Source organism: Dermacentor albipictus, chromosome 2, assembly GCF_038994185.2.
Source record: "Dermacentor albipictus isolate Rhodes 1998 colony chromosome 2, USDA_Dalb.pri_finalv2, whole genome shotgun sequence".
Lineage (NCBI taxonomy): Eukaryota > Metazoa > Arthropoda > Arachnida > Ixodida > Ixodidae > Dermacentor > Dermacentor albipictus.
The window spans coordinates 48,547,105-48,618,719 of record NC_091822.1 but is presented as its reverse complement, the minus strand read 5'-3'; the positions used below and the strand labels follow the sequence as shown (position 1 = coordinate 48,618,719).

Here is a 71,615-nt window from a genome sequence, read left to right as displayed (position 1 = left end):
TCCTGCAGTGGGCGTAACCAGGCTGGTGATAATGATGATGATGATGATGATGATGACGTGCATATGGGGGGCACCATGGTAAATGTTATGGCGCAGTAACATGTTCGCTGATGAAAAACTCGCTTTTTCAAATTTCTCCACTCCGCTTTAAGCATTACATGCGGACAAGGTTTCAAAGAGAAGTCTTACGCGGCCCACTTTGTAAAGTGCGCAATGTGATAACAGGAAACTTAAACGTTTATTGCAACTCGTCAAAACAGACAGCTTCGCTTGAAGTTGGGTTGTAATTCTCCAATGTCGCACACATTTGATGTCTCTTTCCCTTGTGAATATTGCAAGTGGTCTATGTCAATTGTATTTAGTTGTGCATAACCGCGACAATACTATTACCTAAATCAGAGATACATATACGTTGTAGGCTTAAACACCAAATACAACTGTTTCTTTAATTATTAATATTGTTTGTACCAAATGTGCATTTCTTATGCGCGCCATACTGCTGCTACTGGGCAAGATCAGATACCTGTGTGAGCTACTCATTGTTTTTTGTCCTTGCATCAGCTGGACATTTTATATTGTTGCAATGAATAAATAAAAGTGAAATAATATTTCGCGCCCCTATGTTTCACCATGCGCGGTTACTAAATTTGTGAACTGATAGACGCATTTCCAGGCTCTTTCAATAATTGCAATAGTAAGTCGCAATATATATATATATATATATAGGGTGAGCGAGAGAGAGAGCAACGTCAGATCGTTGATCGCTTGCGGTTTGCCTCCCCTCTCGAACAATTGTTTGTACGCCACTGGTCAGCGCAGCAGCAACAACCTCCTTCGCGTGAAACGACAGATCACGCGCGAATTCGCACCGTGTGTCTCTCACTCCTTCGCGATGCGCCTTCAGGCCTTTATTGCAGAGGAAACAGTCGCCGGGCATGCAGTTCAAATTAGATGGAAGGGCAGGCAGTACGAGAACGCTGGCGTGATGAGCGGCAACGGAGCCAGTTGTGCAAGAAGACGAACGCGCGAGCAGTGGCACGAGCGCGTTCGCGCCGTTTCGCCGAGAGGCGCAAAACGAGCAAGCTGTGGTAGACGACGACGATAAACGCGCGAGCCGTGTGGCAAGAGCCATTGCTGATGATGACAGCTGTTGCTCACATATTTGTTGGCGTACTGGAAGAATGCACGGAACCCTAGACATAAACAGGTTCGCTGTAAAATAAAACGAAGATTTCTTCGGAGACACGCCGTCAGTGGCGGTGACCACAGATGTACTAAGGTTTCTTCCCCTAGCATGCCTCCCGATCCTTGGCGAACCCCTCGTAGTGGGTCGTGCCACTTCTCTTCCGGCCAGCTAACCAACCGCCGCTCGAGACTCCGCGAGAATGCAGCTCGCGTCTCGTAGCATTCCACTTCTAACGTTCCGTCGCGCACCCAAGACAAAATGCGGGCTTCTTCGGACAGCACCCTGTCGGACGAAGGTACTTCGTGTTCGACGCGTGCTGCAGCGCAGGTTCGTGGCCGGGGCCCAAGGGGACCCGCGCCCTTTGACGAGCCCGCCTCGCGGGGCTCGCGTAGCCCTTCGCCTCCGACAGCGCCGCCCAACAGACGCCGCTTTCTCGGTGCGCACACCGCGACGAAAGGTCGCCGAAGCAGATTGTCCCCGCAAGAAGTCGCGTCGCAGGAGGAAGAACCGACGCACAGCAGGCGGCTCCCTCTGGACCAGCCGGAGCCACGGAGCAGACGTACCTTCGTGGCCACCGTCGGTTTCTACGGCCAGAGATCGCTACTGCGCCGGAACGCCTGGCTCGAGAGCGTCAGGTGGCTGGACCTGCCATCATCCGACATCAGGGGACGATTCCAGGACGGACGCACCTCCCCGTGCCGTTCGGGACGGCACCGCCAGCGCGTGAGGCGTCGCTCGCCATCGCGCCGGGAACGCCGGCAGGACTGCGGGCACGTCCGGAACCGCGAACTCCGCCGCTTGGCGCCTAGACTCGCATCGCAGTCCAGCCGCAGACGCGTAAGTTACCACTGGACACGAAATAGATAACCACTTAATCGATTAAGGCTGACAAAATGTTCTTTTAAAACTCTAACTCTTAACTAAATTTCGCTATATGAGGTTGATTAAGTAGCGAAAGAATGAAGGCTAACCTTCATTTAAAAAAAAAATCTCGTGGCTGAAAGTTTGGCGCCGGTATACGTCAGTGTGACGTCGGGGACATCAGAGAATTTTCTCTTATTTCAGTATTCGTGGTGGCACTGTACCAGTTCCCAAAAAAGTCAGTTCAGTCTTATAATAGGGGTGTTCAGTATATAATCTAGACCACGTTTGCCGAAAAAAAAAAGAACATGAACTACGTCCGAGCAGTTAAAGCCCAGGAACGTAAGGGCGAGCTGATGCGGGAGTCGTCACCCGTTTTTAGTTTGCACGCTTTTTATGGCTTGCCACGCATGTTCTCGGTGTACAAAGCGACTTTCTTAGTAATATATTTTAGGCACGTCATCTACTACAGCTCAATTTTATTTTTAGTATCCCTCTAAACAATTTCCCTTGATAATTTGATACGCTTGGCCAGAAGCGGCCTATGCGGTCTACCCTCACTAGCTTGACGCAAGACTTGCTGTAATGGGCACCACATTCTGCAAACCTCGCTTTCTTTTTTGGCCACTGTTCTAAAAGTCTCTAAGTAATGCGGGAGAGACAAAAATGACACACAATTTCTTCTTTATTGTCATATTTGTCGTGTTTTTTTTTTCAGATGATTAGTACTTTCTTCCGAAGAGAAGTCGCAATGTTATTGCACTTTTTTTTAGCTGCATTTTAAGAGCGCTGTCAGCCTGGCCTCATCCGTCAGTTTACTGCTCCTGCGGCTGTTTCTACAAGTGTCAGCTAGATTAGCAACCCTCCTGAGGCCGCGTGCTGGGGATAGGTGAACTAGCACAAAGCTTTCATTTTCCGCCGGCATATACAGTGGCGTGGGCCATACCATATCTGTATGCCGAAGGTTAGACGTCACGGCGTTTCGTCTCAAAGCACTCGCCAACGACAAGACATCAAAATAACGCCGATGGCAATTGTACTCTGCCGTAACGTTATATCGTGGCCTCCTCCGCTGCTCACTTATAGTAAAGTTCCCTACACGCCGGCCTAGCGTCAGACAGGTGAGATGAGCCTGGAAGTCGACACCCGCCGTGGTTGCTCAGTGGCTATGGTGTTGGGCTGCTGAGCACGAGGTCGCGGGATCGAATCCCGGCCACGGCGGCCGCATTTCGATGGGGGCGAAATGCGAAAACACCCGTGTGCTTAGATTTAGGTGCACGTTAAAGAACCCCAGGCGGTCGAAATTTCCGGAGTCCTCCACTACGGCGTGCCTCATAATCAGAGAGTGGTTTTGGCACGTAAAACCCCAAATATTATTATTATTGGAAGTCGACACCCAGACACGCTCTAAAAGTTGAGGCCTTTAAAGTTTTACGCTATCAAATACCGGAGAGAAACGTCGCGCTGCAGCCGTTCAAACAACGTGAGAACAATGGGCAGCGCATGGATTTCTTTCTGTTATCTAACAACGCTTTATAAATAAAGGAAATAGTTGGACCGCGATATTGGAGTGATGTCTTTTCAGATGTCATTCTTTTTTTTTGCGCTTGAAGAGTGGTCAGAGTGACGCTTAAACCGCGTTGTAGACGGGATTAGCTGATTACGAACGGTGCGTGGTAAGATTTACCTTTAGTGGAGCGGAAGGCATCGCTACATCACACCGGCCCGGTGTGTTTTTTTTTATGGTTGTTTAATTCTGGTTAAATTTTCATTTCTCGAGCGCGAATAATTGCTTTACATTCACAATTGGTTCGTTTCGTTAGATAAAACAATTTACAATTTAAACACAAAACAATTTTGACCCATTTGATTATGCGCTTAGCTAAATTTAGATTATATTTGGGCAGTAACACTCCCGCTCAAACTATGTTTTGACATCGTAAGCAATTTAGCTTGTTTTTTCTTTCGATATAGTGATTTTGAGACAGTCAAAACGCAAAACACGGAAAAGGAACGAGGTTAATATGACCTTAAACTGAATTTTCGCAGTGACAGATGCTCGCTTGGGAATCCGGCTTTTGCATGAACGGATATTTTTTTAAAATTTAAATTATGGGGTTTTACGTACGTGCCAGAACCACGATCTGGTTATGGGTCATGCCGTAGTGGTGGACTCCGGAGTACATTGGACCACCTGGGATTCTTTAACGTGCAACTAAATCTAAGTACATGACTGTTATCGTGTTTTTGCATGAGCGGACTGCACTTGCGCGATACCCTAGCGGCGAGCGCAGGAAACTTTTTGTACGGCGGTTCGCGGAGGGAATGACACGCGCGTATGGAATTTCGCGGATAGCTGGCAAGCTCATAGTCGAGGTGGACAGGAACTAAAGCTGCTAAACTCAAATGCCGAAGACGTATAATGTACAGGTTTGCGCAAGTTCGGGGCAAGTGCTGTTGACCCACAACGGTATTCAATTAGGGTGCGGTCACATTTAGACGATAAGCGCCTGATTCTACCGGCGCCGAAACCAAGCCTGGAAGCGGTTCGCCAACAACCGTGTTTAGGGGCGTGAGTGGAGCTGTAGGAATACTGATACATAAAATCTTCGTCGCATTGCAAAGACTCGACAGCTTTTATCACCATGCGGACGAGGCTGATATGTTGCGGCTGAATGCTGCACGAGCTGCTCGCTCTCAATGTTTGACCTGTTCTCAAATCGACATTTCGCATGTTCTCCACAAGAAATGTCCCAACGAAACTGTCGATTTCATTACTGATTCGTGGAGTACATAACTTCCCTCGACAGCGCCTGATTCAGCAGCGGAGCTCTAGCGCCAGAGAGCCAGAAGCGACCTGCAGCGGTAGCCGCAGTGGCAATGACGTAGCGCTGCTCAGCTCGAGGTCGTGGGTTCGACTCCGATCGACCCGGGTGGCCGCATGCTGAATGGGAGCGGAATGCAAAAAACGCTCGTGTAAAGCATTGTGTGCGCGTTAAATAACGCAAGACTGTCAAATATAATCCGGAGCCCATTGTAGTACGGCATGCCTCATCATCAGGTGGTGGTTTTGGGCCGTAAAACCCCAGAATTTAGTACACTAGCTGTTGCGAGCCAGTTGGCTCATACTGAACAAGTAATGTACTCGGCAGAATACAAGAAGGTCGCAAGGAAAAATAAGATCAGAACGCGGTGTGTTCTGCGCTATATCCTATCTTTATCTGTTTTTGTCCTTAGGGGATGTTTTACGGGATCAGAGAGGCGGATTCGTTTACATATGCGCGTAGGGCCAGTGATCGGCATTCGCTTCATGTACAGTGGAAGCCGTGCAGCGCTGACATCAAATAATGACGGAAGGTTGCAGGACACACAAGGTTGCATAGATTAGCAACATCGCATCGTTCGCGCCGGCACGAGTGTTCTGTTTCTTCGCTTACAGTGTAAGTGTAGCGCATAAATGAGCTGATTCTCCGTCTTCGTATACACTCTGCGTTATGAATGCGGTTTACGTGTTCGATAGCATACTGTAGCGTTGTATGGACACCATGTGCTCATTGTCGTTCCTTTATGGAGCGTGTAGTTTTCTCGTGAAAGTACTGATGCCAGTAAACTGACACCACGTGCTCTGGAAGCTGAGTAATGTGGTTGTTTTCCCTGCCTCATCGAAAGGGCAACCCCTAATTATTGGCTCATCGGCATAAGAGGCAAACAGTTCATCAAAAATAAATAACGTACCAGCATATCAATACGTACAGATAAACGCAGGTATGTATCAACAGGAAATTCATTTAAATAAGTGCTAGTGAGGGCGAGTTGAAGCTAGCCTATACGGGAATGAGATGTTGGCACCACGCCGTGTCTTTTATTTCCGATTTTTTTTGTGTGCACCATACCAATTTGGGAAGAGTGCTTGTTTTCAAGTCGATATGGTCTATGCTAATTAACTATAAGAACAGCTTTGCACCATCCTATACTTGCTCAACCTTCAGTTCATGAACGGAATCGACACCTGCTCGATGATTCTGTGGGCGGCTGTCGAGTGCTGAAGTAGGTGCATTTCAACTTTGAAGGCGCGTTTCGATACTAATTGAACACGACAATGTATAAGTACAAGCCCAGGCATGGCACAAAACGCATTTGAATGTGACGTTCTCGGCGGTCGACCGCACGGCTACTCGTTTTCCCGCAGCAGGTGGCCCGAAATCCTGTGACGACTCGCAGTTGTCAGTCGCGCCAGAGTTGTCGACGGTGTATGCTGCCCAGGAAGCGTCGATTGACGCATAACGAAATTACCAAAACGGCCGACAAACTCGTAAACATTTCAGCTCACGCGTCATCCAACGTGTTGTCCGCGTTGCGAATTCTCAATGCCGTAGATTTCGTTTCTTGTGGCGTAGGCTAAGGTGTTGCCATAGTGCTGTGATAAAGACGGTAGGCGAAGTTCAGCCAAATGCATGGGTACAGTCCATCAATCCCATGTTTTCTTGACTGCCACACCTTTGGCATGTGGAGATATTAATTATGTGAAACTTTATGATGACGTCCCACATACCATGGACTTCATCTAACCGGCAAATCGAACTTGTCATAAAATCTCGCTTGAACCCTATTTCCGTTACGTGCCTCTTGATAGGGGACCGGTCAAGACCGCAAGATCACCCTCGCTGCAGCAGTTGTGCCGTACTCGCGTGTTAACAAGCATGCTGCAAGTTTAAATGTTCAACGGGAAAGCCATACATAGTGCATATCTACATGTGGTGTTCTAACGCGCAAGTCACGAATAATCGTTGCACGAAAACGATCACCGTGCTTACTCTGATGCTAGTTGACGACGGCCCTTTGTCCTCTAGAAGAGTTGCATCACCGCCTCGGCAATATATGTAGTCACCTAGAGCGTAGGCATGCCGATTCCGCCAGTACTTTCTGGAAAAAACGTGGTGACGTAGGTTGGGAACTCGCTCTGTGCAATGTCTCTTAATAGCAGGAGGACCTGAAATCTAGGAGTTGTGGCGTGAAGCTAATTAAACACAGTGACGAAAAGAAGTGTTTTTGAAGTATGCATGGCAACGCCCTTAAGCTCTATGAGGCGGCAGTCAACTGTAGCGTCAGCTTCTGCGCCTACGGGCTCCCACAATAGCCTCGTTGCGAACTATATGAGGCATTTTTCTGGGGCATTTGATGCCCTGGCTTTCCTTTTATTTGTTAGTGCGACAGTGCGGTCTAGATTTCAGTCATCTTCCATGGCGAGCAGGTGTCCTCCCCGAGCATCCTGTCGTGGGTGCCGACGGTGATTCGCGTCGAGGAGCGCTCCGTGCCCAAGGCGACGCTGTACTCGGCCGTGTTCCCGTGCCTGGTCGGGATCGCATTCGTCGAGCTGGCGCTGGCGCGCAAGATGCGAGCGCTCGCTGCTCGCAAGGAGCCCACTATGAGGAGCCCGTCTGCTCGACGGGAGGCTGCCCCGAGCACGCGCGCCGCCTGTTGAGCACGCTGAACCCATCTGTCGACCCGTGCACCGATTTCCACACGTAGTACGTGCGCGGCGGGGACGAGCGTGCTTCCAGCCCGGGCGATGCGCTGGACCGCTTCTACGGACCCAAGGTCACGGTTCTGGCGACGAGTCTCTGCAGCCTGGTTTCGGCGCCGCGGTACATACGCTGCACATAAAGGGCTCACGGAACCACGCTCCATACTTTTCTCTCAACGTGTTTTTCTTTGAATAAAATAGCCGGTTTGACAAATACCACTGAATTTCATAGTCTCGACATTCCTGGGATTACTTCTTTCTTTTCTTCCTTTTTCTTTTGCTTGTTCGTGCAGGCCTTCTTAAGGCTGAAAGGCATCGCACATTACCAGCTACTGGCAACACATACTTCAACTGCGACCCCGCAGTTTGCATCTTCCGCTGTATACTAGCAGCTGAAGTTTGCTTGCCTATAGCCGCACTGAAGGGGCCACCGCTACGTTTTCTCTTTTTTTCTTTTAATTAGCGTAAACTGAAATGCAAACAACGCTTCGCTAAAAGTAAATACCGAGTTAACTCAACGATACTACAAATCCAGTCGCCTGTTTAAACAGGCCGATCTCGACGACGGTGGCGGCTAACACCAGCTGACACAGCGAACGTGTGTGCGCTCCTCATAACGTAATATGTAGGGTCTCCCAACTATCATGCAACAAGATTTCAAAATGTGCAAATCCCACGTAGCTGGACAGAACCAAGGTAATGTCGCTTGCCATTGCTTGGGATAGACCATCGGTTTTTTTTGCATTCAGCCTAATTACATAAGTAGTCTAAATAATTAGTCAACTTCTCAAATATTATAATTAGATTGAAAGTGTCAAGGAGGAAATTGTAAAGCAACAAGGAAAACTCCCGCTACAGCTTTCTGTTGCTCAATACGTGCTACATAAAGCAGCTTTTCCGAGAAAGAAGGAAGCTCACGAACACAGGCAAAGTGCCTCGACCGGCCAGTCACGCGGCAATATTGCGTATATTCGCGGGCTTCTCTCACGCTCGGAAAAACGCTTTTATGTAGCACAGATTGAGCAACAGAAAGCTATGTCGGGAGTTTTTCATGACGCTCTAGAATTTCCTCATTGACACTTTTAATCAAATTAAAATATTTGAGAAGTTCAATATTAAATTAACGCTAATGTAATTAGGCGGAATGCAAAAAAAAGTAATCTGAGTTATCTCTGAGCCACGGCAAAGAACATTATTCGTTCTGTCCAGCTGCATGGCGTTTACATATTTTTAAATCTTGGTGTATGATAGTTAAGACACCCGGTATAGTTTCAGGTCATACCGACATGGCCTCTGCTCAAGTAAAAATGCCTCGAAATTTTAGAGCGCAGCTCCAAGGCGCCTCTTCCTGCGGCAAGCGTGGCCGTCGACGTCGGCGTAACCGAGCGAACGAGCACAGTGAAAGATAAAAGCGAACGCGAAGCACAGCGGGGGATAAAAAACACGAGGAGGAGAGCGGAGGAGAGTATGGCGAAAAGGCTGAGCAGGAAAGCGGAGTTCCGGCATGATCAGGTATGCGGCAGTGACAGTGACAAGAGCTTTATTAGATTGTCCTGAGGAACTTGATTGGGGGGAACCGAAGGCTCCCCGATCAAGTTGGTGGCTCCGCCCACGACGGGACAGGGAGATGGTGACTCTCCGTGACGTCGCAGGCCCTCTGGACGGCCTGTAGTTGGCTTGGGAAATCCGAGCTCCTCAGCAAGGCGTCCCACTTGGACTTGTTATGAAAGTCGGAGCCCGCGTTGTACGGGCACAGCCAGAGCATGTGGTCGAAGGAGCAGCACGCGTGACCGCATTTGGAGCACGATTGAGGAAAGTTTGGGTCTATCCAACTAAGCGCTCTCGGAGTGAGGTACGATCTCGTCTCTAAAAGCCTGAAAGTAACAGCCTTAGCCCTGTTCAGTTTCGGACTGGGGGGGAGGGAATTTTCTCCTGCTGTGTCTGTAATGTGACGTAATTTCGTGAAAGGTTGTAAGTTTATCTTTGAAGGGGCAATCCTGCGGGAGAACCAGACCGCTAGCTCTGGCGCGGTTCGTGAATTCACGCGCCAGGCAGTTGGCCCGCTCGTTAGGGTTGCAACCCGCTCGGTTAGTTGCATCGTCCATGTGGGCCGGGAACCATGCTATGGCGATATGACCTGCAGTTTCTTCTCGCGTATTAATACGAAACCATCTGTTAACGATGTCAGCTGCGTGTTTACAAACTAGAGCGGACGAGAAAGCCCTGACCGCCGTGCGCGAGTCGGAGAAAATGGACGCCGGGCCTTTTGCGGCTTGAAGAGCCAAGCCTATCGCGGTTTCCTCTGCCTCGTTCGCGTGTTTGGCGTAGATTGATGCGGCGCTGATAAGTGTTCCGCGCGCGTCAACGACCGTGATTGCAAACCTGTCTTCGCTGCCATATTTGGCGGCGTCGACGAAGAATGCATCTGCCCCGTAAGGATCTATTCGTTGAAGGATGGCTCTAGCCCGCGCTCTTCTGCGACCTTCGTTATATATTGGGTGGATGTTCCTCGGCACGGGCTCAACCTTTATACCTTCACGGGCTAATTTAGACAGGGGGTGTCGGTTGAGCGGTGCCTGTATAGGGAGTTGACCAGCCTCAGCAAGAATTTTGATTCCCGGCTTAGTTGACGAAAGCCTGGAGATCTGTGCAGTAAACTGTGCTTCAATTAATTCGTCTGTGGTATTGTGGATTCCGAGTTCAAGTAGTTTTAATGTGCTAGCGGATTGTGGAATACCGAGTAATCTTTTGACGCCGGACCTGATGAGTGTGTCGAGTTTGTTCGTTTCAATTTTGCTCCACTTGAGGTACGGTGCCGTGTAAGTAATGTGACTGATGAAGAAAGCTTGGAAGACCCTGAGTAGGTTGTCCTCCTTGAGTCCCCCCCTTTTGCTTGCGATTCTAGTTATGAGTCTTAGTATATTCTTCGCCTGCGCGCTCAGCTTGTTTAGAGCTTCTGCATTGCAGCCTTTGGCGTTGATTAGAAGTCCTAAAATTTTGATGGGGTTCACCATCGGAATGGGGTGCCCTTCTTGTGTTGTAATTTCGACTGGCAGCGTTTCCAGAGGCTCGAGGTTCCTAACGCCCTGCCTCGACTGTCTGTAGAGGAGGAGTTCGGATTTGGTCGGTGATAGCTTGAGACCCGTGCATGTAAGAAATTCTTCCGTCACATCTATGGCCGCCTGGAGAGATTGCTCTAGATCGGCCAAAGATCCCCCGGGGACTAGATTGCGATATCGTCTGCATAGATTGCGTGGCCTATTTTTGGGAGTGCGGCCAGCCTTTCAGAGAGTTTATGCATGGCGATATTAAATAGTAGCGGGGATAGCACCGAGCCCTGAGGGGTTCCGCTGTTGCCCAGTTCGTACGGACCGCCCGAGATCGTGCCCAGTCGAAGGAACGCTTTCCTTTCCCATAGGAACGAGAGAGTGAAATTAAAGAATTTCCGCCCTAGGTTGAGATGGGAAATTTCGTTCAAGATGTGTTCGTGAGCCACCTTGTCAAAGGCCTTAGCGAGGTTGAGTGAAATGATAGCTCGTACGTCCCGCGTCTCGTTATCGAATATAGATCTTTTCAGGAGGAGCATTGCGTCCTGTGTGGAGAGTCCCTTTCTAAAACCTATTAGATTATGCCTAAATAGTTCGTGGTTTTCGACGTGTTCGACGATTCGATTGTGTACTGCATGTTCTGCCACTTTGCAAATGCACGATGTTAGAGAGATGGGACGCAGGTTATTTATGTGTGGAGGTTTCCCCGGTTTGGGGATGAGCACCACTTTGGCGGTGCGCCATTCCGACGGGACCTGCCCCGAGCTCCACACCTCGTTTATCTCTGCCGTTAGGATTTCGATGGCCTTGTCGTTCAGGTTCCGGAGGAGCTTGTTGGTGACCCCGTCGGGACCCGGGGCCGATCTTCCATTTAGGTTGAAGAGTACGTCTCTGATTTCTGGAACCGTAAAAGGTTCGTCTAATTCTGGTCTGTCTAGCCCCGTGTAAGCCGCTCTCGCGCTTATGCCTTGCGAGTCTCCTTCCTTGACGGGTAGGTAAGTTCGCGCCAGGTCGTCGACAATTACATCGTTTGTGAGGCCCGAGCTGACCTGCTTATGTATGAGCCTATCGACGGCGAGATTTAGCGTATTCCGGGACTGTATGTTTATCGTTTAGGAGGCTTTTAAGCAGATTCCACTTACTACCTCTTCTCATGCGACCGCCCGTTTCGTTGCACGTTTCGTCCCACTGTTGCAGGGCCAGTTGCTTGGAGTAGCACTCTATTTCCTTGTTTAGTGACGTTAGTTTTGCTCGTAGTCGGCGATTTAATTTCTGTATTTTCCACCTCTCTCCAAGAGCGTGTTTAGCCTCCAGGAGATGCGCTAACCGAGAGTCCATTTTGGGGACTTCAAGTGTTGTGCTGATTTCTTTGGTCGCGTTTTTGACGGCCTGTTTAAGATTGGTAATTAGTTCTTTGAAGGATTCACTTGAGGGGTCGGTTTCGGCTCGAATTTTTCGGAAAAGATCCCAATCGACGTATTCGTATTTGACCGGAGGTTTGGGTTTGACCTGCACCGCGATTTCGAGAACGTAGTGGTCACTACCCAAGTCCTCTTGGATATTATCCCACGTGCCCTCGATATTTCGGAAGAATGTGAGGTCTGGCGTTGTGTCTCGACTGACCGAATTACCCCTTCTAGTGGGAAACCTAGGATCTGTAACAAGCGCGAGGTGAAAATCGGCTGCACATCCGGCTAAGTTTGTGCCCTTCTTGCTGTTAAAGCCGTATCCCCATTCCGTGTTCGGAGCGTTGAAGTCCCCCGCAATTAAGAGGGGCGCGTTTCTGGCTCCCCTGATTGCGGAATGGAATAGTGCATTAAAGTCTCTGTTCTTATCTGCAGGCGAACTGTAGACGTTAAGAATAAAGACATTCGCGTTGCTCGATCTACTGGGCACGAGCTCGATCAATTGTGCTTCTAGTCCGCTACGATATTTTGGAACGGTGTGCTCCACAAAAGAGACACTCTTTTTCACTAAGGTGGCGATGCCTCTCCCCGCTTCGCCTTTGTACGCTACTGCGCGATACCCCGACAGAGTAATCTCCTTCTCCGAGAGCGTCTCCTGCAGTAATATCACTTGTGGCTTGTCTGTCACCGATCTGACGAGCTGACCTAACGGAGCCTTGCGCCTCTGGAAGCTAGCGCAGTTCCACTGCCAAATTTTAACGGTATTGTTATTTGTGTTAGCCATCTTGTTTACTGTGAAATTTTAGAGACCTGTGGCGCCCCCGTCAGGATTTGATCCTGTCGGGAGCGGTTCAGTACGTGTTATTTGTCTACTTTTGGACTGAGCCTTAGGTCTTTCTAATAGCGTTACTCTCAACTCTATGGCGGAGAGCATTTCCATAATCCTACTCAGGGTCTTTTCCAGTTTACCCTCGTTTTTGACGGGGGAAACCGAGGCGGCGGACGGGGTCTCGTTGACCTCGGTTATGTCGCCCTCTTCTTCCTCCTCTGTGTCACTAAAAGGTTCCGGGTTGAGCGCCTTGCGTTTCGACTGCCCGGCTAACGGGCCTGGTTTACTGTTGCTAACCTCATGCCGGTTTATGAGTTTTCCTTTCATGTTGTTAAAGGATTCCTTAAGCTCTGCGAGCTCGCGTCTAAGTTTCCTATTTTCCGCTTCGAGCGCTTGCATACGGGGATCGATCCTATGCTCTGGCTGTGCCTCACCTGTCGTTTCTTTGCTTGATGCGTTCGTCTTCCCGGACGGCTGTGTCGCTCCCTTGACCTTGTCGGCCCACGTGGCCCGCTTGACGGACTGGGAGCGAGACCGGGATCTCGATCTGGAGGAGCGTTCTCCTTGCCTCGGTTTGGATTCTCTCCCTCTCGAGCGTGAGCGCCCTCCGGATACAGATCGGGTACCCAGGATGGAACCGCTCCGCGCAGTTGGTGCAGCCAACGAGATGTCGCCAATTGCGTCGGTGACGTCAGATTCTTCGTCCAGTTGTGCCTTCCTTGCTCTTTGTCGGCGTCTTCGACGTCGGCGTCGTACGATGTATGGAATTTGATAGCGCTTTTTGCACGTTCGGTCTCCGGTGACGTGGGGCCCGCCGCACGCTTCGCACTTTGGGGTGCATTGATGTTCTTCTTCGTCGTCCGCTTTTGCTTTTCCGCAACCGCGGCATTTGCTTCTCTCTTCCTCGCTGCTGATGAAAACGTCGGCACGGTGGCCTACGTGGCCGCAAGCATGGCAAACGTCGACTTGGCGTCGGTATAAAGAACATAGGTATGCGGCAAGCGCGTAAACAAAGCGCTGGCGTAGGATTCGGACCCGCTGCTCATGCGCTACTTCGCCGGCGGCGCCGCCACCACTGTAGAGAATGCACTCCCCACTTCCCACGCGTTCCCGTGTTAACGCTTTCTTTCTGAACAATGAGCAACGCAACCGGAGGAAATGCTTCCTCTGCAGCTGCTTCTAAACGCGCTGCCCGAACAGAGGCTCAATGCCCCCGCCGAGAGCACCTTGTCCTCCAGATCAGGTTCTTTCCCATAATATATCGCGAATTCAAAACAAGTGCAGCGCTAAAAATTCGCATTAGGCTGTATTCTAAACGTCGGTGATTTTTTTTTAAATTGCTTAATATTAACCCCGAAATGATAGCTCCTCGTACCGTGAGTGGGCGTGTGTACCTTCGCAGCCATCTTTAACGATATGCATGTTTGCGGCAGCCTGGCATGAGGTTTAGAACCTCGTTTTGTTTTTAAATACTCAAGCATTTTTTATGCCTACCCAACGAGTATTCCCATCTGTCCGTCCGTCACGTAAGGCGAACGTTTTCAAGATAGGGCCCGCAGCGGCGAACGAATTCTTGCTGCCTCCTGCTTCAACGTGAACTAAGCGGCCAGAACCCAGGGGTGAATCTCCGCATGGCTGCCACTGGCTGATTTTAAGCAAACCTCTTTCGACGTTCGCGCCAATTTACGGCTCTAGCAGGAAGGCGATACCTTGGAAAAATGGCGGCGCACACGATTGTTTACGTTGTCATTGCAGCAGAACAGCAGCAGCGCTGGACCGCCTCACTCTAGCTAAAGCCTTGACTCCAGCGATCTTTGTTTTTCCTTTTTGTTTTTATTATGACCACCCGCTCAGCTCCTTCTCCATCCTTCCGCTTGCCTCGCGCACCTTTACTTTTGCTTTCTTTTTGTCTGTCCGCGGCTCGTCCTTTTTTTTTTGCACGCGCGCGCTACCCCAGGCATTGTTTGTGAATGGCGGGTGGTGCGCCATGGATTCTTTATGCATTAGGACGCATGCAGTCTTGTCCATACTTTGAGTATTCCAGCATATGCCAGAGCATTTATAATTTCCACTGCCAACACAACATATCTTTGGCCTCGTTTTATGGACTTCCGTTCCGAAAACAAATATTTTCGCATAACTTGGTATAATACACGCTCAGAAAATGAACAAAAGTGAGAAATGCATCTTGACATTTACATAACTTACCAAGAGCGTGCTTCTAAAAACAAAAAGAAAAGTCGCAGTTTTGCCCTCAATGCGGAACAACCGTTTTGATAGCAAATTAGCAGACAGCCATACGAAGTAACGATAGCACTGTTATCGGCCGTATCAATCTTTAAATATTCGCTTGCTAACTAAATTAACAAACATGGTGTCAGCGCGCACATCAAACATGAGCACATCACACTCGATGACAGCGTACACTTCTGTCAAAACGCTCGCGTGAAGAAACGCGGCAACAGCAGGGAGCGAAGTGACCTTCGTCCCGTCTACCACTCCAACTCGAACTGAGCGACTAAAACACACAGCACGCACAAAGTTACGAACCATCGACGCACCGAGACTCGGCCCACAGCGCCACATACGCAGTTGCAGACGGAGAAGAACGTCGTCCCCCTCCCTCCATCCTTTATCTGGCAACGTTGGGTGTGAGCGCGCGGCGCAGACGGCGCGCTTCCTCCCGGCTTTCCTCCGTTTCGCGCGGGCGAGATTGAGCAGCGACCGTCGGCTCCTCTTGGAAGCTTTCACTCGCGCATACAGTTATGGCTCTCGGACTTTAAACACGGAAAATCACGGAGACGGCTACTGCAGAAATGTGCCTTGAGTGTCGACATGTTTGCTATAGCAAACATATGTTGCTATGGACAAACCAATACTAATTAATCGGGATACAGGAAACACGCAACCGGTGCACACTCAACGTTGGCGCACGCACACTAATCGCCAAGCGAAAGCCCCCCGGGATCCTTTCAATACGTTTCCAGCGTCGTGTGGCAATGGGCGGCATAGAAAAATGAAAAAGGCGAGGTACAGCGCTTTCAGCAGTAATGTCTTTATTCTTTTTCTTCTACTTCTCTTTTTTTTTCATTTGGCGTTATTGGATACGATATTAGTACTTATACTTTTCGTTGCAATGCAAAACTATCATGTGCCGATTAACCACGTCGTGGCACCTTTAACTAGTCACCAAAGCAGTTTCTCCTGCTGGCACGAATATCGGGCGGATTTGTATATTCGTCCGGATCACCTCTTATAAGATGAGTGAGCCAAGAAAATACGTCCGAGTCCTCGATACCGTTGACACCCGTGACTTGCTTAAGTACATGCCGCGGACCCGCAATAATGATTCGGGTCGCGTTTCCAGCCAGTTCCGGCATTTGACGCCAGAAATAAGTGTCCTTGGTTTTACCCCAAGGCCCTGCATCACGACAAAGAACCAAACTAAGTTTGATTTTTCCCTTTCACTTTTTATCAGTAAATAGTGGGTCCTTCTTGCTTTAGCTGCAAAAAAAATTTTAAAAGTGCCTGTGGCAAATAGCAATATCCTAACCGCTGAGCTAAATTGCTTGATAAGGCGGCCATTATTTCTACGAGAAGTCAAAATGTTCTATTGAAGAAATAACGCAATTGTACGAAATAACTCTCCGAGTAATTATATTACCGGCCCATATTTCACTTTACGAATTGTAGCTAGTGAGTTTGCACGGTATATCGAAACAGATTCTGAAGATGGCATCGGTTACGGGATATGGGCCGTCAAACTTGCGATATTAATACATTATCAGGGTGTCTACCAAGCTGACATTACCAAATTCCCTGAGTTTTCCAGGTTTTCCCTGAGTGCCCTTGCGAAATTCCCTGAGTGATGCAGAACTATGTTTTATGTCAAGACGGGCTGGAACCATATCGCCCGATGCTCTGACTCTTTCGTAAGCATAAGAAATTTTTTTTAAAAAAGAACCGACTTAATCCAATTTGAATACTAAGGAGTAGTGTTTGTGTTATTAAAAAAAAAAGAATAGAAGGGAGGGGTTAGTAAAATGCACAGCAAATAAAATGTCTTCGAAAGAAATTGCAAATCGAGTCTGACATTCTCAAATACAAATAAAAAGGAGATGCATACAGAAGCAAATATTCTCAAATATGAGCTGCTTATACCAACTGATAGCAAGCTCAGTGGTATGAGGCCCGAATTTTGTCACAATTGAGTTTCTCTCAACAGCTCGTAAGTCGACCTCAACTATCCTGACATACAGCCCGCGCACGACGCCTCAGTGTTGTGTTTCACTGCTTTAAAAAGTTTATTTTGGTTTGTATGAGGGACCCCTGCATCTAGGCGTCAGCCAAGAGTGTTTTTTTAGCTCAGGCTCCTTCAAAGAAGCACTCGCATACTTCGTTCCCCGTTCATTCCTCAATGCGTTGGTCCTTTCTGTTCTCATGTTCCTTCTGTCACGCGTTGACACTACAGACCATTCGAAGCATACTCTTGGTCAGTTTACAGTCAACGTCCAATTTTTCGGACCCCCTAGTGGCCGCGAAAACTTCCGAAAAGTCAGGCAGTCCGAAAAAATAAATGCATGTATTTTACTGCTCTTAAGGGCTCAAATCGACACAAGCACGTCTGGAAAAGCTCTGAATGCCTGTCAGTACACGTATTAGGCATAGCGGGGCTCATACTGTGACAGGAGAGGGCGGGTGCATACGTGTAAAATTAAGGAATACATACTGTGTCCCGTGACAATTGCCCCTCCCTACGCTTGTTAGGCTTCACTGCAATACTTTTGCTAATGCTTCACCGCGTCACACAACTCTACTGAGACAAAACTAACTTTCACGAAAAAGCATTATGGAATGCGTCGTGCTTTCCGAGCTTCGAAGCCAAAATTATTGTTGACAGCAGAGAAATGAAGAAACACGGCACCGAACGGCAAGCAGCTTAATAACGAACGTCGGAGCAGCTAGGCGAAGCGTTGCCGCAGTGGTGGCTTTGGCTGCCAGCGGGTCTGCGAGCGATAGCGCCGGTTCGAGGCGGCGAGGTAATCAAAATGGCAGCGGTGGCTTTGATTAATGCCGTTTCGGACCTGCGGTCATGCAGAACGCCCGGAAAATCGGACGCCAAAGAGTTCTTGCGTCCGAAATTTCAGACGTTCTGATACATTGACTCTATGGGGTACGTGGTGGTGCCGCGAAGCCGTCCAAATTATCGGGAATCCCGAAAGTCGGTCGTTGATTCTACACTGGCAACTCCTCCAGCCGACGACAGGGCGTCAATGACGATTCGTTATAATTCCTGTCTGTTACTCGAGCCAGCATTACCGCGACTTTCGACCCTTTCAATAAAATTACAGCTAATTTTCCTTGATGGAGGCACAAATTCCCTGAGTTTTCCCTGAGTTTTTCCAGACTACTAAAAATCCCTGAGAATTCCCGGTTTTCCCGGTTGGCAGACACCCTGTATTATGAAGGCTGTAAAATACTCCACAGCAGCATCAATTCCTAACGAGGACATGTCCTCCCATGAAATACTATTAAGAGTTCGGAATTTCTCCCAGTCGGCTGTATCTATCTTCCACCTAGGAGCCTCTGGGGGATATTCGTTTTCTTTATATGTTCTCAGCAGTATGGGGAAGTGGTCGCTTCCGTAAGAATTGTTCATAACTTCCCACATGAGTTCAGGCAGTATAGATGGGTAAACTATGCTGCGATCAATTGAAGAAAAGGTTCTGTTTGCAAGACAGTAATATGTGGGTTCCCTCTTATTCAAAAGGCACGCACCAGAAGAAAAAAGGAACTGTTCAACAAGACGACCTCACGCATCTATACGAGAGTCACCCCAGAGGCAGCTGTGCGCATTGAAATCACCAAGAACAACATAGGGTTCTGGCAATTCATCTATGAAGGACTGAAATTCAGGTTTGTTTAATTTGTAATGTGGGGTATGTAAAGCGAGCAAATGGTGATATTTTATTTAGGAGAACAGCTCGAACCGCCACTGTTTCAAGAAGCGTTGGTAGCTGCAAAAGCTGACACGCAATGCTTTTATGGATAACAATGGCAACACCGCCCGATGATGCGATAGCATCGTCGTGATTTTTCGAAACGTCTGTCAGAGAAAGCTTGTGCGTTTTGATTTTAAGTGTGTTTCCTGTAAACACAGCACTTTTGGTTTATGTTCGTGGATGAGTTCTTGCACATCATCAAGGTTTCTAACAGGACCTCTGACGTTCCATTGAATAATTTGTGTATCCATATTAGAAGTAAATATGTGCTGTGTGAACAGAAAGAGAAGTAGTAATTACAGAGATTACAGGGATTAAATTATAGAGCTCTTTTGAGGCCCTCTAATGGGTTTTTTTTTCCTTTATGGAGCGTTTGAGGGAGTCTCGCTGCCCCTTAGGCACTTGGTGCGCCGTGAGGATAGGTGTAGTGTCCATTGCCTCTTGTGAGGTGCCGGACACGTGCTCTTGCGAGCGAGAAGCACAGAAAAGAAAGAAGATAGCTATGACAGGCTCGCTAAGCTGCGTCCCCTTGTTGATAAACTCAACAAGAAATTTCACGAAGAATACTCGCCGTCATCTCGCCAGGCAATTCACGAGAGCATGGTTGCTTTCAAAGGAAGATCTAGTATGAAACAGTGCCTTCCAATGAAGGCCATAAAAAGAGGGTATAAAGTCTGGTGCAGGGCCAACTGAAAGATGGGCTATTTGCTGCATGTTCAGGTGTATGAAGGGAAGAACGCACAAAGACCGGCCAATCAAAGCCTTGGTGAGCCTGTCGTGCTTTCTCTGTCAGAGAACGTGCAGCCTGGAACGCGGCCATTCTTTGATAACTACTTTACCTGCACTCGCCTAATGGAAACTCTCGCTGAGAGGAGCATCCTAGCCGGAGGGACGGTTGGCACCAACAGAAAGGACTTGCCTGAAGAATTGAAGCGAAACAACAAGCTAAAGAAGGGAGAATACCTGTAGCGCTCCAAAGGTCAGGTCACAGCCTATCAGTGGCATGACACTAAAGATGTTCACCTCTTGTCGAATGTCCATGATCCGAAGGAAACTGACGAAGTGTCACGGAAGCTTGCCAATGGCTCTTCAGTGGCTGTGATCTGCCCAAAAGCACTGACAGACTACAACATGTCGATGAGGGCCGTAGACAAATTTGATCAAAAGCGAAATGCCTCCACTTTTGATAGGCATTCCAAGAAGTCCTGGTATAGGATATTTTTTTTTCTCTTCGATGCTTCTGTTGTCAATGCATTCATTCATTACTGCGCCAACAATGACATAACATACTTGTGGTTCCGGCTTGTTCTAGGACGGCAATTCATAAATGGACAAACGTTCAGGCACTACATTAGCACAGAACCATTCCGGATGAACAAGGAGGGCCGAAAGAACGGCCAAAAAATTGTTCGAGTCTCAGAGGAAATTCGCTTCACAGGGATCGGCCACAATCCACAAAAAGTGCCCACAAGGCAAAGTTGCAGGTGGTGCTCCACCACAGGAAATGAGGTATGCACAAAGTTCATGTGTGGGGTGTGCAAGGTACCCCTCACTTGTTTTGGTGCCTTTCACATTAAATAGGCACACAAGTGATCTCAGGATGATGCCTTCATGAGACAATGGGACAGTGTTGTCCCACTTCCGAGACCCACAGAATGTGCCAATGAGACATATACGTCCCACTTTTTTCTAATAAACAAGGCATGTTATAATCCTCCAATTTGTTTAGTATCATTTGTGAAGCCTTCAGGAGCTCAAAAAAGCAAAGCATTTCCCTTTTTTTGCTAGAAAAACATATATGAAGTCACAAAGAGATAATTAATGTGGAATCTTTATATTATGTGCCCATTTCATTGAACAGCGTTTTCAAAACAATTTCCGCGAACATTTTTATAGTTAGCATTGGTTATGTTATTTTTTATGACCCAGATACACTGTTGCAGTAGCACATTTTGAACTAATGCCACTTTCATAAGTCATAAAATTTAGCATATCTTTCACATTGTAGCTTAAGTGTTTTGCTATATGTTTCATTAGAAGCTGCAAAAATTTGAATGCTAGGCCTGCCCACTTGTCTGGCAAGCACACCGAGTGGGAACACTTGATAGTTTAGTGCTACCAAGTGAAGAGTGAGCGCATACATGTGTCAGAGATGGTATTAGGCAAGTCATCCTGGTGAAGCCATTGCACTTGCATTGAAAACATTTCAACTACCAGCGTAGTGCATACTTTCATGCCCACTTTGACGAAATAGAGCACCACTGCAAATATCTGGGCATACCTGTCTAGGACAGCAAGTGTGTCTACACTGAAAACATTTCAAGTACCAGCACGTAAGGCAGTGCCATCATCAGTGGAACTCAAGAGTACAAACTGGCGTGCTCGCAAGCTGTTCACCAATGGAACTCTACTTGGACTGTGTGCCAAATATTTTTGGATGTGAAAGTGGGGATGAACTGGTAAAGCGCTTGCTCGGAGCTACATGTGCGAAAGCTTTTTGTATTCAGAGTGCTTTTTACAGTGAAGCTGTTAGCTAACCCTAGCTTGTCAGCATTTTTTTTGTGTCCGTTACCAAAAATGTGGGGCGATTGCGGTGGCACTGCAGGGCCAGAAGCAATGGCTCGTACCCCCCGTAAGGCAGAGGCTTCAGCAAAGTGAAGCGCACAGTGCATACATTCTTTGGAATCATGGATACAGCATACAAAACAGCATACCTTTCAATAAAGAACAAGTACAAAAGGAACATCCGAGCCAAATAATTGATGATAAGGTGCGCCTGGTAACAATGCAAAGCATGTAGTGCTCTGCATATGTTTCCCAGTAGGGATTACTGCTGCGCAAGCTGCCGCGGCGATGGCAGCTTGCGACGTGGGAATTGACGTCCCTAGCCATATATGGAATAATTAGACTAGCACCTTATTTCAGTGTTGTTGCAGCACCGCTACAGGTGGTGGTTTGCTGTCAAAGTTACCATCACTCTAAAGCAGTAAAGCATTGCATAGCCCCACAGCAGTTGTAGTGGTGGTATTAAACAGCTTCGCTGGACATTCACTTTCGCAGGGTGGGGATGGCGAGCCAATTTCATTTTTTTTTTATTTTAGGAGACTGGAGATGCATGCAAAGTGTACTATAATGTATTCATGGGTTCAAGTGTACAATGTATTCATTCTGCTTCTTGCAGTTGCTGTGATACCAATTTCTAAATGACTCTAGTCTATTCACCTAATGGCATGTGTTCTTTTTACTGTGCAAAATAAGAAACATTAGCAAACTTCGCATTCTAGCTGTTCGTCATTGTATGTGCACCTACAAATTTCACTTATACATGTTATAGTCATTGATCAATTTCTAGTTCATTAAGAATTGTTTCTGGTAGCTTTAGTCCTTCTTGATGTGCTTTTAATTCGGTTTACTTAGCATTTCTTATATATTTTGCTCAAACCTTGCATAAGTATTATTTTCGCAATAAAGTGTTGCTTTGTGATATGCTCAATTCATGTGCTTTTGGCACAATAGTCCTGGCCTGGCCGATTGTCAAGACCCGCCCATTTCTTAGTGGGATGTCATTCATATTTTCATTGTAAACATTGTTGCTGCATACGAAAGGCACCCGCCGTGGTTGCTTAGTGGCTATGGTGTTGGGCTGCTAAGCACGAGGTCGCGGGATCGAATCCCGGCCACGGGGGCCGCATTTCGATGGGGGCGAAATGCGAAAACACCCGTGTACTTAGATTTAGGCGTGCGTTAAAGAACCCCAGATGGTCCAAATTTCCGGAGTCCCCCACTATGGCGTCCCTCATAATCAGAAAGTGGTTTTGGCACGTAAAACCCCATAATTATTATTATTATACGAAAGGCGGCATTGCGGATTCGTTTTTGTGGACATGTTCCTTTTCAGGTGGCCTGGTCGGGTATGCATCGGCCCCTATAGACGACCGCACGCCAAGTTTCATCCTAGACACCAGCGCTCGTTTCTCCCCTGGCGGAGCGATTTCATCTCCAGCGGGGGTTTCCGTCGCCGCTTCCCTTCACGGTTGCACCCGCGTTCAGTTCGCGCTGCGCGCGAAACGTCTCTTGTTTGCGACGGCACCTCTTCGGATGACCGGAAATTATTATTGTGTTGTTAACTGTCACGACAGCAATGTAAACATGAAAAGGTTGATGCCACCAGTGAAATTCTGCCGATTCACAAGAAAATGGTACGAAAGAAGCAGACGACAGACATGGATTACTGCGGTGCGCCGAGCGAAGTAAACATCTGGCAAACGAAGCGAGCTCGTTCAAATGAACATTTTAGGTTCAGACAATGAGCTGGAAGTGATTTTTCTCGACAATCATTCGCTACACCAGACAGACCCTGCCCGCCGGTGGGGAATTGGACACGTCACGCTCGGAACTTCAGTTAGTATCTCGTCATGTCCCCAGCGGCAGCGATGACAGCGCTCATCCTGGAAGGCAGTGAAGTGTAGAATGACTTGGTCAGGGATGTGTTCATTCGCTGCACGTCTCAGTCACTGACGATGGTGGATCGAAGCCTATCCTCGGGCGACTGATAGAGGGGATGTTTCGCCAGAGATACTTTCAACGAGCCCCAGACATTTTAAATGATGTTGGCGCCCGGGGATTGAGGCGGCCGCTCCAAGAGAGTGACTGCGCGCTCTTCTAGCAGTTCTTGCACAGCACGAGCAGTGTGGATCGGCGTCCTATCGCGTTAGAATATATAGTCGCCTTCCAGAAACGGGCCGTCAAGAATGTATGGAATCAGTACGTCGTCTATGACTGCCATGCAGCGATGAACTTACATTCGAGGCGTATCAGTGGGCGTCGCGCAACGCTTAGCAAAGAATACCGGCTCATTTCACGCAGTAACAATGTTATCAGCACCCTGCACCTGACAGTAGAACGTTTCTCGACAATGCGGCCAGCGTGCGCCGCCGTAGCAGATGACGCCGTTCAAGATCCCGCCCCTCGAGCATCTGCGCGAGCTGCTGCCGCCGCCTGACTCAAGCGGTCGCCGCATCGCGATGCAATGCGCTTCGAGTTTTCCCCTAAATGTCAGAGAGACTGTACACCGCCCATCGAAGGAAATGTCCACGCGCACACACCGCGCGCGGCGCGAAACGTGCCCAAACACGCGCAGTGCAGGAGGCAATCAAGGCGGCGCGAACGAGAGATGGGAGAGGGGTACCACCGGCTAATAGAATTTTGCTCCGCATGCGGCGCTCTCAACGCCGGCGCAGCAGCGCCGCTCTCGGTGCCGTTCTTGTCTATAGGCAACAATGCTTGGCACTGCACCAGGAGCTCAGTAACACTAGACGCCCACGCTTCGACTCATTTCGAAACCGCAATATATTGAGCTTCAGATGATCGTAAACCTTTCGAGACTACTAGACCAGCTCTTTGATGACGTCTTAAAAGCATTTAGAATCCATATATGAAGAGCCCTGGTAAAGGGATTACTTGAGCCATTCACAGTCCTATTTCAAGACCAGCTCTTCGAATATGTTTTGAACAGCTGTTCTAGATCCTCTGAAGAAAGTAATTAAGCCGGACATTAGCAGACATATACGGCATTTCAACAACGAAGTTGTCTTACTCGTGTCTTCTTTAACACTTTCGTGGTCGTGCCTACTCCCGTCGACAGCATGCTCTCGGTGGTGCAAGTTCGAATTTCGGCGCCTCTCCGAGCGCTTCGGACAGCTAGCACCATCGAGCGGGTTAAAGAGACTTTTATTAGTTTCGGATTTGTGTTTCTCTTTTCCACCGTGTGGGAATTTTTAAAGCCCCTGCATAGTCAGGGTGATGAGCGCTCATTGTTTATGAGATGGCATCTACATCACGCACGTCCGCTCCTAGGAAAAGGCGAGTTTCGACGGAGTCTGACGCATCTGGGCTCGAATTTGCGGATGATCGTAGCAGCACACACTCGGATGATGACTTCGATTTGTCGGACTTCAGTACGGACGACGAAAGTGTGGCAAACTGCCCCCGAACATCAACAAGTACTCTCCGGTGAATTTCGCTTTCTTCGCGGACCATGTTATCGCGTCGTAAGGATTTCCAGCGTGTTCTAAAGGTCACAGTTCTTATCTGCAGGGTGTCAATGTCGTTCGGACGAGACCATTTGCCGGCGGCCGCACAGAGAGCGGAGTTTTGTCCACGAAGACCACTGGGAGTGGACCTTGGAATCGCGCTCCCGAGTGCTGCGTGGTGGTTCGTAAGAGCCGTCGATTTCTTCCTTTGTTTTTCACCACTGAAATCATCAAAGAGATATGCAACACAAATAAGTATGTGTGGATGCATATTCTAGAGAAGCCCACGTGCAGCGAGAGAAATGGATCATGGAAGGAAGTCACTTAAGAGGAGATGCTCAAGTTCATTGGACTTCTCGTGTATCTGGGAATCATGCAAGTCCCACGCTTGCATTGTTATTGGAACACACGCAGATTATTCTCAGGGCTTCTTCCGCCTACAGTGATGCCAAGGAAACGGTTCAAGGCGTTGCTTGCCCTCCCGAGTGTCTGATCCAGAGAAGACAACTGTCGCATCCCATGGCAAGCTTTACTGCACATCCTCTCTGCTTCAGCACGTCAATGATTCTTGCGCGCTATTTTTTCAACCGTGTCAGAACCGCTCCGTTGATGAGAGAATGGTGAAATCGAAAGGTCGGTCCAGAATTCGCCAGTACATGAAGGATAAAGTGATCAAATGGGGTTACAAATTATGGGTTTTGGCAAATTCGGAAACGGGGTACACTGTTCAATTCAGCGTCTATACAAGAAAACGTGAAGAACCTAGCGTGCGAAAATGACCTTGATCAGGGTTACATAATTTTTGGGACAATTTCTACACTTCCACATCTTTGTTCATTTACTGGAGCGCAAGACACTTGCGTGTGGCACAACGCAGAAAGATCGGCGTGGCTTTCCAAGTGAACTCCATGACACAGTGGGAAAAGAAGGCGAAAAGAGGGGACATTCAATGGCTGCGGGAGCAGGATGTTTTGTACCTGCAATGGAAAGACCAGAGGGTTGTGAATATGATGTCTACCATGCACACAGTGAACAAATTCGTCCTTGCAAAGCGACGAAAGAAAGTCGGGAATACATGGACAGAAGTGTCCATGAAGAAGCCGTTGCTGATCAATAAATGCAATGTGGGCATGCTTGGAGTGGTTAAATCCGACCAGCTGATCGGATCCTACAACATTCTTATGAAGTCCGTGCATTGGTGGAAGACACTGTTTTTCCACTGCAGCTATATAGCTGTCGTATATAGCTTCATAATGTTTGATGAGCATCGTCGGCAGCATCCAGAAGTCCCAGAATTATCGAGAAAACAAATGTTTTCTGCGAAACATGTGCAGCTAACATGTTTCACTTTATCGAGAAACTGCTTTGCACGGTGGCACGATAGACAGTAGGGCTAATGTTTTCCTGTGTAGCTGAAGAACTTTTGTAGATACAGAGCTAATATTTGCAGGCTGATTTCATGTGGCCCTTTTGTTGAAAACGTATGTTTCGATTTTCTAAATAATCTTTTTTTGTGCAAAACAGCATTGATGTTTTTATCTGTCTTTCTCGTTTCTGTTGCGATTATTTTGTATTGATAATTTTTTTTCGCACTACTTTTAATAAATATATTGCTTGAAATTAATACCGTTGGAAAGATAATTTCTTCTTCTACAATTTGATACCATACACTTCAACATGAATAATTTCCTGTGGCAGGAAAACAGAATAATTACCAGACTACCCGAAAACTACCGATCTTTCCGCATTCACAAAAGGGTTCAACCGTTTTTATCGTCTGGCATAAACGCTATATTAACGTTATGCATCTATTTGGTTCAACCTGGGAATCTCGTGATGATCAGGCTTTCCGAACAACTCTCGAAGATGGGCAGGCTAAACCACACCATTTACGCGGACAACATGACCATTTGGTGCTTTGCAGGGTCGGATGGCTTCATTGAATCCACCCTGCGGGAGGCCATCGAAACCGCCTAGAACTACCTCGAACACACTCGTCTCAAGTGCTCCCCCACCAAGTCGGAACTGTTGCTGTACTCGCCCGAATACTGCGGTGCCAAGCCCAGAGGGTGGAGACCCCCAGCCGAACGCAACATCACCCTTTGCACCAGGGACAGCCATACTGTCCCCAAGGTAGACTGTATCAGGGTCCTGGGCATGATCGAGTCCCGCGGAACCAACACCTAAACGGGGCAGAAGCTCAAGACCAAGACGGAGAACACCATATGACTCGTACGCAGAGTGGAAACTGTCACCATTGCCTTAAAGAAGACAACCTGAAACGTCTCGTACAAGCGTTTGTTCTCTGCCACTTTACCTATGTTGCTGCCATGTACAACTGGCTACATGCTGAGTGCAACATACTCAACGCCCTCACTCGAAAGGTAGTGAAATGCGCCCTCGGCCTTCCGGTCTCCTTTTCTACACACAAACTCCTCAAGTTCAGCGTACACAACATGCTTGAAGAGATCGCCGAGGCTCAGGAGCGAACGCAGGTGGCCCAACTCATGACCACCAAGATGGGCCACCACATTATGTGCCACACTACCAGGGATCCACGGAAATTGACGCCTAATTCCGAGACTTTATCACGATCGCTCCTATTCTACGAAGCGCACATCCTAACCACAACAGCGGCAGGCGCCATGCATGGGCAACCGCCCTTCTCCAGCACATAGAAATGAAAGCGGACATCACGTTTGTGGACGCCGCCACCTACCACAAAAACCGAGCCTTCGCCGACTCCAGACCGCCCATCGAAGCCTTGGAATGTGACATAGTCTCCGATCAGGCATTACGCATCCTCTGTAGTGCTGATCTGAGGACCCTGAAGCAGCACAATGTCATCTGGTTCCCCGCACATCTCGGTTGGGTGCCGGGCGTCCCGCCCAACCTCAACGAGATCGTCCGCGAAGCAGTATGCACGCTTACCGACCACGCCGTCCCCAGGTAACCCTATCTCGTCGAGCTATAGAACAATTGGGACGCATTCATTAGGTAGAGCGAGATTACAAAACACTTCTACCTACGGCGCCGCATCTTTCTGCCACCACACCCCAAAGTTAAGAGGCCACAGGCGCTAACACTATGCTTGCTACAGATGCACATGCACCCAAACCCTGCCAAATTACACATTTTCTATCCCGACGTGCACCCCAGCGACACGTGGAGACACAGCGACACTGGCACACATGCTCTGGGAATGTAGAAACGCCAGATACTCCCCGTCGGTCCCCATGCGGGAAACGCCCGCTATGCACTAAGCGCGTCCTGCAGGACCAGAATAATGTTTTCCAGTCCAGTCCAACAAAGACGAACGCGAGCATTTAAACTGTTAGCAGAACTGCACTGAATGAAAAGCCAGTGAGCAACATGCGAGCAATCTGCAAGAAGTGCAGTTGACGCAGTCCATTCTTGTTTTGGAGGGTGGGGCGGCTTAGAGCTATGGGCGCAGCCTATTCGTTTTCGGAGGGGTAGAGGTGACAGGAGAGAGGCTTGTGGAGATGGCTGATGAGTGCGCGGCGACTGTTGAAGCAGCAGCCCATTGAGCAGCAACTCGAATTTCTCGTTTTCTTTTTTTCTTTTCAAGGATTTCACATTCCAGTACCTTTCGGCTCGGACACCCAGCGGCCAGACTTCATCGTTATAGCCGATAATGTGGCATTGAGGCATTGTAGTAAGCTGGTTATTTCACAATGGAAAACATTCAAATGTTGACAGTGCAGCAGCTTCTCATTGTTATAAGCGATATATTGTTAAAACCGGTATCGTTATAAGTGGGTTCGACTGTAAATTGACACCTGTAGCTCTCACATTTCATAAGGACATCCGCCTCCTCGTTTCCAGCGATCCATACGTGGGAAGGCAGCCAGTGGAAGGAGATGGCTACCCCTACTGCAGAGAGGGCCAAGATTTTTGCTCTCAGGAGAGTCGCCGGTCTTTCCGCTACAGCCAGTGAGCAGATCGTCACGCCAGCAGCAGCTCCCGCTTCTTTGTTTCCTCATGCGCGACGACTACGGAAGTGCAGCGTGTTGTTTGCATGTGTTGTTTTAGGAGCGTTGATCACGTCAGCCCGAAAGGTACTGCAATCAGCAAGATGTTGCGAAAGCGGAAGGCGCTGTCCTTGAAGGAAAAACTGGATATTTTGAAGAAGGTGGACGAAGAGCCCAAGAAAAGGTGCATTGACATGGCCAAGGAATTAGGCCTGCCAATTTCTACACTGTCTACCATCGTCGGTCAGCACGACCAAATTATGTAGAATGTGCAGCACTTTGGCGTAAACTCCGAAGAAGCGAAGACTGCTCACCATGCAAAGTTAGAAGTTCTCCTAACATGGTTTAAAGAGGTCACCGCGGCTGGCGTCAACGTTGACGGAAGACTTCTGCATGAGAAGGCTGCGGACATCGCACTCACGCTTGGAATTGAAAATTTTCAGGCCTCTGGTGGTTGGATTCACCGATTTAAGGCACGGCATGACCTCTCCTACAAAACCGTTTGCAGCAAAGGGAAATAGGTTGACGCCTCCGTCGTTGAAGATTGGATGGCAACCACGCTGCAGTATTCCATTGCGGGATATGACGCTCGCGATGTTTTTAACATTGACGAGGCAAAGCTTTTTTACAATCTTCAGCCCGAAAAGAGTCTCTGCTTCAAGGGCGAAGCCTGCCAGGGAGGACAGAAAAGTAAGCAGCGTGTGATGGTTTCGTTTTGCTGCAATGCTGACGGGTCAGAAAAAATGAAACTGACCGTCATTGGAAAATACCAAAAGCCCCGATGCTTCAAGGCAGCCGGTTGTTTGCCCTGCACATATAGAGCCAATAAAAAGGCGTGGATGACGTCAGCTCTGTTCGTGGAGTTCGTGACATACTTGGACCATAGGATGTCATGCAAGAACAGAAAGATTGTTTTGCTGCTGGACCAGTGTGCGGCACATCCAGAGCACATGACGTTACAGAGCATCAAAGTGGCATTCCTGCCCCCGAATGCCACTAGCCATTTGCAGCCACTGGATGCTGGCATTATCAGAAACGTGAAGCACCACTTCAAAGGTTTGTTGGTGCGCCGTCTCCTTGCGAAGATTGACCGTAAGGACCCAAATATGCAGATCAGTCTTTTGGACGCTATGCATTTTATTGCAGTGGCCTGGAAGCGCGTCTCCCCTGCAACCATCGCGAATTGTTTCGCAAAGTGTGGGATTTTTAAATCCACAGTGGCTACCACCTCGCAAGTGCCAGATCCAATTCCGGTTGATGTCTGGAACCAGCTTGGCGTTGACTGCAGTGCCGACGATGTCGTCATCTGTGGTCTGCGCACAGTAGAAGACATCGTGGAGGATGTATCGTCGCAGCCTCAAATTTCGACCAGTGACGATGAAGAAGACGAGTGCCAAAATGGTGATGATTAACCACCGTCGGCAGCCGAAACTATGCACGCTCTCGATATTCTGCGGCATGCTGTGACGCCCGAGACTGTGCGTGAGAACTCTACAGCCAAGTTCTTCAGCTTCCAAAATTCTCTGCTGGCCAACCTTGCGGAGAATAAGACGCAGAAGGACATACGTGACTTCTTTGCTCGCAAATAAATGTTTTTTTTGTGCGTGTCTCATGGTTTCGGGACAGATTTGGCTCGTTTTTTGGTGATACGAAATTTCTGGTGATACGAATACTTTCGCCTCCCCTTGAGATTCGTATCACCGAGATTCTGCTGTAGTTACTATTCTTTTCCAGAGGGGGATGATGTGGTACAGTGTCTCCCTCTGAGGGATCTCATGTTGAATGCTTAATCATGTTGTGGTCTAGTTTGGCTAGATGACGCACCCCTTTCGGTCATGTGTTTGGCTTCGACCAAAGAGGTGGTGACATCTGGCAGGGAAGTCTTCGGGCACTAAACGGCCACTTGTTGGTCCAGTCGTTTGTGTGGTTTGCTAAAGAGGGTCGTCTCTCCACCTCCCTCTCTCATGTCGGCGTTGCCGGCGCTCGCCGTGCACTCTCTGGATGCCGGGCCCCCATCACCTGCCGCTGCCGACATAACGGCCACGTCCTCTGCTATAGAGGACTCCCAAATAAGGAGCAATACGGACTAGGATTCCTAATCCATAAGGACATAGTGGGCAACATGGACGAATCCTACAGCATTAATGAGAGGAAGCAGTAGTCTTTATCAGACTTAATAAGTGGTATAGATTAAATGTAGTACAAGCCTACGCTCCAACATCCAGTCACGATGAGAAAAGTTAAGAGAAAAAAATGACGCTGGGCAGGTTATGTAATGCACAGGTTAGATAACCATTGGACCACCAGGGGTTACAGAGTGGGCGCCAAGAGAAGGGAAACGCAGTAGATGACGGCAGAATATTAGGTGGGACGATGAAATTAGGAAATTCGCGGGCGTTAGTTGGAATCGGTTGGCGCATGACAGGGGTAATTTTGGAGGTTGCAGGGAGAGGCCTTCGTTCTGCAGTGGACATAAAATAGGCTGATGTTGATGATGAGGAAAAAAAAGGGATAATCTCTACAAGAAAGTGAAGAGGCAACCATTTAATATTGCCTAGGCGCTACACCATAAATGTCATTGCAACCTTGACCCTTTAAGGCCCTGTGATTCCAGATGGAATCGTCAATTTTGCAGGTCAGTGGGCAGCCCCGAGTTAAAAAAAAAAGGCACACTCGGCGGCCAGCGACAACCACATAAAAAGGAAGGAGCTCCGAGGATGGTGGTGAGTATGTTTTTACGTTGCAGTAGCTGCCGTAGGTACCACTCAGAAAAAGATATATATAGTATATTTTAAACACTCCGAGAGTTAGATTGTCGACTACAGCTACATTTGTGTATATGCAGCCAGAAGAGGATACAGAAACAGTGGCTTGTGAAGGAGATGCCGCGACTTGCCACAAGCAGGGTGTCTACCAAGTTGACATTTCCAATTTCCCTGAGTTTTCCAGGTTTTCCCTGAGTGCCTTTGTCCATTTCCCTGAGGGATGCAGAACTATGTTTTATGTCAAGACGGGCTGAAACCATATCGCCTGATGATGTCACTCTCGAGTAAGCACATGAAAATAATTAAAAAGTGACTTAATCCAATTTGAATACTAAGGAGTAGTGTTTATATTATTCAAAAAGATAATAGAAGGCAGGGGTTAGTAAAATTCACAGCAAATAAAGTGTCCTCGAAAAAAATTGCGAATAAGTCGGACATTCACAAATACGAATAGAAAGGAGACGCACATAGAAGCAAATATATTAGAATATGAGCTATTTATATCAACTGATAGCAAGCTCAGTGGTATGAGGCCCGAACTCTGTCACAATTGAGATTCTCTCTCAACCGCTCGTAAGTCAACCTCAACTGTCCTGACATACTCTCAGCCCGCGCATGACACCTGAGTGTTGTGTTTCACTGCTTTAAAAAGTTTATTTTGGTTTGGATGCGGGACACCTGCATCTCGGCATCAGCCAAAGCTCTGTTTTTTGAGCTCATCATCATCATCAGCCTAGTTACGCCCACTGCAGGGCAAAGGCCTCTACCATACTTCTCCAACTACCCCGGTCATGTACTTGTGGCCATGTTGTCCCTGCAAACGTCTTAATGTCATCCGCCCACCTAACTTTCTGCTGCCCCATACTACGCTTCCCTTCCCTTGGAATCCAGTCCGTAACCCTTAATGACCATCGGTTATCTTCCCTCCTCAATACATGTCCGGCCCATGCCCATTTCTTTTTCTTGATTTCAACTAAGACGTCATTTACCCGCGTTTGTTCCCTCACCCAATCTGATCTTTTCTCATCCCTTAATGTTACACCTATAATACTTCTTTCCATAGCTCGTTGCGTCGTCCTCAATTTCAGCACAACCCTTTTCGTAAGCCTCCAGGTTTCTGCCCCGTAGGTGAGTACTGGTAAGACACAGCTGTTATACACTTTCCTCTTGAGGGATAGTGGCAACCTGCTGTTCATGATTTGAGAATGCCTGCCAAATGCACCCCAGCCCATTCTTATTCTTCTGCTTATTTCAGTCTCATGATCCGGATCCGTGGTCACTACCTGCCCTAAGTAGATGTATTCCCTTACCACTTCCAGTGCCTCGCTACCTATCGTAAACTGCTGTTCTCTTCCGAGACTGTTAAACATTAGTTTTCTGTAGATTAATTTTCAGACCCACCCTTCTGCTTTGCCTCTCCAGGTCAGTGAGCATGCATTGCAATTGGTCTCCTGAGTTACTAAGCAAGGCAATATCATCAGCGAATTGCAAGTTGCTAAGGTACTCTCCATCAACTTTTATCCCCAATTCTTCCCACTCCAGGTCTCTGAATACCTCCTGTAAACATGCTGTGAATAGCATTGGAGAGATCGTATCTCCCTGTCTGACGCCTTTCTTTATTGGGATTTTGTTGCTTTCTTTGTGGAGGATTACGGTGGCTGTGGAACCGCTATAGATATCTTCCAGTATCTTTACATATGGCTCATCTACACCCTGATTCCGTAGTGCCTTCATGACTGCTGAGGTTTCGACTGAATCAAATGCTTTTTCGTAATCAATGAAGGCTATATATAAGGGTTGGTTATATTCCGCACATTTCTCTATCACCTGATTGATAATGTGAATATGGTCTATTGTTGAGCAGCCTTTACGGAATCCTGCCTGGTCCTTTGGTTGACAGAAGTCTAAGGTATTCCCGATTCTATTTGCGATTACCTTAGTAAATAGTAATTTGAGCTCAAGCTCCTTCAAAACGGCGGCAGCATGCTTCCTTTCCTGTTTATTCCTCAATGCGTACATCATTTCTGTTCTTGTCCTCCTTCTGCCACTCGTTCGCCCCAGTGATCATATGAAGCATCTTGGTCAGTGGCACAGTCCACGGCCGATTTTTAGAACTCCCTAGGGGTCGCGAAAACGTTCGAAAAATCGGCCAGTTGGAAAAAAATAAATGCGTGTCATTTACTGCCCTTAGGGGCTCAAACCGCCACATGTACGTTCGAAAGCACTTTAAAGAACTGTCGGTACACATATTAGGCATATCGGCGCTCGTACTGTGACAGGAAATACCGTGTGCACGCGTGTATAATTAAGGAATACATACTGTTTTCCGTGGCAATAGCCCCTTACCACGCTTGTTATGCTTCACTGCAATACTTTTGCGTATGCTTCGCCATGTAACATTTCTGCACAGAGGGGAAGCTGACTTTCGGGACCCGGCATTATGCAACGCACCGTGTTTTCTAAGTTTCTAAGCCAATCGCGAGGACCACAAAAGCGGAGTCCGTGCCATTGCTGACAGCAGCTAATTCTTTCAATAAAAAACTCGGCACCCAACGGTAAGAAGCTTCATAGCGAACGTCGAAGCAGCTAGGCCTAGCGTTGCCGCAGTGGTGGCAACGGCTGCCAGCGGATCTGCGTGCGAGAGTGCCGCTTCGAGGTGGCGAAGTAATCAAAACGGCAGCGGTGGTGCCTTTGATTATTGCCGTTTCGGACCTGCGGTCACGGCAAAACGTCCGGAAAATCGGACGGCGAAGGGTTCTTGCATCCGAAATTTCACACGCTCTGATACGTTGACTCTATGGGGTACGTGGCGGTGCCGCGAAGCCGTCCAAATTATCAGGAATCCGGAAAATCGGTCGTTGACTGCACACTGGCAACTCATCCAGCCGACGACAGGGCGTCAAAGACGATTCAGTGCGATTCCTGTCTGTTGCTCGAGCCAGCATTACCGCTACTTTCGACCCTTCCAATAAAATTGCCGCTAATTTTCCCTGATAGAGGCCCAAATTCCCTGAGTTTTCCCTGACTTTTTCCAGACTACTCAAAATCCCTGAGAATTCCCGGTTTTCCCGGTTGGTAGACACCCTGATTATTGTTTCCCTTACTTTTTTTATGAAAACGCTTTTATAATGCATTGAGGCACAAAACTAACGGGAACGCCGACGTATCTCATCGGGCACTTTACAAATGACTTCGAAACTGCTGTAGATCTTGAGATTCGTTCCAAGTCCATGCACCTTTCGAACTTATCGGCCATAATCCGTAGATTGAAATATGTGCCATAAAGTAATTATTGGAAAAAGTTGTTTAGTGTAGTTATGGTATTAGCGAATTAAGCATTTTGATTTTTTTCTAGAAGTAATGGCTGCCTCATCGTGCAATTTCACTCAAAGATTAAAATTGAGCTATGTGCCACAGGGAATCTTGAAAAATTTTGGTGCAGCTAAAAAGCAAATTATGTAGATGCCACTTATGTGGGTATCGAAGTTCTGCAAAGCATCTTGCAGGTAGTTGGCTGTGGCGCCGACCCCGCGGCGGCGCTTCTCGACCAGCTTCTTAGACCCTCGATGACTACGAGCAGGCGCTCATCGCCGACCTTGGACATGCTGCTGGTCAGAAAGAACGTGGGCTTGCCTAGCTGTTCGACCATTGCGAACACGTTCCCCTTCTTCTGCGCCAAGTAGTACCCCAGTAGTGCGCCACCCTCGAGGGGCTCAAGTAAACTTCTGAGGAACTCTGTGTCCGAGTTGACACATTTCTAAACGAAGCTGCGCGGTCTTCCAAGAGCTGCTTTGTGAGCGCCAGGAGCCGGTAGACGTGCACGGGGTGGTAGACTTGCTTTTGAATCGCTGTTCGTACCGGGACAACCACCACCCAATGCTCAGCAGGCGACATGCTCGGATCTTCTTACACGTGGCAGCTAGCTCGGCGCACGCACGAATTGGAGGCGAGAGTCAGATGATGAATCTCCAATGACGACGATGTCGTGACCACGCCGGCAACGCGAACATGAGCGTATAGCCAGCAGCTCAAGTTGGTTGGCACAGCCACTCCCATCAGCGTAGGAGGCTAGATAGATAGACTCACCCAAAACGCTTGAAGTTCGCACAGAATGCTTCGCATTGAAACCCACGTGGTAGTGCAGGCTAGCGGATACGCCAGCATGACTCAGCGGCCATGTTGCTGCGGAGAACTAAGTCCCGAGGTCATTCACCGACAGCAGCAGGCTCGTTCCTGACGGGGGATTCAAGAAGACCCGTGTATACTAATATTTAAGCGCACCTTGTATTAGACAGCCTCGGGAGGTGAGTTCTACGTTACTACGTCGACCCATAATACGTGTCTGCAACACCTGTTGTTCGCCGAAGCATAATTTCTCACTACATTACCTAAAGGGAAATCTGGCGCTGCTGCGCTGTGGTATGCATGGGAATGCCGGTATATTGTGGATTCGGATTTGCATCGCTCTCGTAGAGACAGGACACCTTGAAGACGCGCTTGGCAAGTACCGTTCAGTCTGTCACAATGATTCATTTTCTACTAGAACAGCACGTGAAAAGCTGTTTTAGCTTTATTATGACGCGAAAATATGTTTTGTTTACCTATGAGAACTTGTTATTGTGTGTACGACTACATGTTACGTAAAAAGTAACAGCGGGACGCTAAAGTTGGAGGACAGACGACAAGGTTCGCGCTCGCTTTGAAAGAGTTGGTCGTCTGTTCTTGCTTTTCTTCGCTTCGTCATGCATCGTGGGTGAGTAAAGATGTAATATGCGTGAATGGAAACATTTTATGAAGATTTTACTTTAGGAACGCGTTATTTGCCTAGCCATATCCACGTTTTAGACGAAGCCTCTTACAACACCAGCCAACACGAGCCTCGCAGGCAAATATACCATCATTCCCATGACGGCACTGTGCCCCCTTAAGAAACTCCCATAGACGGTGGCGCCAGATTACCCTCTAGGTGTTATAGTGAGAAACTCTATACCCCGAAGGACCAGTTATAGCCCGCAAAGAAACTTCACGTCTCCTCATCGAATTCTTAAGAGAGACTGCTCTGATCAACATGGGGTGAAGCACCAGAGTGATTTTATAGGAGACGTTCGGGTGCAGCAGTCGCCGGACTTGATCGCCAAATTAAACTCGCCTGTTGCTACACCCCTAACACTGCCACCACCTCCACCAATAACACTCATGCAACAACTCTGGAGTGTTACGGACGTCTTTAACGAGCAGGGCAGAATCCGCCCTTTTCGTTTTCTTGTGCTGCCCTCTGCCTCACTCCGCTGAAAACATTCTGGAAGGGTCTGTGGAAGGGCAGTTCTGTGGAAGGGTCCCGGGGCTTTCGACGGTTGAATTGTGTACCTGCACGCACGTTGAGCGCGCCTCGGTTGTGTGCGTCGGTTGTGCGTTCCGTGGATTGCGAATCGCTATTAATGGATACTTCGGCGCAGCATGTCATTTCCGGAAGCCATGCAGCAATTAGCGCCTACTAGGTGAGCACACCTGAGTGCGCTGTTGTGCAAGCAGTGCGGCCGATAAAAACATGCTGAGTTCCCTTTAGCGATGCGGCTGCCTTGGAGTCACTGATTTCTGCACTTGGAATTTGCTTTTTGTATTCTTTTTGCACATTATTTAGACATTTCGCATATTCAAGAAGTCTTCGAGCGCAGCCTTCAGTGACGGATTTATCAAAGCGATTGCACTTGTTTACCTCTATATATAGAGCCGCAGATCGTTGTTATCGTCAAATACTGTAGAAAAAGTGCATCGTTAATATAAAACAATGTCAAAACTTAGCAAAAGATCCATATCTGTGCATATGTGTCAGGTTGTTTCACGATGAGACGATTCAATGTGAGCGGTTGTACCACTTAAACAACGGCAACTGTGGTCCAGACACATGTATAACGGGTTCTTAATTCATTACTGATTCTCGCTTTTCTTTAACGCCATCGAACGTACAGTTTTCGTGTGCCATAAAGCATTGCTAAAGAAAACTGTGCTCCCATAAGTGCTCATTTATCGGCCGTGTTGTTCTCTCACGAAAACGTGCGGATGCCACCACTCACACGGCGTTGATATAACTGAGCGAGGCGGTTGTTTATGCTGCTGTATACCGAATGCGCCGCCTCTTGTTTGTCCTTTGACGCGGAGACAAACAGTGCATTTCTGAAATGGAGAACTGTGTTGGCAAAGCAACACGTACCGGCCCACCCACATACGTAGCAAATATACAGCGTGCGGTGACGAACGTACATATATGTTGGCACAGCGCTGTGTCGCCGCTTGCGGCTTATTGCGTGCGCGCCATGCGTAGTGCAGTGCATGGTGTTAGAATAGGTTCAGTGTAGTTAATTGATTTCAAATCGCTAAGGCCAGCACTGAATTATAAAAGCAGTTTGTTCGACCTGATTGCATTTCAGTTCAGGTCCGCCGGCAGCGGGTGCACGAACTCGACAGCGCCTGGCATAGCCTTCGCTGAACAGGATCGACATTGGCGCAAACTTCATGGGCAGGGCATGAGAGGATCGAAGCTGACGCGTTTCAACTTGGCAGGCGTGTTTGGCTCATTTTGAGCACGATTAATTGTATATACGAGCGAAGACGCTGGCGCTATTGTGTTGTCGGTTCGACGGCCGTTCGCGCGGGCTTCGGCCGAACGATGGTAGGCACGCTGGTTTTGCCGTTGCCATCGACAAGAAAGCTCGTCGCAGAACAACCCGCGCTCGTTGCTTGTGTCGTTGTCGGCCTGATATGATAAAATGGTTTCGGTGACGCACAATAGTGGGTAAATTTGATGGCGAGAGCGCCATGTCGGTCTCGTATCGACCCAGTGTTACTGCGCATTACGAGTACGTGAAGTCGAGCACGCGCTGCCACCACCAGAAAGGGAGGACCGACGCTGCAAGCAGACTTCGTCAGCAACGTTATGCCTTTAAGTGTCGTCCAAGTGCAACGCACGGGTGTTTGGTTAACTTTGCTAGCCAGCAATGAAAGTCGGCAACTACCTGGCTGACGGTGCAGTCCAGTGGCGTAGCCAGAAATTTTGTTCGGGGGGGGGGGGGCTATGCCACTGGTCCAATATATATATATATATATATATATATATATATATATATATATATATATATATATATATATATATATATATATATATATATATATGCATGTATATATATATCTAGCTGCACGATGCAGCTCAGCCTCCTCCTCAAGAGGAAGCTTTAGCTCGGGTGCTCCTATTTAAGTACATGTAGAAGGGGAATTCGTTTTTCCCTGCAACCACTTCACCAAATTTGAGGAGGTTTGTTGCATTTAAAAAAAAAGTTTAATTCTAGTGACTACTGGTTTCGAATTTTTCATTTAGGTGGTCAACTATTTATTAAAAATTGGCCAAAATTGAAAATCTTCAGAAAACAAAACTATCAAGTCTAAAACTCCGTGACTCAACAATGAAAAATGATATCACAATTCTGTGAATTGCATCTAATAGTACATCTACAGCGCACAAAATAGATCATGCTACACATGAATCTCAAAAAAAAATCGTATTGTGGAAATACGGCTTTTGTAGAACCCTTGTACACAACGTAACCAATTCACGTAAGATACAAATTGACATAACAAACTTGTCCGCTTTGACTGTTATAATAAATGTCGTTTACAGAACCACAATATCTGTTCTTCGTGCATTGCTATTAGTTTGTAAACGTCGTGCTTCTATTTTTTCAAACTTTCGAATTTTTCAAAATATTTTAAACAAAATTCAGGCCCTAAATCGAAGTTCTGTCTTCAACAGACACTAGGATATAAGTTTCTCTCTCAAATGCAACCAATTTAAATAAAAGCGATTAGCAGGATTATCTCAGAAAAGCGTTTCTGCGTTTTACAAGTATTTGAATAGGTCGCGTCGGATTGGGCCCGAGCTAAACTTCCTCTTAAACAATTTATCGTGGGATCAAATACATGAATAATAACTGCATTGTCATTGCCAAAGATGCTGCAAACGAATTCTTGAAAGCTACGCACTGTAAATACAAGTAAAATATGTATTTTTTTTTAAATATTATACTCGTATGTGCCAAAAATTGTGCCCAACATAACTGACGTCAATGCTTCCATGTTTTTTGTCTATTTATTAAGTAAAGAAAATATCACACGAACTTTAGAACTATATCAATTCGAAACCAGGAAAGCAGTGCATGCCGCTGATATGAAAAATTAAAAGGCGATGAACTGAACAAGTTGAGGACAAATATGGTAATGAAACTTTGTCATTCAAGAACCGTGCTTACATCCTTGTATATATGCAATGGCCAGTGAAAAATCGCAATGACGCTGTCGTTTGTTCCAATGTATTACGCAGGAGTCGCTGTCCCTTGTCGTGTATCGTGAGTAATTGCACCGAAGTTATAGTCACGACAGAGAGCACGTATAAAAAGCAGGAGTTCTGCAAGATATATGAGGGCAAGTCAAATGAATGAGCCAACAACGGGGTACTTTATTTAAAAGTAGTCTTCATGAGAATTTAGACATTTGTCCTATTGACTAACGAGTCGCGTGATTCCCGTCTTATAAAACTCCTTGGGTTGCTGCTTCAAAAAGTCTGTATCTGGTTCCCTTGAGCTGTTTTTTTGGTTGCACCAATATGTAGAAGTCGCAAGGTGACAGGTCTGAGCTGTATGGCGGATGTTGCAGCGTTTCCCACTTGAACATTGCCAGTTTTGTATTAACCACATAAGCGACGTGGGGACAGGCATTGTCGTGGAACAAGATGACCCCATTCGTCAATTTTCCGAGTTGTTCGTTCTTGATTGCGACACGCTGCCGTTCTGGCGTTTCACAATATCGGAAACAATTGAAAGCCTCTCAAGATTTAGCAAATTATATCAGTAATGGACCCTGTCGGTCGAAAAAAAAAGTCAACAACACTTTTCCAGCGGAAATGATGGCCTTTACGTTCTTTGGGCGTGGTAAATTCGAATGTTTCCACTGTAAGCTTTGCCCTCGTGTTTCAGGCTCGTAGTAGTGGCACCAAGGTTCGTCCCCGATCACAGTTTCAAACAAGAAGTCGTCATCCTCATTGTGATACCCGACCAGATGAGTCAAGGCAGCGCGAAACTTCTCCGTCTTCTCGCGATGGATCAAAATCTTGGGGATCCATTGCGCACCAAAGAGCCGATAACCGAGAAGCTCATGAATTATGGCGTGAACCGAACCGTGGCTGATGTTCAGACGGTCTGCCAGTTCATCGATGCTTATCCTCCGTTCTTGTTTCAGCAGCTCATGAACCTTTGAAATTGTGGGGGGAGGGGGGGTGATTGCACGATGGTTTTGGCCCCATCTTGGAATGCCTTTGCAACGTCCTTTGAACCGTTTGCTCCAACGCTTCACAGTGGTCAATGAAATGAAGTGTTCAACGTACACTGCAGTCATATGGTGATTAATTTCTGTTTTGGAAACACCTTCAGCTGTCAAAAACTTCGCGGCACCGAGCTGTTCAACTTTTGAAGTGTCCATTATGTGACGAAACCATATTCAACCCAGTGTATGAGAGCATTAAAGAACATTTATCTTATTCACACCTCCGTGTCACTTTTGTAAATGAGACATGCCGTTCTCCTACGCGCATGCCTCGCAGATAATGAACCGAACCATTATTGCGCGGTTAGGGTAGGCTCACTTTCATTTGACTCACCCTCGCACATTAGAAATGCAAAGACACAGTGGGATGTACAAATGCGAAAATACGGCTTGATAAAGGACAAAAAGTGTCACTGGAAACAAAGTTCACTGCATGTATACACAAAACCTCGCAACAAGATATTTAGGTATACGTATAAGTCTCCGATGAGTCTATGTATGTAAGAAGAAGTAACTGTATATAATGCGTCAAAAAAGGCAAATAAACATGGTGCACAGTCATAGATTCACAGAATCCTAGATTCCGCACCCATTCCATCCACTCCCCCCGATGTATTACGCGCGACGGAAGGCGGCGCGCTTGCTCCCCGCTTTTCTCCTTTGCGCACACAAGACTGAGGCACCATCGTCGGCTCACCCATTCCACCTCCCCTCCTACGCTTTCACTCGCACATACAGCATGCAGCGCGTGGTCACGATGTTATCACCCTTGGACATTATACGAAACATGAGGGCGACGGCGACGGCAGGAATGCGCCTGGAGTGTCCATATAATTGCTTTCGCAATAATATAATAAACGTATCCGGCAACTGAAGCGTCCCGTCGCCCATTACTTTCCGCAAAAGAAGTATCAAAATCGAACTTTCACCATGCGACAATTCGCTGCGCCGCAATAATGTATTTTTTTCTGTGAGGCGGAGGCACCGAAATGAAAAAAAAGAACGCATAGGAAAGTATGTAGGCCAGAATCGAATGCCTACTTAGGGCACCTAATGGTGCTACGGAAGGAATACCGTAGAAAACATGAGACGCTTGGTCCACTGAGAACCATACGCATACTGATCAGTATCCTACAGCGGCGAAACAAGACTTTCCGTAAAGGTTCCGCTCAAGGAATGCGGTGCAATCCTTCGAGTCCCCACAGTGATGGTGGCGAGCGACTATTGTTTTTTTTTCTCGTCTACTAGCCAGAAGGCGTCCAAAACTCTGTCAGGTGAAAATCCACTCGGCCAGAGCAAACCGAACGCGCACCGAAGTGCATCGCACGGTGGTCGGAGCCATACGAGAAAAACGTATGCGCTCTGGCTGGCTCTGGCAGCCCGCGGGTAGGGTAGCGAGAACAAAAAAATAAATTGAAGAGGCTCAATGTGTCCTCGCGAATAAAAGTCAAAGTAGGAAAAATAAATAAGAACGTACTCACTTTGGCTGGCTTTAGTCTCTTGACATGGATGTTCTGCCATAGGTTAAAAAAAATGTTGATATTTTTTTATTTGACATGACGGCACAAATGAACCACCCCAACGCTTCGTCTCATTGGACCTCGCTGCCTGCTTTGTCAACTCGTCTGCTAGTGTGTTGATTTGGCTTGTCTCGTTGTATGTTCCGATGTAAGACTTTAGAAAAGTCAATAGACCTTTGGCGTCAAATGTTTATAACAACATTAAACCCACAAAGTTCCGCAATTGAAAATCTAAAGCACAACTTTGGAAATGTCAATGCACCTTTCACATCATGAGCTTATGAGATTTATACCCGTAAAGCTTCGCAATTGATATCCATGCGCTCCATAGATTCCGTGGCCTCAGTGAGATGCCGCGGCGAGTTCGCTCACCATCAAAGCGCCCTTGAAACTTTGTGCTCGGATGGGACTGCTTGGCATTATGTGACTCCCGGTGTATGGGCGTTGCCACAAAATTCAGCCCGAGTTTGCAATCTTCGCGGTTAAATGTCTTTTCGAGCGTCAAAAGGACATTCTAGACAAAATCCAGAGTGATTTCCGGCGCCGGGGGTCGCTTTGGTCGGCGGTGCATGGACAGCACGAAAAAATTTCGGGGGGGGCTGAAGCCCCATAAGCCCCCCCCCCCCCTGGCTACGCCCCTGGTGCAGTCCCGACAACTCGGACGAAGCCCTCGCCGCTTGCTATTTCAGAGTGAAGTTGCAGTCCTACGATACGCATGTGTTCATCACCGCACAGACGTCGATCTACCAGTAGGGTTTCAACGCGCTACATAAGGAACACGTCACGAGCGTTTGCAACAGCGCATGTCTGAGCACTTTCTTTTTTCGTGGGACTTCTCGGCACACGGCCAAGCGCGCGACCCTTCAAGAACTTTTCGCATGTAATCCGCTAAGGCAGGACATGTGCCGCCGCGCAATGAAACAGGCGGATTTTACCCACTACCCTGGCAGAACTCTAAAAGCAAGCAAGGCCAAATTTAGTGATAATTAGTGGTATGGCATGTAAACTTATTGTGCAAAGTTACATGCGGTAGGATAATTACTGAGCTGTTCGAATGAATACTGAGCCGTATTACTGAGCCGAATACTGAGACTACAGGCTGGAACCTACCCACACGGAACACTACTGCACGCCATGTACCCGGGCATCTGCGGGCGAGGCTGCAAGTTCTGCCCGCCGGACACGCCCAACACCTTGCGCCATATGGTGCTTCGATGCAGCAATAATCGAGAAGCACCACCATCATCATCACCACCAGGCGATAACATGCAGAAAGAGGCGGATTCAGAAGAAGAATTGGAAGACCAGTGGGAGGCTCTGCTGGTGAAGCAAGACCCTGACAGCCAGCTGCGGTTGGTGAACAGGGCTCGGGCGGCGGCAGCGAGCCATGGCTACCTGGACTGAGGAGGCCACCCACCTTTGGGCTCAAGAAGCCTGGTCTCACAATAAAGTTTATTTCTCTCTCTCTCTCTCTCTCTCTCTCTCTCTCTATTTTCATACTTCCTAAGACGTTCCTACTTAGGCTCAGCATTGTCCTCAGTGATCTACACAATACACTTTATCTAGATTTGGCGGAAAAAAACTGCGAGTTATGGGAAATATGTACGCAATCTTCAACGACAGGGCGTCTAGGTAGGATGAGTTTAGTAAGTCTCGCATGCAAACGTTCCGCAGCTTTTTGATACAACAACGCAGAATTTATGCCGCTGGCCCGGAAGAACTGTAAACGCAACCGATACCTAATTTAGCTAAAAGTGTGTGTGCGTGGGGGGGGGGGCGACATGATGGTAAATTTTATGGCTCAGTAACATGTTTGGTGATGATAAATTCGCCTTTTCGAATTTCTCAGCAGTGCTTTAAGCATTACATTCGGACAAGGTTTCAAAGAGAAGTCTTAGGCGGCCCACTTTATCATGTGTGCGATGTGATAACAGGGAACTTAAACTTTTATTGCAACTGTTCAAAACAGACAGCTTCGCTAGAAATTGGGTTGTAATTCTCCAATGTCGCACACATTTGATGTGTCTCTTTTCCTTGTAAATATTGCAAGTGATCTGTGTCGATTGTATTTCGTTGTGCATAACCTGGGCAATAAAATTAACTAAACCAGAGATACGTTTACGTTCTAGACTTGAACACCAAATACAGTTCTTTCTTTAATTATTAAAATTGTTTGCACCACTTTTTAAGCGCGCCATACTGCTGCTACTGGGCAAGATCAGAGACCTCTGTCAGCTACTTATTGCTCTTTGTCCTTGCATCGCCTTGATGTTTTATATAGTTGGAATGAATAAACCAAAGTGAAATAATTTTTCGTGCCCCTATGGTTCACTATGCACGGTTAATAAATTTGTCTATGTCGGTTAAATGTAAACTGACAGACGTATTTCCAGGCTCTTTCACTAACTGCACTGCAATAGTAATTGGCAAAATATATATATAGAGAGAGAGAGTGAGTGGGAGAGAGAGAAACGTCAGATCGGTGATCGCTTGTGGTTTGCGTCCCCTCTCGCCCTCTCGAGCAATTGTTTGTACGCCACTGGTCAGCGCAGCAGCAGCAGCAGCCATTGTCTGCGAAGCGGGTCGCCTGGCTGGCGTGTTTTCTCACCGCCATCAACGGCGTCGGGAAACCTAATCGTATGTTTACCTGAGAACAGCATAAATGTGCAGACCCTGAATGTGTTGGCGACTATAGGCGGTTTATTACGAGCTGAGGACCGATCATAAGAACTATTGGTCCCGGATCCGATGGCCAGCGAGCTAGTCCCAGTGATCACCAGCTTGTACGGCTTGCTCCATCGCTACCCTTGGCATCGACAAAATCACATCTATTGCAACTACAGCTTGACATAAGTGTGTAAACGGTGTGCTGGCCAACATAGGCGCTTTATTACGAGCTGCTTGTGGTCGTGTCGGAAGCGCCAGCAATCTCGTATCCGGCGGCCCAACGGCCTGCCGGCTCCTATGGCCATCGGCGGCTGTCAGCGGAGCCGACAGTGCATGCGCGGCCTTGCTGAAACGCGTCTATGCTACTCGCATGGCGTGTTTTAAGTGGCGTCGTTTGTGCAAAACAAGACAGCTGTGCAAGTACGTTTGTATTAACTTTCTTCGAAAAGTTACGCACTTATCCGAGCGGTCATGCAGGAGCGCAGGTTCTGGGCGGGGCTACGCAACGCTCGCTAGTTCGTGTCATGCGCCCCGAATCGTCGTATGCGGCAAACCGCACTACGACGCGTCGAATGACGGATCACACGCAAATTCGCACCGTGTGTCGCTCACTCTATCGCGATGCGCCTTCACGCCTTTATTGCAGAGGAAACCTGCGCCGGGCACGCAGTTCAAATTAGCTTTCACCTTCCAGCGCTTGCATTATCCAGCTTTTGTTGGGACCGTTTAACATATCGATATTTGAAAAGGGCAATACCTGCTTTTATTTGTATGATTTACTGGTCTGCAATCACCGTTGTTATTTTAGATATCTTTTCACAAGATTTACCCACTTCCTCGCTTGTTTAGCGACAATGTTTTCTATTTTCTATTTCTATCGGTGACTTTTTTAGCGACTTTAATGAACCATTGAAAAAGATGTAGCGCCTTCGAAGCTATGAAAATTGTTTCAAGTGTGGTCTCCTTAAACTCACTTTCTTATTCAAGTGCTACATGTAAGCGCTTTAAACTTGCAGTACGGATGCAAAGCTCCGTGGCCATGATAAAACGATGGTTGCCTTCCCATTGGTGGTCTTTACATGGTCAGTGTGCCTCAAAGAACAGTGGTTATCCCAGACTTCGCAATGTACCCACAAATTTTGTTGTTGTTTATTTCAGTCTTAAAAAAAAACGATTTATTGAATTTAAGCGCTGTTGATTCTCCAATTTCTCCGAATGCATTCGAAAGACGGACGTTCATAAGCGTAGCGGCAAATTAAATTACCAGAGCCATTTCGAATACGGTTTACGGTCAGATTCAGAACGCAGCAGGTAAATAAGACAAGTCGACTGTAGAAAAAGGCGTCCGACTCAGAAAGCTCCCATGCGCTACTCATGTTTGTGAGCGGTGGCACTGGCTAACACTCCCAAGGTTATTTCTGCTAGTAAAACATAAATGCCCAAGAAAGTGGATGGGTAAACGGCGCCACGGTAGCTCAATTGGTTAGAGCATCGCTCAACTAATGCGAAGACGTGGGATCGTTCCCCCCATCTGCAGCACGCTATTTCTTCACCCAATTTCATTGCCAATAATTTATCACTCCTTTTTTTTTCAATTTGGAAGGATATGTAATTTCCCCTATGTTTTTCTTGGTGTCTGTTTGCTGGCTTTTCATGACACGGCAAAGAGGCGACACAGAGTTTTGAACAAAGTTACGAACAGATTTATTGTCTTCATCGGTGGTGATCTCGACCAAAGGTGCGCACACATAGTTATTTTTACACATACACGTTCATTCATGTTATACACTCGTTATTAACATTCGTGTGTTCATTTCGTAATATATTGAGGCCAAGAATTTGAGACCGGAATCAGCGCACCGACTGGTAGAGGACCAGTGCCGCCGGCGCCTTCGGAGATGGAGGGTCAGTACGTGGACGCTGGCATGATGAGAGGCAACGGAGCCAGTTGTAGAAGACGAATGCGGAAACAGTTTGCACGAGCGCGTTCGCGCGGCTTCGCCAAGGGGCGCAAAACAAGCCAACAGTGGTAGAAGACGACAAATGCGCGAGCAGTGGCAAGAGCTATTGCTGATGGTGATAGTTGTTGCTCACGTAGATTTGTTGGCGGACGCGAAGAATGCACAGAACCCTAAACATGCACAGCTTCGCTGTAAAATGAAAGGTAGGTTCCTTCGGAGACACGCCCTCAGTGGCGACGACCACGGATATACTAGGGTTATTTCCCCAAGCATACCTCCCCATGCTTGCCGAACCCCTCGTAGTGGGTTGTGCCACTTCCTGGCAGCTAACCAACCGCCGCTCGAGACTCCGCGAGCGGCGGTTGGAGAGCTTGAGCTTGAGTTGGAGAGCTTGAGGCTGTGGGCGACAGCAGGTGCACGACGTGGCACAGCAACAGCCAGCAGCTCGGCAGGCGTTCCACGTCTACCTTCGGACGTCCCTGGTTGTCCCTGGTTCCTGCTTGCCTCGACAGAGCGACCATTTCGTTGACCTGCAGTGGTGTTTTGGCTGAGTATCGGGTGGTTTAAGGTGTCTCAATAAGCGTATTTTAGTTCCTGGTTGATTGGCATTCATTGCGTCAGCCGTCTTGAGCTGATGTCGACCAGTTCTCCTGGCCAGGCGCGATCCGCCTGGTCAGCATCCCTGCCACCTAATGAATTGCCCATAGATTTATTTTTTCGCAGTGGCGTCAGCACCATTCCTGTGGCGCTTGTGCCTACCAATGGAGGCTCCATCAGGATCACGAATCCTCAGGCTGTCCAGAAGGCATTCAAGGCCACGTCTAACCACTTCCAGACCATCACTGATGTACGAGCGTTCGGACGGGGAGGTATAGTGTGTCGTTCACCCGACCAGACCTGTGTAGAAGACCTCTTGAAATGCACTTCATTCGCTTCCACCCCGGTGAGTGCTTTTATTCCGCCTCACCTTGCGTGCACCAAGGGTCTTGTACGGGGCGTAGACTCCCGATTAAGTCCTACTGAAACCCTGGACAAGCTATCCGCAGCAGGCGTCATTGCCATCTACCGTTGCAATCGACTGGCCAATAACGAGAGGGTTCCGACAGAATCTGTTATTGCAACGTTTGTGGGCACATCATGTCCATCTGAAATAAAGGTGTGGCCTCTTGTGTTCCGTGTAGAGCCGCTTGCGTCACGTCCAATCCAGTGTAAGAATTGTTGGAGATTCGGGCACAGTGCAGGAGGATGTAAGTCTAGCTTGCGTTGCCGCACCTGTGGGGATGGTCATTCTTCAAGTGAATGCTCTACTCAATCTCATAAGTGCTGCCTCTGTGGGGGAGAACACCCAGCAGACTATTCGAACTGCTCCACTCGCGCTCAAGAAATACAAATTCTTGAAATAATCGACCGCCGTCGTTGCTCCCGAAGAGATGCAATTTCAGTTATCAAAGACAGGGCCTTCGGATACTCTGGTGTTACAGCGCGCAACACTCCGAGCATGGATCTTAACCTCTCAGAAGCAATTGACTCTGCTGTGGAAAAAGCAATGGCTAAAGCGATGGATAAATTGATATCCAGTCTCTCTGACTGCTTAGCGCAAATCATTTCCAGTCACATGATGCAAATAATGCAGCCAACTAGGACACCAATGCAGTGCCCAGTATCTAACGCCACACCTCGAACGCCTAGCAACGAGGTAGAGACGCCTTCCACAGTTGAAGAATGTTCCACAGCGACTACTTCGCTAGTCCAAACACGCGAGGATGAGCCCTCTTATTCAGACACTGTTATTGTCACAGACATGGAACTTGACACTCGAGCTCCCAAACGTATGGGGTCCCCAATTTCAAAAACTATGAAACCAAAATCAAAAAAGAGTCAACCAACTCCTGTGCTTACAGAAAGTATTCTAAAGGCGGCAGTTGCCGCTGCTGTGCGTTCAACACCATTGGACAGTTGAAAGTGCTGCAGTGGAACTGTCGTTCTATATTTTCAGCTTCAACAGATTTATCTTGCCTATCTATTCAATTCAATCCAGATATCTTACTTCTTCAAGAAACGTGGCTTTCACCAGAGAAAAATTTTCATTTAAAAGGTTTTCGGTCCTTCCGATTAGATAGAGACTCGCGAGGTGGAGGATTAATGATACTTGTTTCCAGTAAAATTTGTCACAAGGCAAAAATTTTTTTTCAAATCATGGACTGCGACTGTGAAATTTTGGCCATAGATTTATGTCTCCCAGGATACCATCCATTTTCAATTATAAATGCTTACTTCCCCATCGGTGTGCAAAGTACGCGTCAACTTGATAGGGCTGTGGCTGCATGTAGAAAAGAAATTTTGTTTGTAGGGGATTTTAATTCACATCACGTGTCGTGGGGACAAAAAACAGATTTGTGTGGTAAGCGACTTTGGGAGTGGACTATTGATAGTCACCTTTCATGTCAGAACACAGGACAAGTAACGTTTGTTAGAGGACCCTTCCGTTCAGTGTTAGATTTGACATTTTGTAGCGCTGGCATCAAGGTGTTCTCGTGGGTAGCGGTTGAATCAGCAACCAACAGCGATCATCTTCCTGTGTCATTTGAAATCAATTGTCAAATAACATCTTTAGATTACAAGGCATGCACATTTATGGACCATACGAAATTTAAGACTTTCTTGCGTTCTGCCGTTTCGAAACTTGCCAATGCCAATGATAAGGAAATCGCTTCAACCATTTGCTCAATTCTAGAGGATTCCCGGAAGCAAGCTGAATTTGTCATCCCTTCGGCTAAAGGCACCGCTTGTCGTTGGTGGAATAATGAGTGTACGCGCGACTATAGAAAAAGAAAGGCCGCTTGGAAAACGCTTCTGCATAATCAGTGCCCGACCAATTGGAAAAACTACCAGTTTTATTCTGGTGTATTTAAGCGTACTGTTAATCGAGCCAAAGAGGAATACGATATTAGACATTACGATTATCTATCTAATTCAAAAAATAAGCGTGCTTTATTTTCATTCCTTCGAGCTAGAAAGGTGCTACCAACACCCTTAACATTAGATTCAATTGTTTTGACCCCGCAGGAACTGAGCGCCTCTCTAGAAGGGATTGCCGAAGGCTTAGAAAATCGATTTACGGCCAGGCTTCCGGCTATTCATTCTACATTAGGTCCTTGGGATGACTTTACTCCAATTTCCTTAGCTGAACTAAATGAGACTTCACTATGTTTACCGAATTCAGCCCCTGGCCCTGATGGCGTCACAAATGCAATGTTAAAAATACTGTTACAGGAATCGCCTAGCGTTCTTTTAGACCTGGTGAATTATTCAATTAAATATGCATGGATTCCGTTGCACTGGAAGCTTGCCAAGGTAATATTGATGCTTAAGAAACAAGAAGGAAGGTATGTACTAGAGAACATTAGGCCCATTGCGCTTACATCAAACGTAGTAAAATTCATTGAGAGGCTCCTTCACCGTCGCATCATGAAATTTGTTAATGATAATTCCCTTCTTAGTCCCTGTCAGATTGGTTTCAGGGCCGGCTGCTCCATCTGGCATGCCCACGTCGACTTAGAAAGCCGAATACAACTCGCTCGACGTCATAGGCAATACGCTGCCTTAGTGACGCTCGATATCGCTAAAGCCTACGACACTGTGGAGCACACAATATTGATCAATCGGTTAACTTCCTGTGGTGTTCCTGGGTATATAGTAGCGTGGATTCGGTCATTCTTAGGTGAAAGAGAATTCTATTGCTACGCAAGCAGCGTTTCTTCTTCTAGACACAAACAAACGAGAGGCGTACCGCAAGGCTCAGTTCTTTCCCCGGTACTTTTTAATATCCTCATGAGCACATTACCTTGTCATCAAGAAATAACTACTTATGTTTATGCAGACGATATTGCGTTTTTTGCATCTGCAAACGACATCCACACGCTATACCAGCGACTGCAAACTTACCTTTATGATCTGGAGAGGTGGTTAGATACTAGTCACTTCACCCTCAATGCCAGCAAATGTGCTGTTCTCGTATTTCCGATACGTGACATAGTGCACATTTCATTGTCTTACCACCTTCAAGACATACCACAGGTGGAATCTGTTAAATACCTCGGAATTATTTATAATGCCTCTCTCAACTGGCGCTCACACATAGATCATTTGACTGGGAAAGGTACTCGTGCAATTGGCATATTGCGTAGGCTGAGCAGTCGTCGAATAGGATTGAGAAGAGATACACTCCTAATGATATATCGTATGTACGTTCGCCCTGTATTAGAATTTGGTTGCGTGCTCTTCTCTGGAGCTCCAGCCTACATGTCCCGTCCTCTAATCCTCTTAGAAAGAGAAGCATTACGTCTGTGTTTAGGTCTTCCTAAATTTGTTGCAAATTCTATTCTTTATCTAGAATCGCGTGTTCCACCACTTCCGTGCAGGTTCCGGCTTTTGACGGTGCAGACGTTCTTAAGGATTTACGAATCACCACTGCGTCATCCCCAAATAATCTTTATTTCACAACCTGCGTTGTTTTTCGGTATCATCTGGCCGCGACTACATAATCCGCAAATTATATTTGTGCAAAAATTACTTGACTCTTTGGGCGTGCGCATATGCGATGTTCTTCCTATTACCGACAGAGCTGTTGCCACGGATATTCAATTTGATGACATCTTTCCTAATAATGCAAAATTACTTCCGCACCATATTCTAGACGGTATATTGCAAGATCATCTGAAAAACCTTCAAACAAACGTTGTAATTGCTACAGATGCTTCACAATGTGACGAAAAGTCAGGTGTAGGAATTTTTTCCCCGATTCTCGATTGGACATTTTCTCTTCGGCTGCCAGATTTCATACCGATTTTTTTAGCCGAATTCATGGCCGTGGTGCTGGCATTACGCAAATTAGGACCATCAATTACGTCAGCCGTGATAGTCACTGATTCTTTATCACTGTGCTCATCCCTTACTGCTTCTAGTGATTCTCGCGTGATGAGGACATTTCAATCATTGGTACCTGCTTACTTGAGAAGCGTGCGTTTGATTTGGGTGCCTGGCCATAAAGGACTAATCATTAATGAAATTGCAGACTATCTAGCCAAGGCATCGATAAGTGGCCCGATTCTTCCTTGCTGCCCTTTGACTGCTTATGTTACTGCAGCTAGATTTCGCAGGAGTATCATTATACAGTCAGTATCAGGCTCCGCAATTACTCACTCTGCGGATTACGGACATCTCCTGCACCCTTGGAACAGAGATTTTTGCCGAACACGGAAAATTGAAGTGTCTATCACGAAGCTGCGCTGCCGTGTACCTGCATTGAACTTCTACCTCCACAGGTCTGGTCTGGTCCCCTCACCATTATGCTCATTCTGTGGCGAAGCGGAGACAATCGACCATTTCTTGTTGTCTTGCAGACGGTTTTCTATTATAAGAAAACAACTACTCGAAATCCCGCTTCGCTCTATTGGTTTAACTTTATCAGTGCCTGTGATCCTGTCTTTTGGAGCCTCCATTGTTGGGTTCAGCAACAGAAATGTTTGCTTGGCGATCCAAAATTACCTCATTGAAACCAATCGATTTCCATGTTAGATTGATCGTTCTCCCTCCCAACCATAGCTTTTTTTATTATTTCTTATCTTTTATTGATTATTATTGTTTTTATTATTATTATCTTATACCCGGTTTTCATCTGATTATTTCCTTTTTTCTCCAAACACAAAACGTTTACTTTTAAACTCACACGCCCAAATGGTTAACTCCCTTGTTATCATTATTATTTTAGGCACCTAATTAAACCGCCCGATTCTTGGCCAATCCCCCACTGTGGGTATGTGCCACGGCCACTAAGGACAACAACAACAACAACAACGACTCCGCGAGAATGCAGCTCGCGTCTCGTAGCGTTCCCCTGCTAACGTTCCATCGCGCACCCAAGCCAAAATGCGGGCTTCTTCAGACAGCACCCTGTCGGACCAAGGTACTTCGTGTTCGACGCGTGCTGCAGCGCAGGTTAGTGGCCGGCGCCCAAGGGGACCCGCGCCCTTTGACGAGCCCGCCTCGCGGGGCTCGCGTAGCCCTTCGCCTCCGACAGCGCCGCCGAACAGACGCCGCTTTGTCGGTGCGCACACCGCGACGAAAGGTCGCCGAAGCAGATTGTCCCCGCAAGAAGTCGCGTCGCAGGAGGAAGAACCGACGCACAGCAGGCGGCTCCCTCTGGACCAGCCGGAGCCTCGGAGCAGACGTACCTTCGCGGCCACCGTCGGTTTCCACGGCCAGAGATCGCTGCTGCGCCGGAGCGCCTGGCTCCAGAGCGTCAGGTGGCTGGACGTGCCGTCAGCCGACATCAGGGGACGATTCCAGAACAGACGCACCTCCCCGCGCCGTTCGGGACGGCACCGCCAGCGCGTGAGGCGTCGCTCGCCATCGCGCCGGGAACGCCGGCAGGACTGCGGGCACGTCCGGAACCGCGAACTCCGCCGCTTGGCGCCTAGACTCGCATCGCAGTCCAGCCGCAGACGCGTAAGTTACCACTGGACACGAAATAGATAACCACTTAATCGATTAAGGCTGACAAAATGTTCTTTTAAAACTCTAACTCTTAACTAATTTTCGCTATATGAGGTTGACTAAGTAGCGAAAGAATGAAGGCTAACCTTCATTTAAAAAAAAAATCTCGTGGCTGAAAGTTTGGCGCCGGTATACGTCAGTGTGACGTCGGGGACATCAGAGAATTTTCTCCTATTTCAGTATTCGTGGTGGCACTGTACCAGTTCCCAAAAACGTCAGTTCAGTCTTATAATAGGGGTGTTCAGTATATAATCTAGACCACGTTTGCCGAAAAAAAAAGAACATGAACTACGCCCGAGCAGTTAAAGCCCAGGAACGTAAGGGCGAGCTGATGCGGGAGTCGTCACCCGTTTTTAGTTTGCACGCTTTTTATAGCTTGTCACGCATGTTCTCGGGGTACAGAGTGACTTTCTTAGTAATATATTTTAGGCACGTCATCTACTACAGCTCAATTTTATTTTTAGTATCCCTCTAAACAAGTTCCCTTGATAATTTGATACGCTTGGCCAGAAGCGGCCTATGCGGTCTACCCTCACTAGCTTGACGCAAGACTTGCTGTAATGGGCACCACACAACTGTCTGCAAACCTCGCTTTCTTTTTTGGCCACTGTTCTCAAAGTCTCTAAGTAATGCGGGAGAGACAAAAATGACACACAATTTCTTCTTTATTGTCATATTTGTCGTGTTTTTTTTTTCAGATGATTAGTACTTTCTTCCGAAGAGAAGTCGCAATGTTATTGCACTTTCTTTTAGCTGCATTTTAAGAGCGCTGTCAGCCTGGCCTCATCCGTCAGTTTACTGCTCCTGCGGCTGTTTCTACAAGTGTCAGCTAGATTAGCAACCCTCCTGAGGCCGCGTGCTGGGGATAGGTGAACTAGCACAATGCTTTCATTTTCCGCCGGCATATACAGTGGCTTGGGCCATACCATATCTGTATACCGAAGGTTAGACGTCACGGCGTTGCGTCTCAAACCACTCGCCAACGACAAGACATCAAAATAACGCCGATGGCAATTGTACTCTGCCGTAACGTTATATCGCCGCCTCCTCTGCTGCTCACTTAGTAAAGCTCCCTACACGCCGGCCTAGCGTCAGACAGGTGAGATGAGCCTGGAAGTCGACACCCAGGCACGCTCTAAAAGTTGAGGCCTTTAAAGTTTTACGCTATCAAATACCGGAGAGAAACGTCGCGCTGCAGCCGTTCAAACAACGTGAGAACAATGGGCAGCGCATGGATTTCTTTCTGTTATCTAACAACGCTTTATAAATAAAGGAAATAGTTGGACCGCGATACTGGAGTGATGTCTTTTCAGATGTCATTCTTTTTTTTTTTGCGCTTGAAGAGTGGTCAGAGTGACGCTTAACCCGCGTTGTAGACGGGATTAGCTGATTACGAACGGTGCGTGGTAAGATTTACCTTTAGTGGAGCGGAAGGCATCGCTACATCACACCGGCCCTGTGTGTTTTTTTTTATGGTTGTTTAATTCTGGTTAAATTTTCATTTCTCAAGCGCGAGTAATTGCTTTACATTCACAACTGGTTCGTTTCGTTAGATAAAACAATTTAAACACAAAACAATTTTGACCCATTTGATTATGCGCTTAGCTAAATTTAGATTATATTTGGGCAGTAACAGTCCCGCTCAAACTATATTTTGACATCGTAAGCAATTTAGCTTGTTTTTTCTTTCGATATAGTGATTTTGAGACAGTCAAAACGCAAAACACGGAAAAGGAACGAGGTTAATATGACCTTAAACTGAATTTTCGCAGTGACAGATGCTCGCTTGGGAATCCGGCTTTTGCATGAACGGATATTTTTTTTAAATTTAAATTATGGGGTTTTACGTACCTGCCAGAACCACGATCTGGTTATGGGTCATGCCGTAGTGGTGGACTCCGGAGTACATTGGACCACCTGGGATTCTTTAACGTGCAACTAAATCTAAGTACATGACTGTTATCGTGTTTTTGCATAAGCGGACTCCACTTGCGCGGTACCCTAGCGGCGAGCGCAGGAAACTTTTTGTACGGCGGTTCGCGGAGGGAATGACACGCGCGTATGGAATTTCGCGGATAGCTGGCAAGCTCATAGTCGAGGTGGACAGGAACTAAAGCTGCAAAACTCAAATGCCGAAGACGTATAATGTACATGTTTGCGCAAGTTCGGGGCAAGTGCTGTTGACCCACAACGGTATTCAATTAGGGTGCGGTCACATTTAGACGATAAGCGCCTGATTCTACCGGCGCCGAAACCAAGCCTGGAAGCGGTTCGCCAACAACCGTGTTTAGCGGCGAGAGTGGAGCTGTAGGAATACTGATACATAAAATCTTCGTCGCATTGCAAAGACTCGACAGCTTTTATCACCATGCGGACGAGGCTGATATGTTGCGGGTGAATGCTACACGAGCTGCTCGCTCTTAATGTTTGACCTGTTCTCAAATCGACATTTCGCATGTTCTCCACAAGAAATGTCCCAACGAAACTGTCGATTTCATTACTGATTCGTGGAGTACATAACTTCCCTCGACAGCGCCTGATTCAGCAGCGGAGCTCTAGCGCCAGAGAGCCAGAAGCGACCTGCAGCGGTAGCTGCAGTGGCAATGACGTAGCGCTGCTCAGCTCGAGGTCGTGGGTTCGACTCCGATCGACCCGGGTGGCCGCATGCTGAATGGGAGCGGAATGCAAAAAACGCTCGTGTAAAGCATTGTGTGCGCGTTAAATAACGCAAGACTGTCAAATCTAATCCGGAGCCCATTGTAGTACGGCATGCCTCATCATCAGGTGGTGGTTTTGGGCCGTAAAACCCCAGAATTTAGTACTCTAGCTGTTGCGAGCCAGTTGGCTCATACTGAACAAGTAATGTACTCGGCAGAATACAAGAAGGTCGCAAGGAAAAATAAGATCAGAACGCGGTGTGTTCTGCGCTATATCCTATCTTTATCTGTTTTTGTCCTTTGGGGAGGTTTTAAGGGATCAGAGAGGCGGATTCGTTTACATATGCGCCTAGGGCCAGTGATCGGCATTCGCTTCATGTACAGTGGAAGCCGTGCAGCGCTGACATCAAATAATGACGGAAGGTTGCAGGACACACAAGGTTGCATAGATTAGCAACATCGCATCGTTCGCGCCGGCTCGAGTGTTCTGTTTCTTCGCTTACAGTGTAAGTGTAGCGCATAAATGAGCTGATTCTCCGTCTTCGTATACACTCTGCGTTATGAATGCGGTTTACGTGTTCGATAGCATACTGTAGCGTTGTATGGACACCATGTGCTCATTGTCGTTCCTTTATGGAGCGTGTAGTTTTCTCGTGAAAGTACTGACGCCAGTAAACTGACACCGCGCGCTCTAGAAGCTGAGTAACGTGGTCGTTTTCCCTGCTGCATCGAAAGGGCAATCCCTTAATTATTGTCTCTTCGGCATAAGAGGCAAACAGTTCATCAAAAAATTTAATAACGTGTCACCATATCAATACGCACGTATGACGCAGGTATGTATTAACAGGAAATTCATTCAAGGAAGTGCTAATGAGGTCGAGTGGAAGCTAGCCTATATGGGAATGGGATGTTGGCACCGCGCCGTTTCCTTTATTCCCGATTTTTTTGTGTGCACCATACTAATTTGGGACTGGAGCTTGTTTTCGAATCAATAAGGTCTATACTAATTAACTATATGAAAAGCTTTCCACCGTCCTATACTTGCTCAACCTTCAGTTCATGAACGGAATCGACACCAACTCGAAGTTTATGTGGGCGGCTTTGCAAGCGCCCACACTTTGAAAGCGCGTTTCGATACTAATTGAGCCCGACAAAGTGTAAGTGCAAGGCAGGCATGGCGCCAATCACAATTCGATGCGATGTTCTCAGCGTCCAATCGCACGGCTTCTCGTTCTGCCGCAGCAGCAACTCCGAAATCCAGCGACGACTCGCGGTTGTCTGTCGCGCGAGAGTTGTCGTTAGTGTGTGCTGCCGAGAAAGCGACCCTATGGTCGCTTTCTCGGCAGCATGACGCATGACGAAATTACCGAAACGGCTGACAAAAGCAAACATTTAAGCCCACGCTTCATGCAACGTGCTGTGCGCGTCGTGAATTGTCGATGCTGTAGATATTGTTTCTAGCCGCGTACGCTAAAGTGTCACCACGGCGCAGTGATAAAGACGTTGGACGAAGTTCAGCCAAATCCATGGGTGCATCCCATAATTCCCATGTTTTGTTGACTGCCACACCTTTGGCGTGTGGAGACATTAATTATGTGAAACTCTATGATGACGTCCCACACACCATGGACTTCTCTAACCGGCGAGTCGAACGTCTCATGAACTCTCGCTTGAACCCTATTTCCGTTACGTGTCTCATGAGAGGGGACTGGTCAAGACCGCAAGATCACCCTCGCTGCAGCAGTTCTGCCGTACCCACGTGTTAACAAGCTTGCTACAAGTTTAACTGTTCAACGGGAAAGCTATAGATAGTGCATATTTACATGTGAAATTCTAATGCGCAAGTCACAAATAATCGTTGCACGAAAATGGTCACCGTGCTTACTCTGATGCTAGTTGACGACCGTCCCTTGTCCTCTCGAAGAGCTCCATCACTGCCTCGGCGATATATGGAGGCTTCTGGTCAGTAGACATGCCGCTTCCGCCATTTCTTTCTGGAAGCGAAGTGGTGACGTAGGTCGGGAGATTGCTCTGTGCAATGTCTCTTAATAGCACGGGGACTTGAAATCTAAGAGTTGTGGCGTGAAGCTGATTGAACACAGTGACCAAAAGAAGTATTTTTGAAGTATGCATAGCAACACTGTTAAGTTGTATGAGGCGGCACTCAACTGTAGCGTTAGCTTCTGCGCCTACTGCGCCCACAATAGCCTGGTTGCGAACTATATGAGGCATTCTTCTGGGGCATTTGCTCTGGCTTTCCTTTTATTTGTTAGTGCGACAGTGTGGTCTAGATTTCAATCATCTTCCATGGTGAGCAGGTGTCCTCCCCGAGCATCCTGTCGAGGGTACCGACGGTGATTCGCGTCGAGGAGCGCTCCGTGCCCAAGGCGACGCTGTACTCGGCCGTGTTCCCGTGCCTGGTCGGGATCGCATTCGTCGAGCTGGCGCTGGCGCGCAAGATGCGAGCGCTCGCTGCTCGCAAGGAGCCCACTATGAGGAGCCCGTCTGCTCGACGGGAGGCTGCCCCGAGCACGCGCGCCGCCTGTTGAGCACGCTGAACCCATCTGTCGACCCGTGCACCGATTTCCACACGTAGTACGTGCGCGGCGGGGACGAGCGTGCTTCCAGCCCGGGCGATGCGCTGGACCGCTTCTACGGACCCAAGGTCACGGTTCTGGCGACGAGTCTCTGCAGCCTGGTTTCGGCGCCGCGGTACATACGCTGCACATAAAGGGCTCACGGAACCACGCTCCATACTTTTCTCTCAACGTGTTTTTCTTTGAATAAAATAGCCGGTTTGACAAATACCAGTGAATTTCATAGTCTCGACATTCCTGGGGTTCCTTCTTTCTTTTCTTCCTTTTTCTTTTACTTATTCGTGCAGGCCTTCTTAAGGCTGAAAGGCATCGCACATTACCAGCTACTGACAGCACATACTTCAACTACGACCCTGCTGTTCGCATCTTCCGCTGTATACTAGCAGGTGAAGTTTGCTTGCCTATAGCCGCACTGAAGGGGCCACCGCTACGTTTTCTCTTTTTTTCTTTTAATTAGCTTAAACTGAAATGCAAACAACGCTTCCCTAAAAGTAAATACCGAGTTAACTCAACGATACTACAAATCCAGTCGCCTGTTTAAACAGGCCGATCTCGACAACGGTGGCGGCTAACACCATCTGACACAGCGAACGTGTGTGCGCTCCTCATAACGTAATCTGTAGGGTCTCCCAACTACCATGCAACAAGATTTCAAAATGTGCAAATCCCACGTAGCTGGACAGAACCAAGGTAATGTCGTTTGCCATTGCTTGGGATAGACCATCGTTTTTTTTTTTGCATCCAGCCTAATTACATAAGTAGGCTAAATTAATTAGTCAACTTCTCAAATATTATAATTAGATTGAAAGTGTCAAGGAGGAAATTGTAAAGCAACAAGGAAAACTCCCGCTACAGCTTTCTGTTGCTCAATACGTGCTATATAAAACAGCTTTTCCGAGACAGAAGGAAGCTCACGAACACAGGCAAAGTGCCTCGACCGGCCAGTCACGCGGCAACATTCCGTGTATTCGCGGGCTTCTCTCACGCTCGCAAAAACGCTTTTATGTAGCACAGATTGAGCAACAGAAAGATGTGTCGTGAGTTTTTCATGACGCTCTAGAATTTCCTCATTGACACTTTTAATCTAATTAAAATATTTCAGAAGTTCATTATTAAATTAACCCTAATGTAATTAGGCGGAATGTAAAGAAATAATCTGAGTTATCTCCGAGCCACGGCAAAGAACATTATTCGTTCTGTCCAGCTGCATGGCGTTTACATATTTTTAAATCTTGGTGTATGATAGTTAAGACACCCGGTATAGTTTCAGGTCATACCGACATGGCCTCTGCTCAAGTAAAAATGCCCCGAAATTTTAGAGCGCAGCTCCTAGGCGCCTCTTGCTGCGGCAAGCGTGGCCGTACGTCCTGCCGGTGGCCGATTTCTCCGCAGGCCTTGCAATACTGTACCGATCTGCGGTATGGGCGGCAACGTGTGTACGAGCCGGCCACCTTCACATAGAAAGGGATGTGCGGACCTTCGAAGGTGATAACTGCTGAGGTGGATTTGCGGAGCATCCTCGCATGCAGGATGCCACAGTTGTTGGCTGCCAGCAGTTCCGCAAGTCGTTTCTCCGTCGTACACCCAGTGAAGCCGTGCACGACTCCACGCACAGTTCCTGGGAGCGGTTTGATGTACGGCGTCATCTCGTATGTGGCCGCCCCAAGTTCGATGCCGTTGATGGAACCGAGTTTCCGTGAGTAGTCCTCGTCTGCGGTGCTGGCAATTATCAGGTTCTGTTTCCACTGCATTTGGATGGTTACGTTCGCGCAAAATTCTTTGAAAGGGGAACCACTTGCCCTTGCAAGTCCTTCGGTGATCTTCTCGTCCGGCCAGCTGGACAGTTTCATGCCGGTTCTTGGTCGGTATACCACCTTGTAATCATTCTCTGGCAGCGGCGGCGTCACGCGTCGCGGCGGTGGCTTGCCGTTGGTTCGGCTTCCCTGATCTTGCTGCCGTTGGTGGTTGCTGGTGGCTTGCATGCTTGCTTCTACTCTCGGGTTGCTCCTCGCGTTCAGTCCTCCTTGCTGGTTCTGGGGGTTTCCTTGCTTTCCTCCCTCTTGTATGCGGTTCTCGTTCGGCGCCTTCTTGTTTTTTCTTGCCTTGATTGCTTGGAACCATGGGCCAGCTTGACTCAGCGTCTTGCCGCTGTTCTCATCGAATTCCATGTTGCTCTGAACCACTGTGGAGTCTTGGCTATTGTTCTCTATGTCCATTTCGTGAGCACTGCCGTTCGTTTCCCCTGCCATTCTCGGTGCTCGCGAGGCCATGCGGGCCCGCTCCAGGGGCGCGTGCGGCGTTCGAAGAACGGTGTTCGAATATGTCGAGGTGCTCGTTGCTCGGTGCGTCAAGGTAAACAAATCTACTCACCGCGGTAATTCTGGCGACTTTCGATGCCGATTGCCTTGTTGAGTTAAGTGGCACAAAATCGTGAAGGTTGGTTAAGGTTAACCGCAATAACTCGCGACAAAAGCAGCAGCCCATGCGAAGCGCGTCCGCTCCACTCGGCCCCCTGGTGGCTTTCCTCTGGAATAGGGGGGAGAAAAATAAATTGGAAGCAATAATCAGAAAAGCCGTCAAGGCTGCGCTTGGTCTGCCTATGACTACGTCAAATGATATGTTGTTACGACTCGGTTTGCATAATACTTTATATTAAATTGCCGAGGCTCAGCGTATTGCACAGAGGGAGTGGTTGCTAGGTGCACCAGCGGGTAGGGATACTTTAGAGTCAGTTGAAGAATCGGTGGCTGTGTCGCACGATAGGGCGCCCCTACACGAGTTGAACGTGAACCTTAGGGCAAATATCATGGTTCGTCCGTTCCCGCGGAATGTGCACCCCGTGCACAATGTAGGGAGGCGGGTCGCGAGAGCTAGGGCTTTGTTGCGAGAGCCAAAGGATCAGGAGGAGGAGTCTGCTTTTGTTGACGCCACATGGATTAATGGTAAAAATGCTTATTCGGTGGTGGTGGTAGATAGCAAAGGGAGCGTTATAAATGCTGCTTCCATTTATACCCATGACCCGGGGGTTGCTGAACAGGTGGCTATTGCTCTAGCACTAATTGATTCAAGAAGAGTTTTGGTGTTTAGTGACTCGCGATCTGCGATTAAAGCCTTCTCGAGAGGACTTGTTGCGGAACCGGCTAACAGACTGATGCAGGGTAGGGATATCACTTCGCGTACAGTTACTTGGTTCCCTGCGCACATGGGGACAGTGTAGGGAGCCCCGCGTAACCTCAACGATGTGGCGCACAGGGAGGCGCGAGGATTAGTGTGCCGTGTACTCCCTGAAGGGGCTGGATCTCCCGCTCCTGAGTACAGGGACCAGCTGTTAACCTACAACGAAATCACCAAGCACTATTACCTAGGGCGCAGGGCATTCCCCCTGCCACATTCTAAATTAAATAGGCCACAGGCCTATTTAATTTAGAAGCCCTAGTTACATTAGGGCTTCTGCAGACACGTACGTACCCTAACCCGGTCATCATGAACAAAATTAATCCTGACTGCGGGGTTTCACTCTATTGTAGTAAGTGTGGGGGTTTGCTCGATTTAGAGCACATGCTTTGGCGCTGCTTGGCGTTGGCCGGTGATGGTTCTCGAGGTGAACAGTGATGGCAGCGGATGCTGCACAGTGAAGTGCTGGCGGACCAACTCAGGGCTGTCCAGAGGGCCCGTGTGATGGTAGAGGGGCTCGGCCTTTCTGTACCGACGTGGGAGCGGCCCGCATCAGTCCCAGACTGATCCCTCAGGACCTAAACAAAGTTATTCATACCATACCATACTCTAGGAAGAGAACAGCAGTTTACGATATGTAGCGGGGCACTGGAAGTAGTAAGGGAATACATCTACTTAGGGAAGGTAGTGACCGCGGATCCGGATCATGAGACTGAAATAATCAGAAGAACAAGAATGGGCTGGGGTGCGTTTGGCAGATCATGAACAGCCGATTGCCATTATCCTTCAAGAGAAAAGTATATAACAGCTGTGTCTTACCGGTATTCACGCACGGTGCAGAAACCTGGAGGCTTACGAAAAGGGTTCTACTCAAATTGAGGACGACGCAACGAGCTATGTAAAGAAGAATGACGTGTGTAACGCTAAGGGATAAGAAATGAGCAGATTGGGTGTGGGAACAAACGCGAATTAATGACATCTTAGTTGAAATCAAGAGAAAGAAATGGGCATGGGCAGGACATGTAATGAGGAGGGAAGATACCCGATCGTCATTAAGGGTTACGGACTGGATTCCAGGGGAGGGGAGCGTAGCAGGAGGCGGCAGAAAGTTAGATTGAGAAGTTTGCAGGGACAACATGGCCACAATTAGTACATCACCGGGGTAGTTGGAGAAATATGGGAGAGGCATTTGTCCTGCAGTGGGCGTAACCAGGCTGGTGATAATGATGATGATGATGATGATGATGACGTGCATATGGGGGGCACCATGGTAAATGTTATGGCGCAGTAACATGTTCGCTGATGAAAAACTCGCTTTTTCAAATTTCTCCACTCCGCTTTAAGCATTACATGCGGACAAGGTTTCAAAGAGAAGTCTTACGCGGCCCACTTTGTAAAGTGCGCAATGTGATAACAGGAAACTTAAACGTTTATTGCAACTCGTCAAAACAGACAGCTTCGCTTGAAGTTGGGTTGTAATTCTCCAATGTCGCACACATTTGATGTCTCTTTCCCTTGTGAATATTGCAAGTGGTCTATGTCAATTGTATTTAGTTGTGCATAACCGCGACAATACTATTACCTAAATCAGAGATACATATACGTTGTAGGCTTAAACACCAAATACAACTGTTTCTTTAATTATTAATATTGTTTGTACCAAATGTGCATTTCTTATGCGCGCCATACTGCTGCTACTGGGCAAGATCAGATACCTGTGTGAGCTACTCATTGTTTTTTGTCCTTGCATCAGCTGGACATTTTATATTGTTGCAATGAATAAATAAAAGTGAAATAATATTTCGCGCCCCTATGTTTCACCATGCGCGGTTACTAAATTTGTGAACTGATAGACGCATTTCCAGGCTCTTTCAATAATTGCAATAGTAAGTCGCAATATATATATATATATATATATAGGGTGAGCGAGAGAGAGAGCAACGTCAGATCGTTGATCGCTTGCGGTTTGCCTCCCCTCTCGAACAATTGTTTGTACGCCACTGGTCAGCGCAGCAGCAACAACCTCCTTCGCGTGAAACGACAGATCACGCGCGAATTCGCACCGTGTGTCTCTCACTCCTTCGCGATGCGCCTTCAGGCCTTTATTGCAGAGGAAACAGTCGCCGGGCATGCAGTTCAAATTAGATGGAAGGGCAGGCAGTACGAGAACGCTGGCGTGATGAGCGGCAACGGAGCCAGTTGTGCAAGAAGACGAACGCGCGAGCAGTGGCACGAGCGCGTTCGCGCCGTTTCGCCGAGAGGCGCAAAACGAGCAAGCTGTGGTAGACGACGACGATAAACGCGCGAGCCGTGTGGCAAGAGCCATTGCTGATGATGACAGCTGTTGCTCACATATTTGTTGGCGTACTGGAAGAATGCACGGAACCCTAGACATAAACAGGTTCGCTGTAAAATAAAACGAAGATTTCTTCGGAGACACGCCGTCAGTGGCGGTGACCACGGATGTACTAAGGTTTCTTCCCCTAGCATGCCTCCCGATCCTTGGCGAACCCCTCGTAGTGGGTTGTGCCACTTCTCTTCCGGCCAGCTAACCAACCGCCGCTCGAGACTCCGCGAGAATGCAGCTCGCGTCTCGTAGCATTCCACTTCTAACGTTCCGTCGCGCACCCAAGACAAAATGCGGGCTTCTTCGGACAGCACCCTGTCGGACGAAGGTACTTCGTGTTCGACGCGTGCTGCAGCGCAGGTTCGTGGCCGGGGCCCAAGGGGACCCGCGCCCTTTGACGAGCCCGCCTCGCGGGGCTCGCGTAGCCCTTCGCCTCCGACAGCGCCGCCGAACAGACGCCGCTTTCTCGGTGCGCACACCGCGACGAAAGGTCGCCGAAGCAGATTGTCCCCGCAAGAAGTCGCGTCGCAGGAGGAAGAACCGACGCACAGCAGGCGGCTCCCTCTGGACCAGCCGGAGCCACGGAGCAGACGTACCTTCGTGGCCACCGTCGGTTTCTACGGCCAGAGATCGCTACTGCGCCGGAACGCCTGGCTCGAGAGCGTCAGGTGGCTGGACCTGCCATCATCCGACATCAGGGGACGATTCCAGGACGGACGCACCTCCCCGTGCCGTTCGGGACGGCACCGCCAGCGCGTGAGGCGTCGCTCGCCATCGCGCCGGGAACGCCGGCAGGACTGCGGGCACGTCCGGAACCGCGAACTCCGCCGCTTGGCGCCTAGACTCGCATCGCAGTCCAGCCGCAGACGCGTAAGTTACCACTGGACACGAAATAGATAACCACTTAATCGATTAAGGCTGACAAAATGTTCTTTTAAAACTCTAACTCTTAACTAAATTTCGCTATATGAGGTTGATTAAGTAGCGAAAGAATGAAGGCTAACCTTCATTTAAAAAAAAAATCTCGTGGCTGAAAGTTTGGCGCCGGTATACGTCAGTGTGACGTCGGGGACATCAGAGAATTTTCTCTTATTTCAGTATTCGTGGTGGCACTGTACCAGTTCCCAAAAAAGTCAGTTCAGTCTTATAATAGGGGTGTTCAGTATATAATCTAGACCACGTTTGCCGAAAAAAAAAAAGAACATGAACTACGTCCGAGCAGTTAAAGCCCAGGAACGTAAGGGCGAGCTGATGCGGGAGTCGTCACCCGTTTTTAGTTTGCACGCTTTTTATGGCTTGTCACGCATGTTCTCGGTGTACAAAGTGACTTTCTTAGTAATATATTTTAGGCACGTCATCTACTACAGCTCAATTTTATTTTTAGTATCCCTCTAAACAATTTCCCTTGATAATTTGATACGCTTGGCCAGAAGCGGCCTATGCGGTCTACCCTCACTAGCTTGACGCAAGACTTGCTGTAATGGGCACCACATTCTGCAAACCTCGCTTTCTTTTTTGGCCACTGTTCTAAAAGTCTCTAAGTAATGCGGGAGAGACAAAAATGACACACAATTTCTTCTTTATTGTTATATTTGTCGTGTTTTTTTTTCAGATGATTAGTACTTTCTTCCGAAGAGAAGTCGCAATGTTATTGCACTTTCTTTTAGCTGCATTTTAAGAGCGCTGTCAGCCTGGCCTCATCCGTCAGTTTACTGCTCCTGCGGCTGTTTCTACAAGTGTCAGCTAGATTAGCAACCCTCCTGAGGCCGCGTGCTGGGGATAGGTGAACTAGCACAAAGCTTTCATTTTCCGCCGGCATATACAGTGGCGTGGGCCATACCATATCTGTATGCCGAAGGTTAGACGTCACGGCGTTTCGTCTCAAAGCACTCGCCAACGACAAGACATCAAAATAACGCCGATGGCAATTGTACTCTGCCGTAACGTTATATCGTGGCCTCCTCCGCTGCTCACTTATAGTAAAGTTCCCTACACGCCGGCCTAGCGTCAGACAGGTGAGATGAGCCTGGAAGTCGACACCCGCCGTGGTTGCTCAGTGGCTATGGTGTTGGGCTGCTGAGCACGAGGTCGCGGGATCGAATCCCGGCCACGGCGGCCGCATTTCGATGGGGGCGAAATGCGAAAACACCCGTGTGCTTAGATTTAGGTGCACGTTAAAGAACCCCAGGCGGTCGAAATTTCCGGAGTCCTCCACTACGGCGTGCCTCATAATCAGAAAGTGGTTTTGGCACGTAAAACCCCAAATATTATTATTATTGGAAGTCGACACCCAGACACGCTCTAAAAGTTGAGGCCTTTAAAGTTTTACGCTATCAAATACCGGAGAGAAACGTCGCGCTGCAGCCGTTCAAACAACGTGAGAACAATGGGCAGCGCATGGATTTCTTTCTGTTATCTAACAACGCTTTATAAATAAAGGAAATAGTTGGACCGCGATATTGGAGTGATGTCTTTTCAGATGTCATTCTTTTTTTTTTGCGCTTGAAGAGTGGTCAGAGTGACGCTTAAACCGCGTTGTAGACGGGATTAGCTGATTACGAACGGTGCGTGGTAAGATTTACCTTTAGTGGAGCGGAAGGCATCGCTACATCACACCGGCCCGGTGTGTTTTTTTTTATGGTTGTTTAATTCTGGTTAAATTTTCATTTCTCGAGCGCGAATAATTGCTTTACATTCACAATTGGTTCGTTTCGTTAGATAAAACAATTTACAATTTAAACACAAAACAATTTTGACCCATTTGATTATGCGCTTAGCTAAATTTAGATTATATTTGGGCAGTAACACTCCCGCTCAAACTATATTTTGACATCGTAAGCAATTTAGCTTGTTTTTTCTTTCGATATAGTGATTTTGAGACAGTCAAAACGCAAAACACGGAAAAGGAACGAGGTTAATATGACCTTAAACTGAATTTTCGCAGTGACAGATGCTCGCTTGGGAATCCGGCTTTTGCATGAACGGATATTTTTTAAAATTTAAATTATGGGGTTTTACGTACGTGCCAGAACCACGATCTGGTTATGGGTCATGCCGTAGTGGTGGACTCCGGAGTACATTGGACCACCTGGGATTCTTTAACGTGCAACTAAATCTAAGTACATGACTGTTATCGTGTTTTTGCATGAGCGGACTGCACTTGCGCGGTACCCTAGCGGCGAGCGCAGGAAACTTTTTGTACGGCGGTTCGCGGAGGGAATGACACGCGCGTATGGAATTTCGCGGATAGCTGGCAAGCTCATAGTCGAGGTGGACAGGAACTAAAGCTGCTAAACTCAAATGCCGAAGACGTATAATGTACAGGTTTGCGCAAGTTCGGGGCAAGTGCTGTTGACCCACAACGGTATTCAATTAGGGTGCGGTCACATTTAGACGATAAGCGCCTGATTCTACCGGCGCCGAAACCAAGCCTGGAAGCGGTTCGCCAACAACCGTGTTTAGGGGCGTGAGTGGAGCTGTAGGAATACTGATACATAAAATCTTCGTCGCATTGCAAAGACTCGACAGCTTTTATCACCATGCGGACGAGGCTGATATGTTGCGGCTGAATGCTGCACGAGCTGCTCGCTCTCAATATTTGACCTGTTCTCAAATCGACATTTCGCATGTTCTCCACAAGAAATGTCCCAACGAAACTGTCGATTTCATTACTGATTCGTGGAGTACATAACTTCCCTCGACAGCGCCTGATTCAGCAGCGGAGCTCTAGCGCCAGAGAGCCAGAAGCGACCTGCAGCGGTAGCCGCAGTGGCAATGACGTAGCGCTGCTCAGCTCGAGGTCGTGGGTTCGACTCCGATCGACCCGGGTGGCCGCATGCTGAATGGGAGCGGAATGCAAAAAACGCTCGTGTAAAGCATTGTGTGCGCGTTAAATAACGCAAGACTGTCAAATATAATCCGGAGCCCATTGTAGTACGGCATGCCTCATCATCAGGTGGTGGTTTTGGGCCGTAAAACCCCAGAATTTAGTACACTAGCTGTTGCGAGCCAGTTGGCTCATACTGAACAAGTAATGTACTCGGCAGAATACAAGAAGGTCGCAAGGAAAAATAAGATCAGAACGCGGTGTGTTCTGCGCTATATCCTATCTTTATCTGTTTTTGTCCTTAGGGGATGTTTTACGGGATCAGAGAGGCGGATTCGTTTACATATGCGCGTAGGGCCAGTGATCGGCATTCGCTTCATGTACAGTGGATGCCGTGCAGCGCTGACATCAAATAATGACGGAAGGTTGCAGGACACACAAGGTTGCATAGATTAGCAACATCGCATCGTTCGCGCCGGCACGAGTGTTCTGTTTCTTCGCTTACAGTGTAAGTGTAGCGCATAAATGAGCTGATTCTCCGTCTTCGTATACACTCTGCGTTATGAATGCAGTTTACGTGTTCGATAGCATACTGTAGCGTTGTATGGACACCATGTGCTCATTGTAGTTCCTTTATGGAGCGTGTAGTTTTCTCGTGAAAGTACTGATGCCAGTAAACTGACACCACGTGCTCTGGAAGCTGAGTAATGTGGTTGTTTTCCCTGCCTCATCGAAAGGGCAACCCCTAATTATTGGCTCATCGGCATAAGAGGCAAACAGTTCATCAAAAATAAATAACGTACCAGCATATCAATACGTACAGATAAACGCAGGTATGTATCAACAGGAAATTCATTTAAATAAGTGCTAGTGAGGGCGAGTTGAAGCTAGCCTATACGGGAATGAGATGTTGGCACCACGCCGTGTCTTTTATTTCCGATTTTTTTTGTGTGCACCATACCAATTTGGGAAGAGTGCTTGTTTTCAAGTCGATATGGTCTATGCTAATTAACTATAAGAACAGCTTTGCACCATCCTATACTTGCTCAACCTTCAGTTCATGAACGGAATCGACACCTGCTCGATGATTCTGTGGGCGGCTGTCGAGTGCTGAAGTAGGTGCATTTCAACTTTGAAGGCGCGTTTCGATACTAATTGAACACGACAATGTATAAGTACAAGCCCAGGCATGGCACAAAACGCATTTGAATGTGAGGTTCTCGGCGGTCGACCGCACGGCTACTCGTTTTCCCGCAGCAGGTGGCCCGAAATCCTGTGACGACTCGCAGTTGTCAGTCGCGCCAGAGTTGTCGACGGTGTATGCTGCCCAGGAAGCGTCGATTGACGCATAACGAAATTACCAAAACGGCCGACAAACTCGTAAACATTTCAGCTCACGCGTCATCCAACGTGTTGTCCGCGTTGCGAATTCTCAATGCCGTAGATTTCGTTTCTTGTGGCGTAGGCTAAGGTGTTGCCATAGTGCTGTGATAAAGACGGTAGGCGAAGTTCAGCCAAATGCATGGGTACAGTCCATCAATCCCATGTTTTCTTGACTGCCACACCTTTGGCATGTGGAGATATTAATTATGTGAAACTTTATGATGACGTCCCACATACCATGGACTTCATCTAACCGGCAAATCGAACTTGTCATAAAATCTCGCTTGAACCCTATTTCCGTTACGTGCCTCTTGATAGGGGACCGGTCAAGACCGCAAGATCACCCTCGCTGCAGCAGTTGTGCCGTACTCGCGTGTTAACAAGCATGCTGCAAGTTTAAATGTTCAACGGGAAAGCCATACATAGTGCATATCTACATGTGGTGTTCTAATGCGCAAGTCACGAATAATCGTTGCACGAAAACGATCACCGTGCTTACTCTGATGCTAGTTGACGACGGCCCTTTGTCCTCTAGAAGAGTTGCATCACCGCCTCGGCAATATATGTAGTCACCTAGAGCGTAGGCATGCCGATTCCGCCAGTACTTTCTGGAAAAAACGTGGTGACGTAGGTTGGGAACTCGCTCTGTGCAATGTCTCTTAATAGCAGGAGGACCTGAAATCTAGGAGTTGTGGCGTGAAGCTAATTAAACACAGTGACGAAGAGAAGTGTTTTTGAAGTATGCATGGCAACGCCCTTAAGCTCTATGAGGCGGCAGTCAACTGTAGCGTCAGCTTCTGCGCCTACGGGCTCCCACAATAGCCTCGTTGCGAACTATATGAGGCATTTTTCTGGGGCATTTGATGCCCTGGCTTTCCTTTTATTTGTTAGTGCGACAGTGCGGTCTAGATTTCAATCATCTTCCATGGTGAACAGGTGTCCTCCCCGAGCATCCTGTTGAGGGTACCGACAGTGATTCGCGTCGAGGAGCGCTCCGTGCCCAAGGCGACGCTGTACTCGGCCGTGTTCCCGTGCCTGGTCGGGATCGCATTCGTCGAGCTGGCGCTGGCGCGCAAGATGCGAGCGCTCGCTGCTCGCAAGGAGCCCACTATGAGGAGCCCGTCTGCTCGACGGGAGGCTGCCCCGAGCACGCGCGCCGCCTGTTGAGCACGCTGAACCCATCTGTCGACCCGTGCACCGATTTCCACACGTAGTACGTGCGCGGCGGGGACGAGCGTGCTTCCAGCCCGGGCGATGCGCTGGACCGCTTCTACGGACCCAAGGTCACGGTTCTGGCGACGAGTCTCTGCAGCCTGGTTTCGGCGCCGCGGTACATACGCTGCACATAAAGGGCTCACGGAACCACGCTCCATACTTTTCTCTCAACGTGTTTTTCTTTGAATAAAATAGCCGGTTTGACAAATACCAGCGAATTTCATAGTCTCGACATTCCTGGGATTACTTCTTTCTTTTCTTCCTTTTTCTTTTGCTTATTCGTGCAGGCCTTCTTAAGGCTGAAAGGCATCGCACATTAGCAGCTACTGACAACACATACTTCAACTGCGACCCCGCAGTTTGCATCTTCCGCTGTATACTAGCAGCTGAAGTTTGCTTGCCTATAGCCACACTGAAGGGGCCACCACTACGTTTTCTCTTTTTTTCTTTTAATTAGCGTAAACTGAAATGCAAACAACGCTTCGATAAAAGTAAATACCGAGTTAACTCAACGATACTACAAATCCAGTCGCCTGTTTAAACAGGCCAATCTCGACAACGGTGGCGGCTAACACCAGCTGACACAGCGAACGTGTGTGCGCTCCTCAACGTAATATGTAGGGTCTCCCAACTATCATGCAACAAGATTTCAAAATGTGCAAATCCCACGTAGCTGGACAGAACCAATGTAATGTCGTTT

The 71,615-nt window shown here is 47.9% G+C and overlaps 3 protein-coding genes across 3 annotated transcripts; all 3 read left to right on the top strand.

Annotated features, from left to right (window-relative positions):
- The first annotated feature begins 1,059 nt into the window (after window positions 1–1,059).
- On the top strand, window positions 1,060–7,787 carry LOC135904302 (uncharacterized). Its single transcript, XM_065434928.1, has 2 exons — window positions 1,060–2,023; window positions 7,299–7,787. The coding sequence occupies exons 1-2, from the start codon at window positions 1,445–1,447 to the stop codon at window positions 7,527–7,529; spliced, it is 810 nt and encodes a 269-aa protein (XP_065291000.1). The 5' UTR covers window positions 1,060–1,444; the 3' UTR covers window positions 7,530–7,787.
- Window positions 7,788–49,483: 41,696 nt separating this feature from the next.
- On the top strand, window positions 49,484–59,188 carry LOC135904258 (serine/arginine repetitive matrix protein 1-like). The gene is made up of 2 exons (XM_065434882.2): window positions 49,484–53,668; window positions 58,692–59,188. Exons 1-2 carry the CDS (start codon window positions 53,090–53,092, stop codon window positions 58,920–58,922), a joined length of 810 nt encoding a protein of 269 aa, XP_065290954.1. The 5' UTR covers window positions 49,484–53,089; the 3' UTR covers window positions 58,923–59,188.
- Window positions 59,189–64,383: 5,195 nt separating this feature from the next.
- Window positions 64,384–71,125, top strand: LOC135904301 (uncharacterized). The gene is made up of 2 exons (XM_065434927.1): window positions 64,384–65,361; window positions 70,637–71,125. Exons 1-2 carry the CDS (start codon window positions 64,783–64,785, stop codon window positions 70,865–70,867), a joined length of 810 nt encoding a protein of 269 aa, XP_065290999.1. The 5' UTR covers window positions 64,384–64,782; the 3' UTR covers window positions 70,868–71,125.
- The last annotated feature ends 490 nt before the right edge of the window (window positions 71,126–71,615 follow it).

What these genes read in the sequence shown, in the direction of transcription:
- LOC135904302 (XM_065434928.1), top strand. Translation starts at nt 1,445, where the DNA reads ATGCGGGCTTCTTCGGACAGCACCCTGTCGGACGAAGGTACTTCGTGT. An exon ending in CGCAGTCCAGCCGCAGACGC is followed by an intron (nt 2,024 to 7,298) that starts GTAAGTTACCAC and finishes CATGGCGAGCAG; the next exon opens with GTGTCCTCCCCGAGCATCCT.
- LOC135904258 (XM_065434882.2), top strand. Translation starts at nt 53,090, where the DNA reads ATGCGGGCTTCTTCAGACAGCACCCTGTCGGACCAAGGTACTTCGTGT. An exon ending in CGCAGTCCAGCCGCAGACGC is followed by an intron (nt 53,669 to 58,691) that starts GTAAGTTACCAC and finishes CATGGTGAGCAG; the next exon opens with GTGTCCTCCCCGAGCATCCT.
- LOC135904301 (XM_065434927.1), top strand. Translation starts at nt 64,783, where the DNA reads ATGCGGGCTTCTTCGGACAGCACCCTGTCGGACGAAGGTACTTCGTGT. An exon ending in CGCAGTCCAGCCGCAGACGC is followed by an intron (nt 65,362 to 70,636) that starts GTAAGTTACCAC and finishes CATGGTGAACAG; the next exon opens with GTGTCCTCCCCGAGCATCCT.